This window comes from Panthera tigris, chromosome A1, assembly GCF_018350195.1.
Source record: "Panthera tigris isolate Pti1 chromosome A1, P.tigris_Pti1_mat1.1, whole genome shotgun sequence".
Taxonomy (NCBI): Eukaryota; Metazoa; Chordata; class Mammalia; order Carnivora; family Felidae; genus Panthera; species Panthera tigris.
Window position 1 is genome coordinate 105,034,708 of NC_056660.1, and position 72,089 is coordinate 105,106,796.

Sequence of the window (72,089 nt, forward strand, 5' to 3'; positions counted from 1 at the left end):
TGCAAGCTGGAAAAGGAGGGTTAGGCATGATCAAAATTATTTACCCGGCCTGCCCAGAAAATTAAGTAATAAAAGCTGAATTGAAAAGGGGACTCCTTTCTGCCCCTTCTGACCATTTGACCAGAGAAGAGTGATCCAGAGATGATAGACCGAAAATAAATCTCTGACCTTGGGCCCAAAATTAGATGGTTTGAGAAGAATTCCATTTCAAATACAGTAGCAGAAACTGGTAGGAGGAATCTTTAGATTTTATTTTGATTTCATAGATAGCTTACTTTCCTGTTTATTCCTGTAGCCTAGCATCAACTGTTGGCTCCTTGAGGGGCCAGATTAGGCCACTCTTTGCCCTGTGGGGCCACACACATTCTTGGAACAATGTCTGTAACTAACACTGTAGCCAGGCTCTAAAATGCCCCCTGAGGATCCCTGCCTCCTGATATTCACAATCTAGCTTTCTAGTTCTCTGACACTTTGTTCCAAAGTGGGAACAATTGAATACAGCACAAGTAATAGAATGTCGCTTCTGAGATTAGTTTATAATAGACTGTGGCTTTCCTTGGAGTATTCCCCACCTGCCAGCTCCTGCTTTATCACTCACTCAGGGAAAGCACTGTGCCCTGTCTAAGCAGCCTTATCAAGAGGTTCCCGTGACCAGAACTTACTGGTGTACCAACAGCCAGTGAGGAACGGAGATCCACCAAACATTTTGTGAGTGAACTTGGAAGCGGACTCACTAACCCCAGTCGAGCCTTGACATGAATGCAGCCCCAGCCAACAGCTTGGCAGAATTATCAAAGACTGGGAGCCAAAACCACACAGGTAAACTGCACCTGGATTCCAAACTAAGTTGCTACATTTCAGGGTAACTTTGTTACTCAGCGACAGATAACTAAGGTAACTACAGAGCCTGTATGCCTTCTCATAGTAGATATTTCACAAAACTCATCTTGACTACAGGCATGAGGGAGGCAACTGGGGACATAAATAGCTAATGAAAAAGTCCCATTGGATTACAACATTTTTTGGTTTTTTCCAGTGGCCCTTGATCTGAGTACTTCCATCTAGCTACCCTGGGACCAAAACCATCTTCTTTTTTGTTCGACCACTTCTAATTGCAATAGAAACTGAGCTGTGATCATCCAGTTTGCTTTAAGCTAGTCAGTCTGCTGTCTGAGATGATCCCATTCCATGTCTTTCTATTCATTCAGTAACTAATGAGCACTGCTACTCTAGATGCTGGAGCCATAGTAGTGAACACAACTACTAAGGCTTCTAGCCTCAGGACTTTACCTGTAGCATACTCCCCTGATAAGCTTTATCTCCTTGACTACAGACCTGTCCTTCTGACCTTTTCTACCAGCTACCTGGGCTCAGAATCTCCATCTAAACTCCTGCCTATGGGGACCCAAGACTAAACAGCTTCTTCAACGGAAGCCTGAAAGACACATATCTTCTGCAAAAGGTAGCATTGGTAACAACTTTTAACAATTACTGGTAGCCATTTAGCCCATAATCGAGACATAGTTATGGGTACATTCATTGCAGGTAAGCATTTGACACATATACCTTTTGCTTCCATCCTGCTAATGTAGGTGTTCCTTGGCATTTAACAGTGTTCCTTTCTCCCAATGTTTTTAATAAATCATCTTTTATTAGGTGATAGACATTATGATGTGATATTTCCTGCCCAATATGCAACTGCACTTGGACCATACAGATCGGCTACATAAAACAAATTCACTCACATAAAAATTGAACGGCAGAGTCTCAAATGCATATCTAATTCTATTTACATGCCTAAGGTGATTTTTCCACTCTCTTTGGCTCATCTTTATTCTAGCACAAATTCTAAATTAGAGAAAAACTCATGTTTCCTAGGTCACTGTGGCCAGAAAAATAAATATGTTATTCAAACAATGACCACAAATAGTATTTCCTGACTCTGCCCCAATCAGCCTCAGTTCCTCCCAAGAAGTATGAAAATTCTCAAAAGCAGTTTTTTCTGGGTTGCGCAAACCACTCTTTGGGTGGACCCTGGCTGGCACTCCTTTTCTCAACTAGATTTACTGTGGACATGAAAATCAATGGCCGCAACCAATGCCATCTAAAGGCACAAGACCCCATGATGAGACTGCAGAGCCCTGAGCTACTTCTGGAAGCTGCTGGGCCCATTTCTGGCAAAGCTGCTGAAACTAAAACATAGGAACCAGGGATGAGCCTGGGTGTTAGGGATTCCTTTGAGGGGGTAGCCACAACGTCACCCTTTTTCTCTAGTATCCGTTACCCTTTCTTTCTGTAAATGAAGTTTTGCTCAGGACACTTATTAACAGCATATTCCCTACCTCCTTTCTGCTGATTTTTCAGACTTGTTCACATGAGCCTGAATGGTGGGTGAGCTTAGTTTAGGCTTAATCTAAGACCCGTGATTTAAAGGAATTTTAGGAAAACCAGTTTGGGGGCCAGATTAACCTGTATACTTCCAGAATAATCATTATTTGTCAAAGTCACCAGAAAGCCTGGAAAACCTAAACTGGCAAACCTACACAGACTAAAAACTGAATTCATTGACTAATTCTGCTTAAATTATTGACAAAAACCTGTTTACTGCCTTCAACATTTTCATTGTTGTCGTTAAGTTTTGAAGCAGGACTAAAGGATTTTATCACCTTAGTAGACTAATTTTTAGAAAGCCTTTGAAATACATGATAAGTTCAGCCCATTAAAAAGAGCAAAGCCTTTGTTTTAGAGGAAACGATTTTTTAGTTGATTTTTTTTTTTTTTTTAGAAACAGTTAAGTTGGTGTTCTATTTAGCCAGCATTTTAAAACAACAAAATATAGTTTCTTTTCTATGGTTCAGAGAATAAAAAAGTTTTTAAGTAAGCAGTTAAGAGTGGGAACTCAAGTGGAAAAAAAAAAAAAGACAGAAAGAGACTGGGAAGTCGAATTACATTCACAGCTTTTGCTTTTACCCTGCTTCTTTAGTTGTGTGTGTTCTATTTATTTCCTTGTTAACATTTTATAAGACAAATTTGTTTTTCCTAAAAGATACATGTTGAATTAAATATACTTCAAGATAAGATAAATTCATTAAGATAATGAAAGTTTATAACCCAAAGCTATGAAAAAGAAAATTATGGGAGTAGGTAGATCCAAAAATCAAAGTGAACATGGAATTTCAGCTGGCCAAAAAACACAAACAAAAACACATAAAAACCAGAGATATATTTTAGCACTGTGTTAAGCAACAAATGGAAAAATAGGACAACTTTGCATTTTGTTTTCCAGGAGTTCATAAAAGGACCGTTTGTAATTCGCATGTTATATTCACCTCAAAGTTGGTTTTTTAAATTAGTCCTTATGGGCTTAGAGCATTTCCTGACTGATGAACATATACATTGTTTAGATAATGAATTAATACATGTATCTTGAAGTGTCAGAAAGTAGAAATAATAAATCTTGGGGGAAAATGGGCTTAAAATTGTACAACATTCCTATCAATTATTTCAGGGTAGGGGAAGGGTAATTGTTTTCTTCTTTATACTTCATCATTCTATGATTTTCTATAAAAAAACAGATTTTACATTAGAGCAGAGTTTTTAAAAAAAGGAGGAGAAGGAAAAGGAGGAGGAAAACACCGGCCCAACCCCATCTGTACGCTGGTAGCTTTCCTTTGGTAGAACACTATTGTTTGGTAGAACACTGCAGTGACTAGTTAACTAGAGACTGGTTCACCTGAGCTCTACTTAACCAGGTGTCCATGCTGCATGCCCTATGGGAGGATATGGTATGGTATATACCTAGGAGCCGGCTAACCAAACAGACTGTTCTCTCGTTTTTGTGTACTAACAAGTACCACAAGCAACAGGTGATTTAGTGTCCTTTTTACTTGAGAAAATGACAGTCACCTTTAGAATACAGCAAGCAAAGTGTCAGGCTTTACGCCTATCTGTAAGGAGAGAAGGTCACAATGCCAAGATGGATCATGGTAACAGGAGAGCAATATTCAAAGGCAGGAAATACCTCCTCTGGAATTTTGGACTTTGTGGTAGGTTTTCCTGCGAACTGTGGGTTCAGAATACAGCCCCAGGGCTCACTACTCTTATTTTACTGTCTTCCCATAGATAGGGGGAAAAAAATGGAGCCATTAAATGCCTATGCAAAGAAAAAAATCTGTATATAGAACATGCCTGTACATAAATATAAATAGCAGGATATCAGACTAGAGGAGGTATAAGATTATTTCAGTAGTATCCAGACATTAATGAAGGCCAATTTGCAATTAGGTGATTAACATAAGAGCCAGTGGTAACAAGCAATGTGTTCTTATTCCAAACATCTTTGCTACAAATTGCTGTTAAAAGCTTCTCCCTGCATTTTCTTTGTCTTTTGCCTGCATGGTGATGATATAAGGTAATTGCATAGTGACTGCAGAAGGCTGCATGTTATTTCATGCAAGCCATTTAGTAACTATGTCAGGTAACCACACAGCAAACCCTTTTAATTACAAGATGTAACATTACCCAGCTTCAGGGTCTCTAGTTAACCTTGAACTAGAGGTTCGTTCTTCAAGTTTCCATTTGTCCCCAGCTGTGCTCCACTGAGCTTCCAAGGCTGCAATGACTGATGGCAGGCTCCTGGAGCTTGAGGCACATGGGGACACTCCCTAATCTGTCTGTGCTGGGTACCAAAGCTTTGGCTGCAAAGACTACTTGGATCCACCGTGTCCTAGTTCTCAACACTTGAAAATTCTGCTACTCAAGGACTCTATGAAGAAAGCAAACTATAATTGTTGATGATTGAACCCCCACTGAGAAATCAACTAAATAGAGCTTCCCTAACAGCTAACAGCTAACGTAAGCAGATACATGCACACATACATATATTCATGGTAAGTAATTTAGAGTTTGGAGTTACTCCCTTCTAGCCTTCTTTCTGATTTTTCCTCATTAGAGAACAGGGACTCATTTAGCTGTGTGTGGCTAAGAATAACGTATCTGCTGTATTTAGCTATATGTGGCTAAGAAGCATGCACCAGCTATGATCTGACTGGGGATCCTCCTTTTTTTTTTCCATCATCTTGGTTACATGTCACCTGTTGATAGTCCTTGAGTTTTGTGCTGTTCCAGTTCCTACCTCATATGCATCGGCGCTGTTTCCTTTCACAAGGGTGACGCGCTGCTTTGTACCGCGCCTTCAGCATCTTTGGTGGTAGTTCCTCAAAATTCAATTTTCAATACGTATAATGAATTGTATTTATAGCTCTTGTTATTGCTCGTCCTGATTTGCTAAGGAGCGCATACTGAAACTGAGATACTCTCCTGGGCCCTGTATAAAATACTTGCTTCTGTGAGTGACTGCCCTCAGGCACCTTGGCTTTTGACAGTGTGAGGATGACTGACTTTGGGACTGAACCCTACCACGGGGGACAAAGTAGATCCTATTGTGCAGAAATGGAAAGCCCTCATTAAGGGCTTTCTTTAGCTACTGCTACCAGAGGCGTGTTGCTTAACTATTTCATGACCACATACATGTGGGTTGGCACTGTTATGTGTTCAAGAAATCTCCACCTTTTTTTTTCCCTTTCCACAGGGTTTAGGGGTATGTATGGGCAGTGACAGAGTATTAAGTGGCAAGTTTTTGATCAACATTAGAAAATTTAAAATATTTCACATTGCAGAGAAATAAAATGTGATTTTCTTGACTCTGACAAGTCTCAATATTTCTTGTTTTCCTAAGGGCTGATAGGTAACAATATCCTGCTTTAGAGTCCTGAGTTAAGGAGACATCCCAACAAACACGGCCTAATCCACCTCTCCCTCAGCATCAGATTTTTCCCACTGGGGCCCTCCTCCCAACTTCCTGTGTCATGTCAATCATCCCTGACCTGAACCTACAGACTCTTCCTTGACTTGTACTTGCAGGCCCACACACATTATCAGAGCAGCAAAATCCTGTATTTTTCAAGCCATAGAGACAGCAAAGATATATTCCATTTTTTAAAGACCTAGTGTAAATGATGTATTTACCCATAAACCCAGAGATTTCTTTGTTTTACATCAGCGAAGTAATGTACTATCTCAGAATTATTACAACAGTCCACCGGCTTTTGACGGCATCAGAAGAATTCCCGAAACATGAATTGTAGATCAGACTTCAAGTTAAAATGTTCGTCACATGACTGACCTTGGATATGGGCACAGTGACAAAAACCTGCAAGTGCAAGCAGTAAAATTTTATAGGTCTGCTCATTTGCTCAACTTTGGTGCTTCTTATCACAGCCAGGACAATAATATGACTCTGAGCCCTTGATGATTATCAACTGTCCGTTACAATCTGAATGTGTTATAATGGGAAAAATAATAAACTCAGATGGAACATTTTTTTTTTTTTGGTTAAGGTCAATTTGCTTCATTACTCCTATCTTTGGAGCCATGGAATCACAGCTGGTACAAAGATTGGGAATCACCAGTGGACCTACATGTCCTTCTCCTTAACACAAGTCCGACTGGTTTTCTTCCTCTCCTTTGACTTGGTTGATATCAAAGATTTCTAACTAGGCTGCCATCCTTTTGCCTCTCTTGGTCAAATACACTTCTACTCAATCTTGATCAAGTATTTTTAATACATCTCTATTGAACATCAAGTATAAAATTCCTTACCCTGGCATTTAAGTCCTCTGAAATTTAACTGCAACCTACATACTAAGCTTTGACTCCCATTACTGCCTAACAAAAGGCTTGTGTGAGCGAAGGTGTACTGCTTCCTACTATTAATCTTAGCAGTTAGACAGCAACTCCTGACTTGTTGACTCCATGGGTTCAAATCTTGACTATGCTGTTTACTAGCTATGACATTAACCAAGTTTTTCAATCTCTCTGAACCGTATCTCCTCAGTGGCAAAACCTCAGGGTTTTCGTACCCAAAAAGTTAGCTATATTTATTATTATTTCAAGTGCCCTTCAGTTCTTGCTTCTCTAATTTGCTTATATCTCTCTCTGGATTAACAAATCTCCATTATTTTTCAAATTTTGTAGAGCAATGGTAATTCAAACACTGTCACTGAAAAAGCAGTAGGAGACTCACCCGGGGAACTTGTTGGAAATACAAGTTGTCAGGCTCCACCTCAGACCCTACCGAATCAAAAATGTTGAGTGTGGGAGGCACCTGGGTGGCTCAGTCAGTTAAGCATCTGACTTTGGCTCAGGTCGTGATCTCACCGTTCAAGTTCCAGCCGCAGGGCTAACTGTGCTGACAGCTTGGAACCTGGAGCCTGCTTCGGATTCTCAGTTTCCCTCTCTCTCTGCTTGTTCCCCGTTCTCACTGTGTCTCTGTCTCTCTCTCAAAAATAAACATTAAAAAAAAAAAAAAAAAGTCAAGTGTGGTGCCTACCAATCTGTATTATAACACAACCTCCTGATATTCCTGATGCCCGGTAAACTTTGAGAAGCCAGATTTATCTCAAATGCTACCACCCACGTTTGTCCTTATCCCTCCCAGGGACCTGACCTCTTCTGCCATCCACACCCTCAGAACACTTTGGACTCTCCATTAGCATTGACCCTCTTTGCGCTGTATTAACCAAATGTGTATTTCCCCTTATTTGTCCCCTTACCCTTGCCAAGTTGTGAACTTTTTAAAACGAGGAATTTTGCTCACTAACCTTCAAATAGGAAGCAGGGCTTAACAAAGTTTCTTTCAAATATGTGTTTGGCTGAATTGAATCACAGTCGTAGTGCTCAATGGTATTAAAGACTGAATGAACAACTAGATAGAAGGAAAACTTCTTTTTTTCCTATCTATTAGGAACTTCCCTGCTGGAAAATAGAGCAGCAACATGGATGAAATGACTCAAGTTCTTACTGGAAGCAGAGTTTCAAGATAGAGGAGTAAAAACTTTTTACCTTGTAATCACCTCCTCATTCCTTGATTCTGTAGTTTGAAGGGTTTGTTTGTCTGTTTGTTTGTTACACAGAGAACAGAACGGGAGCATATGAGAGGGCCTGAGGGAGAAAAACAGAATCCTAGGCAGGCTCCCATGCTCAGCCCAGAGCCCAACATGGGGCACAATCCACAACTCTGGGATCATGACCTGAGCTGCATTTAAGAGTCAGACACTCAATCGACTGAGCCTCCCAGGCACCCCTGTGAGCCATTTTTTAAGCATAATTTTCTGTTTGTGTAATAACGAGTGGACAAATGTAATATTTAGGGTTGAGGCAAAATGAAAGTTCAAGGCTCATGTTGCTATGTAAGTGCTCTCTATTTTATCTGCCTGTAAAACGTTTATATAATATTTTGTTTCCCATTTTGCTTAAGTAACTTTGAATTTAGGAATGAAGCCAAGCTTGACCTACTGAAGCACAAATCCAGTTAAAAGAACCAGTCTCTATTATCTCCAAATGCATGGAATTTGTCTTATACAAAAAGAAACAAACAATATGATATCTTAAAACATTTTTCACTAATTAGTACCAATAAGCAATTTTTTTTAAAGAAATAAAAGCTAGTAGCTACCTAGACTTTTTCAAATTATGTGTGCCTAATTGTGTATGTATTAATGAGGTCATTATGAACAGAAACACTTTGTGACTGGCTACTAGATATCATTTTATAAGCAGTTAATAAGTTAGTATGACTTTCCAAGAATATAAAAGGAATCCATGGCTATCAGTGAAACTTGGTTTCTTTTGATCTAGTACTTCTAGGTGTACAATTTACTTTCCTGGAAGGCACACTTACTTTCTTTACAAGTTTAACAAGTTGATACACAGCCTGAGCTCATATGTAATCAAGAGCAGTGGTATCATCCAATTCTAACTGTAATTATCAGATTGTTGTCCCCCCCCCCCGCCTTTTTTTAATGTTTATTTTTGACAGAAAACAAAGTGTGAGCAGGTGAGGGGCAGAGAGAGAGAGAGAGAAAGAGATACAGAACCTGAAGCAGGTTCCAGCCTCTGAGCCGTCAGCACAGAGCCCGACATGGGGCTCAAACTCATGTGAGATCATGACATGAGCTGAAGTCAGACGCTTAACCGACTGAGCCACCCAGGCATCCCACGATGTTTTTCCCCTTTGACAGAGATTCATACAGCAGCTACCATGTTAGGTCGAAGACACCAACCTATGAGACAAAATGCCAGTCTCTATCATCTTTTAAATTTCTTCACAACCTTAGTACTTAATTTTCTTGACTCATTACTTGCGGAAAAAAATAGCCATGTTAATGATAAAATACTCAAGAGGTGGTTGTTCCAGATAAAGTCCAAGCAATACAACTTCTACCAGGTGCTTTTATTTTCTTTTCACTTTCTTTTCTTTTCTCTATTTCTGAGGTCCTCAGCTTTAGAGATTATCCTAGAAGGGTCTAGAAGGAGCACTCTTGAAAAGATTCTCATAGACACCTAAAATGTTCTGCAACAATTTTACGTGCTGTGGCAGGTGATACAACAAGATGAGAGCTGAGATTTCACTGATGCCCTGCTCCTGAGCCACAGAACAAATAATCGGCACACAAACCTATTCACCTGCTAGTAAAAGCCAAACAAAATCAATGATTCCAGAATCCTTACCTTCAGTATAGAAAGACTCAGTGTTTTCCAAAAAAGGGAGGGGAGGATGTCATGACATAACAAGAGATTTCTTTTGAGAAAGAAATACAGAAATACAGAAATACAGAAAAAAAGAAATACTACAGAAAACACAAACTCTATTGAAAATATCTAGAAAGAAATACAGATTATAAAATCAAGCAGAGATGAACCTTGAAAACCTTATGTAAGTGAAATGAGCCAGACACAAAAGGGGAAATATCATAGGGTTCCACTGAATATCTAGAGGTACCTAGACTTGGCCAATTCATAGAGACAGGAAGTAGAATAGAGGTTACCAGGGACTGGTGGGAGAGGACAATGGGAAGCTAGCATTTAATAAGCACAGAATTTGGAATGATGAAGAGGTTTGGGAAATGGATATTGGTGACGGTGGCACAACACTGTTAATGTACTTAACACTACGTCGGTTACAAGGCTAAGCTTTGCTGTGCCCACTTTACCACAGTAAATATGTATATAATGAAAGCAAACAAACAAATGCAAAAAGCAAGCTGGGTGACCCTGTGACACACATGGACTGATGTTAACGTGTCATGAACCTGGAGAAAAGAAAAAAGAACTTTCAAAAGAAGAGGAATTAAACCAGAGTCTCCTCTGCAAGAATTATATCATGTTTTCCATTGAGGAAAAAACAACAATCAAATCATAGAACAGAAAACCACCAAGTGCTTGAGTAGCGTGCTCTCTCTGAAATGCAAAGGATGTAAGTAGAAGAGATTGTAAGAATATTTTGTCATTTACAATGATTTTGTTAAAGTTCATGTGTATTTCTTAGACTATCACCCTTATCTGTGAAGATAAAAAAACAAGGAAAAAAGATTCTGTCACTGATGAACAGCTAGCAGGAGAGGAAGACAGTCTTTACCACACGGAGCCCAGATATACTGGTTTGGAGCACAAATGGTGAAATGGTATTTAAAGCCCAATAAAGAAAGGAAATAGAGGACAAAATGATCTAACCTGGCATTGATTAGATGCCTGACATTTGTCATTTGATAATTCGTTTGATAATCAGTCATTTGATGATTCAGACATCTTTAGAGACATTTTAAATACTCGACATCTAACAATAAAAAATGATTGGTAAGCATGCCCTGGGATCACAGAAAAGGATTCGCTTTGTTAATAAATAATTTCCTATAAAAATACCTGTATATATCAACACAGCATTTCTCTGAGGGTGATCGCCAGACCAGCAGCAAAGGCATCTCCAGGGGACATGTTGGAGGGGCCAGTCCCAGAGCTCCACTCAGACTTACTAAATCAGAAACTCTGGGAGTGGGGCTGGCCGTCTGTGCTTTAACAAACAGTACAGGTGATTCCAATGCTACATTTAGCAAACCACAGCTTTAGCAAAGAATTGGAGCCCAGGCAGTCAGCGCAGCCTGCAAGTAAGTGCTTAACCAGACTGAACTCACCTGAGGGAGGACCCCAGGCAGGCCTCTTGCAAGGAGGCAGCCACTCTGAAAAGCAGGAAAAGCACTGCAGCGTGCAGGGGGGTATTTTCTTCTTTTTTTCCCAGGAGGGGCTCTTATTTGACTCTGGGGAACTATGTGTCTGTTGCTACTGTTAGTCAAGCAAAGCTGTAGGAGTTCTAGACAGTGATTCTGCTAATGAGAGAGCACCAAGACTCTCCCTGATTTCAGAATGTCTGCTCCTTCTTTTCCTCTGCATTCCTCCTTATTGGAAATATATCTGCAGTTTATTATGTAGATCTCTTCAAATCTTTCTGAATGTATATTCATAGCTCAGGATTGTCCAGAAGACTTTTTTACGTTAGGCCCACCTGTTATGACTATCCAAGAATTTCTACAACACAATGGCTCGTTTGGAGATTTAAGGAGTCTCATTAGATAGGTGGAAATTGTTTTGTTTTGTTTGTTTTTGTGTCTTTGCTCTTTTGTGTGTCACGTAATATCTGGAACCAAAGACCGCGTATAATGGAAGATGAGGTTATTTGAGTAGGTTTATTTGTACAGCTCCATTTCAGCATCACTTCCCAGTTTCTGGCCATAAGAAGTCATTTTCTTCCTGGTACAGGGAGGGCATCTTTTTCATGGGGAATTTTATGGCCTGTTTTTAGGTAGAAAAGGCTAAGCCACAGAGCTCTTCCTGCATCTGCTGTTTTCAAGTGTCCTCAGCTCAAAGTAATCAAGATTCCAAAATGGCATATTTGGGGATAGCATGTCCTGAACTTCTTCAGGTACTAACCTCTTGCCATAATTTTCACTGGTCCCTTGCATTATATCTACTTCTGGAAGCTCCTGGAACAACTGCAAAGGAGCCTAAGAAACAGCCCATTGAGCTAGCATTTCTACCAGTCTTCCCAAAGAGAGCTGGAGAGAGCTGGGCATCTGGAATCATTTTTAGAGGCACACCATTAAAAAAAAAAAAAGTGGTCAAATGGAGATTTTCAGTGTTGTTTAAGTGATGGTTCCTCCAAGAGTAAGAACAGATATTCACTCCATGCTGGTGACTGCTGCTGGCTAAACTCTGAATGCCCAGCTGCCCATCTTGATTACAGAATTTATCCTTAATGGCAAGGTAGTGCACAACACTCAAATTAGACCTTTTATTAATGGGTGGAGCATTGCTGAGTCGATGAAATTTAGAAGGGAGGAAACATAATTTATAAAACTTTGGTAGAAAAGGACATCATTTTTTAATAAGTCATGAAAATATGCATTGACTCGTGGAGTCAAGGTTTCAAGAAAATAAGGTAGCCTGAATAAAGAGGACTAGCTGGTGAGCCAAATGGAAAATTTAATGCACTTTTTTCTCCTTCTTATTTTATTTTATTTGACCTCCTTGGAATCTATGTTTCTGGAAAACCACGCATTTTATGTGCAACACAAACATTTTTATGTTCCCAGTACTGAGGACAGGAGCCAATACTCTGGCTCCATGAACCACTAAAAGTTCCAATGTTTGTGAGTAATTCTATTCAATTCAAAAGTAATAATAAAAACAAGAACAATGGTAATAATGACATATAATGCTAGGCTAAGCTACAGTAATAATAAAAAAAAACAAATCAAATTGCATTATGCAATCAAGTTTTATTTCACGTTCATGCAAAGTCCAATATGGTCCAGAAGCCCTCCTGTGAAGTTCCTCTTTGATAGTGACTCAGGGATCCAAGCTGCTTGCATATTATAACTACACCATAACTGAGATTGCTGCTATGCAGATAGAAGGAGATGCAGAAAATATACTGGCTTTTAACTGTCTTGGCCCATAAATGCCACTCTCCTCACATTTCATTGGTCAGACTTAGTCACATGACTCCAACCCTCCTGCAAGGTAGGCTGGGAGGCACAGAAGAGCTTAAGAATATTTGCCGAGCCTTTCCCACAAGTGGTGATGATTTACTGACCAATGCAATCTATATTCCAAGCACTATGCAAGTTAATTTATATGTATTATGCCAGATCCTCAAAACAACCTTTCAAGATATGTTATTAATTTCATTTTATAAATGAATAAACCAAGATTCACAAAAATTTGCTACTTATATTATGTCACATTCTCCCAGAAACCTTTAAAGGTATGGATTATTAATTCTAATTTATAACGGAGACTCATAAACATAAATGAATTTTCCAAAAGCCAAATGGTAAAAGTAGATTTGAACCCTGAACACGGGCCCATCTCCTTACTTCTGCACATGATGTATACAACATATAACACTAGGCTCTTGGAATACCAGAAACAACAGGAAATACAGGGAAGAGGGGAAAGAGAGAGGTCCACTACTATTCCCATAACAGCCACAGCCACATCCACACTATGCTCTGATGCCACCAGGGGGTACTTAAACCTGGACCAGAGATGTAAGGACCAGTATTTCTGAAAGAAAACACCCCAGGCACTGGGCCTGAATCAGGTTTTCCGTGAAGTCAACAGCACATAAAGTTCATAATCTTCACTTCCAAGGTATCTTCCAAGCCTCTGGAAGGGACCCTAGCAATGTGCTCAGGGGATTTTGTATTTCTATAAAATATAAAAACGTGAGATCTTCTAACAGAAATTAGTTAAGGCCACTGTCTCTTTCCACTCCTATGTCCTAACGTCACTTTTCATATTGGTAACTTGCCGGGAGGCATGTTTAACATCCTCTTTAAGGAAAAATTGAATAGAGTATAAATACATTTACTTTGGCTTTGTTGAAATATATTCATGGATTCACAATCACTTCCATGTATAAATATTATTGCAAGCCATCCTCGTGTAAGAAATGGCTTTCGGGAACATTTCTAATGCTTACTGTGACTACTCACTGGCCTCACAACACAAATGTGCAGAGCCAGGGCTTGTATTGTGATGTAAGGTGCCCTATGACACCTGGCAACGGAAGTATGTGGGTGAAGAAGGAAACATAGGGAGTCAGAGCTAATCTTTGGAAAACTCTCCCAGGCATCAGACTTGTAAAATTGTGAGTGGAGAATGCAGTTCTCATAAATGACTGGTCAAAGTAGAAGTTTTCTTTCTGTCAAAGATACATTCCAGATTGCAGCAAATATAATTATAGCCACACCATTATTTTTTTCCCTTTGGATGGCAATCGCATGAAATAAAGTTTCTTGCAATTTCTGTGTTTGGAGGAATGCAAACAGAGTACACATGTGAATGAAACTTTTAGATGTTTCCCAAACTTGACAAAAATCTATAATTTTCTTGACTAAAATTGGGTTGTAGAAATAAAGAAACTTTTGCAAACTATGAATAATAAAAAACAAATTGCAATCAACCATTCTGGTGAAAAGATTATTTTTAAATTGTTCATATATGAAGAGGTAATCAAACGGCATACACCCAAAAATATTGGGAAAAGGGTGGTTTAATTTCAGGTACTTAATTTAATTTGTGGCATTGGTCAGTTCTTTTAAATTTCATGTGTATAAATTTCTTTTTCTAAATATATATTCACCTTCATACATCTTACTCTTTTTCTTAAAGAGTCCTCCAGTTATGTAGGCTCTAGGCCCTGCTCTAGACTGAATGTTTGTGTCTCCCACTAAATTTGTATGTTGAAATCCTAATTCCCATTAGGAGATAGGGCCTTTGGGAGGTGATTAAATCTTGAGGGTAAAGCCCTCATGAATGGGATTAGTGTCCTTATAAAAGATACCCCCATGGGGCACCTGGGTAGCTCAGTCGGGTATGCCACTGACTCTTGATTTCGGCTCAGGTCAAGATATCACAGTCTGTGAGATGGAGCCCCGCCCATGTTGGGCTCTGTGCTGATAGCGTGGAGCCTTCTTGGGATTCTCTCTCACCCTCTCTCTCTGCCCCTCTCCCACTCAAAATAAATAAACATTTAAAAAAATAAAAATAAATACGTAAAAGAGACTCCCAGAGAGCTCTCTTGCCCTTTCCATTATGCAAGGATACACTGACAACACAGCCATCCATTTGCCAGAGGTGGGCCCTCTGTAAGTGCCTCGATCTTGAACTTCCCAGTCTCCTGAACTGCGAGAAATAAATATTTATTGTTTATAAGCCCCTCAGTCTATGGTATTCTGTTTTAGCAGCCTCAATAGGCCAAGACAGTCGCTTCCCAAACCTGGATATACATCAGTAGATAAAATGCCCATCTAACTGACCCAGCAGAACTTCAATTGTTATAACATTTAAAAGCCATGAAAAAATAAAATAATAAAGGATCTGGATGACAGTAATGTAGTTAGTTCACATGCCAGCCACTTCAAAGCAAAATAAGTTTTTGATGTTTTAAGTTATTCAACCCAGGAGATAAGTATTTAATCTGCAGAGACATGTGGATTTGAAAATCCCTGCCAAAGATAAAGAACAGAGTCTTTAGATTATTACTAGTTATATTTTCCATGCAGATTTTGTTTATTAATCATCAGTATTATTCATCTTTAAAGAACACTTATGGCAAAATTAGGCCAGGGAATAAAGGTCGTTGGGTAAAAGTGGCCTTCAAACAACTAAGAAAGATGTCCTTTTGATCCATTCTACACAAAATGAAATAATTTAAACTCTCTAAGGAGACTTATAGTTTCTATATGGCAAAAGTGAAGTCGGATATAAAATATCTTTTGTTAGTGGATATAAAAATATCTTTAATCACCAATATATGCAAAGAAATTGGATAGTTCCCAGGAAAAGAAGGAGGGAACTTAATATTAATGATTTGAAGCTTAATAAATAACGTGAGTGATTATATTTAATAAATATTTAATGGATTTTTCTTTTAAAAACTGTTGCTTAGGTGCCTGGGTGGCTCCATTGGTTAGGCATCCAACTCTTGGTTTTGATTCAGGTCATGATTTCATGATTTGTGGGTTCAAGCCTTGTGCCAGGCTCTGCATGGACAGTTTGGGACCTGCTGAAGATTCTCTTTATCTCTCCCTTTCTCTGTCTCTCATTTTCATGTGCTCTCTCTCTCTCAAAATAAATAAATAAACTTTAAAAAAAAAAGTGTTGCTACTACCATCAACATCTCCAAAACTTCTGTTTGGAAAGCAGAAATGACATTTCTCATGTTGAATTTTTTTTAATGCGTGAAGAGGAAAATGATACTAAAATAAGACGTTGTCCTTATCACTTTTTATCAGAATATCTCAAAACATGTTACAGAAATTTATTTCGTAACCTTAAGTTCTACATAATTCTGAATTAAGGCCACTATTTATTAACTGGGCAATCTGTTACTTAGATGAAGTGATTGTCGAAGGCTGAAGTAGGAAATCAAATACAAAATTGAGGAGGGGAAGAGGGGAATAGAAGCTAGAATCCTGAGCACAAATTCCTGGACTAATCCATTCCAGTAAGTTTCTTCTTAAGATAAATGATTCTGTTTCTTCCTAAGACACTAAGGCCCTGTTTTCAATAACAAACATAGTTCCAGAAACTGTTTAATGGTCAATCTGAAAGTCATTCAAGGAGATCTAACTATAATTCCAGTGGTTCTTAACATATTTTGAACTACAGATAATTTTAAAGAATTTGATTCACAAAAAATGTACAGAACAACAAATCAATAGAGAATATGTTTATAGTAGAAATATACATATTTTATATTTTATACAATATGGTACCCATATTGTATAAAAACAGTCATGGTCACACTCTATCTCCTCCAAATTCTATTTCACTGAAATTCTAGGAAACAAACAAAAATCTAAAGCTAAATAGGGGTTCCTGGGTGACTCAGTCAGTTAACCATCCGACTTCAGCTTAGGTCATGATCTCACAGTCCGTTGAGTTTGAGCCCCATGTTGGATTCCGTGTCTGCCTCTTTCTACCCCTCCCCAGCTCATGCCTCTGTCTCTCTCGTTCTCTCAAAAATAAATAAACATTTAAAAATATTTAAAATTAAATAAATAAGATTCCAGAATCTTTTCTCTCACTTTTTTTTTTATCTGTAAAAGATTTTAGTGATCATCCAGTTAGCTTTCAACTTTCTTATTCTACATACCCAAAAGTTTAAACTTGTCTGAAATAGTCATTTTGTTAGAGGCAGAGTTAGGACCTGAAAATAAATCTCCATTTCTACTGACACAGGACCATCACATATCAAACTGCCTCTTCCCAAACTTCTACCCATTTCCCCCAAAAAAGATAAAGAAAAAAATTTCACAGTGGATGATCACTTGAAAAATGCACCCAGGTTATATCAGAATTCCTAAGAGCCTAACTTTTTTAAATTGTTTTTAATCAAAATAAAACTCATATTACCAAGAGACAAATGATGGGAATGTGATTTGACTTTTAAGATTAGGGATGGCGTTAGCACAGGTGTGAAAGAGAAAACTACGTGAAGGGTAAATGGAACTATATCCGCAGCAACCCTATTTGAGCCATATGCTGAATGCAGAGGAAAAGGAAATGAAAAACTGAAATGCAGCTGTCGCACTCCCTGCTATTTCCACTCAAACCCAACTATTTTTCCACCAGGATCCAACACATGTGTAGTGACACATGGAAACAGGGTGAACTCAGGGGAATAGAGTCAAGCATTCCTGATGCAGCACCCCCGAAGCACACGGCCACTCCCCACCCCCACCCCTATGGATGCTACATGTGAGAGAAGACCTAGTGACGGAAAAACCCACGTCACGGCAGAAAAGCCAAAAACTAACGCAGACACCTGGCTGCCATTTATTAATTACTCTGGCAGACAGTAGATCGTTAGATCTAAAACCAACCTAAATGGAAAATATCTTTATTCATTAAAATCAGAGCCAGAGCAGGGAACTCCTTTGGGACACTGGAAGATAATAGTACCAAAAACTAGTCCTCAGTGAAGACTGTGCAAACATAGGGAAGTAAGTTTTTCCATCAAAGTTTCTTAGGACAGTTCCTTATTTAGTTTTTATTTAGCAAAAGAAAACCTCTCCTTTGAATACAATGCATGACAAAGCTTAATTCATACAATGAAATGAAGCCTTCCTTTATTCCATATTCTCTTCATGTTTGTATATTTCTGACACTGCCATATCAACATTTTAAATTGAATCTTTAAATAATCATTAGGATGAGAGACACATCACTGGGAAGGCCAGGCTCAGTAGATGATCTTAAGTCAGGGATTTCGCTGCATAGGTTCCAATAATTTTGTTTTGTGATATATCCTTTCCTTTTTAGGTACTAAGGTCTGGTTTGAATTCAAGTCTGCTCTTGAATTCAAGAGCTATGAGAGTAACTGAAAGGACGTGTTTACGGCTAGAAGCCAAAAAGCTCCATTATAGTTTGTACCATATATTTTATTCACTTAATTATTTACTTATTTGATGAGCATTTATTGACTCCCCCCCTCCACATGCCTGATGCCATGCACTGTTCTAGGTAGACGCATAAAACACGACCTAGTTTCAATACTGTTTCTGCCAAGTATTTACTTTACAATGAAGCATGATATTTAATTCCTGTGAGCCTGCTTCCTCCTAGGTTTATTGTACGAGACAAATGAGTTAACATATGTAAAATGCTCATTCAATAGTCATTTTACAAAAGCATCCTCTACCTTTCAGTAGCTCAACTTGAAAATATGACATATATATAAACAATTAACATGTAATTTGATATTTGCTACAACAGAGGGTGTGTGCACCCAGTAATATGAGAAGACAGAGAAAGCAGTGGCTAAATCTGCCTGGAATGGGGATAGGAAGAGCTCATCAATGAATCATCAGAGAGTAGGTGACCTTCAAGTGTGAGTACCAAGGGGCAGAAAGAGACATTCAAAAGAGCTAAGATTGACTGCATCAGGTCCCTGGGAAGTGAGTAAACCCCCTGCCAGCAGAAGCAGAAGAGTTCATCCCCTCAGGCTGGCAATGCTTCTGTTCTTGGGAACTGGGAGTTGTTCATCAGAGGTCATTCCTAGCATTACCCACACCACCTGATGCTATTTCTTCCCTCTCCCACAAGCACAGGGTGAGAGGCCTGGCCCTTCTAAGGCAGCAGTTGGAGAAAAAGATAGGGCAAAATCAGCAGAGGAGTTGTAGAGGAAGCAGGGTGGATACTACTGGATAAACCTAGAATTTCAAAAAAAGATAGTTAACATAATACACTCAGGGTACTTATGACTTAGTATGCATTCTACTAGTAGAAAACGTTTCCAGCCACTAAAATGTTGGACTGGCTGTTTCATCTAACACGTAAGAACAGCCACTGTAGTCACAAAGCAGTGACTAATGAAACAATGACCTAGTATGGAGATGTCAGATAGAAGGTACCCTTGCCCTCTTCCATCCCAGGGCAGACATTATTAATCAATCTTTGCATACTTTTCCATCGGTCCTGGATACAACCTCAGAATTTTGGCCCTTAATGTCATGACTGGACTAGTAGCTCTGTGGAGAATATGCTAATAACAAAGATACATGATGTACCTACAGAAGGATCAGGGCTGAAGTCTCATTGGTTTGATTAAGAGTCGTACAAACCTGAGGTCCAACTTGACAGCAGGTATTCACTACAAAATGAGTCTGAGACATTACATGGAATTTTGTGGATTGCCTTACTCAACATTTATGTCAACCACCTTCTAGAATGCAGAAGCTAGGAAGTTTAGAAACAAAATCCTCTGGTCCCTTTAAATTTCTGGTTTTGGATTATGATTCAGAAACGCCATCACAGAGAGAGGCAGGTTTCCATACGCATTTTCCTCATAAGGCTCTGTTGCAGATGCAGTTTGCCATCTGGTCAGCAGGAGTGACAGGGGTCTCCTGATCCAGGGACTTCCTGGCCGTAGTGGAGGGAGGCTGCAGCAGCTTACGTGGATGGCCAGTTATGTAATGGGGTTTGGAGAGTCGTTCCTGAAGTTTAAGCTACAGTCCGTTTCTTCAGCTCCTTTGTCCACAATGATTTCACAAACCTCGTAACAGCCATTGACCTTTCGGCTTATACTCTGTTGTCTACAACTGAACCTTGACTGATAAAGGCATGAAAGCCTATCTTAGACCATATTTGCTGGAGGAAAAGTATTTGGCAAAAATAGTTTGAACAGTAGGAATGTGAGTTAAAACTTACATTTTTGTAGTTTTAGTTATTAGCTCTGTGAAAATAAATTCAAAATCTGTATTTCTGCCTCCAGCTTCTGATCCTTTCTGCCTTCTCTTGTCTCAGATTGTTTCCTGGAATTCTACACTTGGATTTCCTCATCACCAGGAAGTCATATATCAATAATTTCATTCTTCATTTTGTATCTTTCATTACCCTGGTCACTTGAACTCAACATTTCAGCATAATCTGGCTTCCCTCTTTCTCACTTACCAAACCCTGATAAGTCTTCTGCATAATCTTTCTTCCACCTCTTTTCCATTGCTTAGAAACAAAACGTGCATCTAGTTTTGGCCTTTTCTAGCCCATGCTGGCACTGTGACACTGTTCTCCTATCCGGTTTTCCTGCTTTCAGTATCTTTCCAAACCTTTCAGCCCTCAAATTTACTCGAGCTATGGTAACCTAATTAATATTCCTAAAGATCATTCTCATCTTGACATTTCCTACTCAAACATTTCCAGATTTCCAATACTTTGTGTTTTTTTCTTTACTTTTTTTAATGTTCATTTATTTTAGAGAGAGACAGAGAGAGAGAGAGAGAGAGAGAGAGAGAGAGAGAGAGAGAGAGAATGAGCGGGAGATGGGAAGAGAGAGGAAGACACAGAATCCAAAGCAGGCTCCAGGCTCTGAGCTGTCAGCACAGAGTGCAATGCAGGGTTTGAACTCGCGAGCAGTGGGATCATGACCTGAACCGAAGTCTGACCCTTAATCCAACTGAGCCACCCAGGCATGCCTGGAATTCTAATACTTTGAATACAAAATTCAAATAACTTAGTTTGGCACCCAAGACTTCCACAAACTGACTGCCAACTATCTCTCCCAGATTATTTCCTACCACTTCTCTCCTTTAATCAATGCTACAGCCGACTACAACCATATTGGACGATTTAATCCATCTAATTAACACACTATTTTAAAGAACAATGTCTTGTACACCATTTTCTCTTCTCACAGTGCTTTTACTCTCTTCTCTACATTTCAGGTAATGTTGAATGGAAAATCATAATCCCTCCTCCATTAGAAGGAAAAACGAAGGGAGCAGACTCCACAGATTATCTGAACAACAAATAGAGAATTACTGAATTGGGAAGATAAAAATTTAGATGATTTTGATTGTTTTAGTCCAATGCCTATTAAACCTGAGTTTAATTTAGATTCTTTGAGAGCAACCTGGTGTTAGTCTTGTGGTTCTCCAGGTAGAGAATAGTGTTCACATGGGTTGAAGCCATCAAAATACCCACATTACAATGAGAAATAGTACCATTAACTTACAGAAATGTCTATTCTGATGAATGTGCTTATCCTTGTTGACAGACCAGAACATGGTTAACTTTCACCAAGTGAGACACCCAGGCAGATGACTAGCTATTTGAAACCCTCCATCACTACCATATATTTCCTCTGTGAATATTTTAGGATCGGGATCAGGAATGAATTATTCACTTTATCTCACTGGATAGCTTTGACTCTCCTTGTAGAATAATGAAAAACTTTTCTTTTGCTTCATCGTCTCTCCTGTTCTCTGGGCTGCTTGCACCAGCAGATACAAAGATTCTCTCTCATTTAAGTACCTTCTTGACACACATCACTTCTCCTCTCTCCCTGCCTTGCCAATTGCACTTCTCCAGTTGAGGGCTTTGACATGGCAGACTGAGTGATGCATCTGAATTCACACTGCTGATTATAATCTAAGGCTCATATAATCTAAGGCTTTTTTTCACCTTGCTTGCGATCTGTACTCATATTACACAAGGGATGGATGTCTAAGGTTTCAAGTGTTATTTGGGGGCCCCTGCCAACTGTCAAAACCTGACAGGCTCCCACAATCTTCTTTCCATGTCAACCAGCACTTTCCCAGAGGGTTGGGTGTTTCTCTTCTTCTTCTCTTCATCTCCTCCATATTCAGTTCCAAAAACTTTAGACCAGGCAAATACATTCTTTTGCATTCTAGTAAGACATGCCTGCCCCAGCTGAACGTCTATCTTCCTATTACCTGCAACCATGATTTAAAGACCCAAATCCCTATTCTCAGCTCGCATCTTGGTAAAGTGCCAATCCTTACCTTTTATAGTCCTGGAACCTCACTGGAAAAAGTGAATGACAATTTTCCTATGCCTAAGTCCATAAATTTTTTTCCCTATAAACTTATTGCCCTAATATGCTTCCAAACTGATTTCTTTTCCAAAAATGGGCCCCACAAGTCCTTTTAGACCCAATGGTTGCCTTGGGGAAAGGCAAGCAATGCGCCACAACAAATCTGCATATAGCCACATAGAGGGAATCACAACTTTCATTTTTCACTCAAAAGGTTAATTGCACCCAATACTTAAGGCCCTCCTTGGGAATCATGATTCTTCTCAGGACAGCATTCCCCTCTTCGTTTCATATTCTTTTCCTTTTCCCTCTCTTCCAACTCACATTCTTCTGTTCTCCTTCCTCAAGAGCCAGGTATTGATTCCTCATTACTGTTGGAAGTGTGCATGTTATTTCTCCTGCAGATATTCCAGATTATCACACACTTCTCAGCATGAAGAGGCTCACATTACTGTGTTTAATCCTCCTTGGGATAGATTTTTATCTTCCCTTCCTCTTGTCACATTCTTCTACTTTTTATTCTCCTCATTCAGGTTTCAGTTCTCTGCCATCTTATTGGAATCCTATGTTTCCTCGTTTTCTTATTTCCTTTATTCTCTACAAGAACTTTGCATCCTTTTTTAAAATTATTATTCTCTAAGTCCCTTCACATTCTTCTCAAGCCAAACTGCATTTGGTTGCTGCATATCTAGTTCTTCCTTCTGACAAGAACAACGGAGCACATTGTCTAATTTACCCTTAGATACTTTCCTAGGGACAAGGAGTTCTAAGAAGTTCTAGGATTGGAACCTGAAATTGAATCCTCATTCTTTGTGACTCCTATCCATTATTGCTTTGGTTGACAAAGTGCTTAATCATACATTTCTCTGCCAAAGCGGATACCTATTCTGGATATTACCCATTGTACTTTATTCACCTACTCAGCTACATTCAAAGCTCAGGAGTGGGTGTCTTGGTGTGCCTTCAGAAATGTAAAACCCTCCCTTTTCCCATCTTGTAAACTAGAATGATTAAAAGTTGTATTTCATCATCCATCAGGCCTAGCCAGGTAGCCCCTCTTATGTGATCTCAGGGGGCTCTGTGCCTTTCCTTCATAGCCCTCTTCAGAGTTATTATCAATTATTGGGGTGCTCAGCATCTGAATTCTTAACATTGGAACCCACCGAACATTGGAAACACCCTCCAATTTGCTACTTGTTACCCAAAATTTGGATTACAGGCAATAGGTGTCATAATCACCGTCTTGAATATTCAGCAGTTGAGGGAGAGCTAACACTTCAACTTGCAGCAAAAGAAAACAAGAAGGACGATGCACTTATAGGCATGTGCTCTGACTGTAGAGGGGGTGTCAGTCCACAGGCACTGCAGAAAGCAGGCTGCAGTCACTGAAGAAGATTATAAACATCCTTGCTCCTGCCAGAACCTCCCGGGCAACAGAGCCACAGGAGACATCTCAGTGGAAAAGGCTGCTTGGCTTCACATCTAATTACCTGAGCACTACGCCGGGCAATTAGGCAACTGGCCTCCAGGGTACGCTTGGTCACCTTGCAATAGGTATGTCTTCCTTGCATGGTCTGGAGCAACCCCTCACCTCTCTGCCATCCAAGGCCATTTCTTTTCTCCTCAAGTCCATCAGGAAGAGCCAAGGAAGAGCCAAGTTGCTTTTCTCCTGCCCCAAGCTATAATACTTTTTTTCTTCTGAGAGTTTAATAATTTTTAATGACTTTTTACAAACCCCTTTTGTGTTTTTAACTCATGGAAATCTGAAGGAGAACAAGTAAAGAAGGATAAAAGTGAAATGAATTCTAATCCTGACTTTGCCTTGGGCAAGTCCCATTTCTGGACTTCTTTCTTTGGCTATTAAATAAGGATGCCATCTGCTTCAGGATTTAGTTTGGTTTTATTTTTACCTCAGGTAGACCCTCTAGGACAGAGTTTTTCAAGCTGGAAGTTGCAACTCAGTGGATTATAAAATCAGTTTTTGTAATGGACTATATGGAATATATCAGAGTACATTGCACAGAAGGAAATCATTGTTACATGAATCTTTTGTTGGGTCTGGATGTGCATCTATGAGTTGGATGTTAAACGTATTCCTTATTGTGGATAGAAGTAAAAAAAAAAAATTTAATTCTGCCCTAAGATTATAGCAATGACAGAAAGAAGGTACATTAGTGGTTTCCTGGGACTGAAGTAGAAATGGGGAGTGACTGTAAATGGACTTAAGATTTCTTTTCAGTGTGATGGAAAGGTTCTAAAATTAGATTGTATTGGTGGTTGTATAACTCTGCACATATACTAAAGTTCATTAAATTGTACACTGAAAATGGGTGAATTCTATGGCATTTAAATTACATAAAGTTATTTAAAAATTAAAAAAAAAACACTGCTCTAGAAGGCCATGGATTTGATTCAAGACATCTGTGGACCCTCCAAAATTATATCATAAATTTTATTTTTCTAAGGAGAGGAAATATGGCTTTTATCATATTCTCAAAAGGGTCCAAGACTCAGAACTTTTAGAATGAGTTGATCACAGTGTCAATTTCTGTCTAGCACTAAAATTCTATGATTCTAAAACCTTAAAGCTTAATTTAACTTTATTTCCTCAAAATACAATGATAAAGTTTTGCCTCCCATGCATTTGTGAGAGACCATTTATTCATCCAATAATCTGGTGGATTGGGCCATATGTATTAAAATACTTTTTAAAAAATTATTGTGAGGATTTTAGGTATTATCTATAGTGTTATCATTATTTGATTATGTTTTCTATATTTTATTATATGTAGCTGCATTTGGTTTATATACACAGAGTTATGTGTGTTTTCATTCCTCCTGATCTGTGCAATAAATTTTGGAGAGATTTATTCTTTTTTATTTTTTTTTATTTTTTTTTAACGTTTATTTATTTTTGAGACAGAGAGAGACAGAGCATGAACGGGGGAGGGTCAGAGAGAGAGGGAGACACAGAATCTGAAATAGGCTCCAGGCTCTGAGCTGTCAGCACAGAGCCCGACGCGGGGCTCGAACTCATGGACCGCGAGATCATGACCTGAGCCGAAGTCGGACGCTTAACCGACTGAGCCACCCAGGCGCCCCAGGAGAGATTTATTCTTCAGACCCAAGGAAAACAGCATATTTATGATCATGCTTACCTGATGAAGCTGACTAGACCTGTACTTTCTCTTTTCTCAACTAACTCATATTTAGTTTTTATTCCTACCTATAATTTAGTAATAGCTCAATTGATCAAATGATTGCTAGAGTGTAGGTAATGCTTTCCATTTACTATCCCATTTCTTCCTCACCACAGACCTGTGAGATATGCATTTTTACCTATTGTTAGAAATAGGCAAGCTGTTGGGGCACCTGGGTGCCTCAGTCAGTTAAGCATCCGACTTCGGCTCAGGTCATGGTATCACAATTTGTGAGTTTGAGCCCCACATCGGGCTCTGTGCTGAAAATTTAGAACCTGGAGCCTGCTTCGGATTCTATGTCTTCCTCTCTCTCTCTGCTCCTTCCCCACTCGTGCTCTGTCTCTCTCAAAAATAAATAAACATTAAAAAATTTAAAAAATAATAATAATCAAGCTGAGACACAATAGGACCCAGAGGTGTAATTGTAGAAAGTTCTGTCCAACAACAAAGTCCAAGCCCTTAACTGCTGCAGCTATATCTACAGGGTTTTCAATCATAGCTGCATCTGTAATCTATATGCCATTTGCATATTACAATGGTATTTGTACCTTCATTGTTTCTCTTATACTGGTGATCCGTAGTTCCAAGGGTGATAAGAGTTCACAGATCCTCTACAACCCCCCTCACTGGTGTGCAAACCATTTGGTACTAAAGAAAACCAGAATATGTGACCCACTTTTACATATTGATTATTTTGAATTAAAGACACTTAAGAAATAGCAGGTACAAGAAAGACACTCAGATCCTCCTTTTTCTTCCTGGAAGCAGAACATAAAATCCTCATGCGAAAGTTAACTTTCTTGTATCAGGAGGAAAGAAGACATTCTTATCAGGCCAGAGATAGCACCAGAGGAAACTGTGAACAAAACTTACTCCATTAGTCTCCCCCCATATATTTACCTTCCCATGGTTTGTCACACTTGGAAATCTAAAACCAGTTTCCTTTGTCCTGTCATTACTCTACAAATTTCTTGTTCTTTTTTGAAGATGCTGTATAAGCCGCTGTTTTAAGCTATTACCTGGAATTCTAAGCTGCCATTTTGAGTTAGTTTTGGTTTCCATTTCTCCCTTACGATGTGCATTGAACACATTAATGAGTTCTTTGTTTTTCTCTTGTTCATCTGTCTTTTTGCTAGAAAGTCCCAGCTGAAAACCTGAAATGGGTAGAGGTAAAGTTTTGCTTCTCCTATCAAAGAAAAGAGATAAGGAGAGTTGAGAAATATAAAAGGACCAAAAAAGACGTGTGTGTGGCAGGGGAGGGGGGGAGCAGGATTCTGTCTCTTATATAAAGAGAAAGACAGATTGGGATTTCTCTAAGAAAAGTGGCAATATGGAGACAGGGAAAGTATTTCTGGTACTGGTGATGTTGATTAGGTTAAGAGTTGTATTCTGCACCTGCCATGCACTGTCAGCCAACTACATATATTAGGTTAAGAGTTACTTGATGGCAAGAAACATGTCTAGTTTAAGATTGCTAAAACTAGGGCTTGAATACAGGAAGTATTCAATGTCTGTTAAATTGCAGTGTGACTTTACATTGCACAATGATTGATAACAGACAAAAGACGGGATATAACTTAATCTTGTCCGTCAAGGGAGATCTGGTTAAATAAATCCTTACTTGCAAACCACTATGATAATAATGTATGATTCCATGTGCTATTATAAAATGTTCTCCAGAATATACTATTAAGTGAAGAAAGCAATGCATAAAATATTCCCCCACTGAGGTAAAAAAAAATAAATACGGAGATCCTATTTATAAATAGGATACAATAGGCTATATATAGTGAATGCCTCTAGGGAGTAGGACTGAGTATTATAGGTGGATAGAGAATCATTCTTCACTGTATATCTTTTTAACCTTTGGGAATCTTTTAATTTATAATCTCATTAATTTTTTTCATGTAAAAATCTCTTAAAAATAATATCACCGAAAACAATTCAGTATCACCATGTATTCAATTCTTTCACATACCTTATTGTATTTAATATAATCAACAACATGTCTTTTAGATGAAGAAATTAAAGCTCGGAGACCATAAGTGACTTGCACTATGTCACACAACTTGACAGTAAACAGCCTAACCAGTATTTGACCCACAAATCCTTGGGCTCCACACCCACTGATGCTTTTCTCATAGCTCCTTCAGACCAAGTGCATATGACTATAAAACCATAGTACACCTTAATATTGTTCAGTCAGTTTAATTATGTGCTCAAGCTTGTTGCTTTTGCTACAGATGGCCGGTGAAGCTTTAAAACACCACATAATATTTTCCATAAACCTCCTCCTTCCAGCCTTTACAATTCTTTCTTAGGGGGTCCAAGTTCTTCATCTACCTGTCCCTTATCTCTGGCTTTAATGATGGGGAATTGTATCTTTGCACCAACTCTTATTTCCAGCTTATATGTTACTTCTGTTTGCCTGGCTATCACAAGCCCCTGAATGCCATCTTGGTCTTCCCATGTTACACATATCACTCCTCTCCAGTATCTTTCATACTCTCTTTCTTCACTGAACTCTAAACGCTACTGATTTCCATTGCTTTTTTTCTAAGTACTACATTATCTCCCCATTATTCTATACAACTTCCTATTCTCCAACCCACTTCCAAATCCCCAAAAGAATCCACCTCTGGTAAGAGTTCCTTATCCTCCGCTGAGCTTGGCTATGTTGATACCTTTTATCCCAATCCACATATTTGGGTGTTTTTGTACATTATTTTATTATATTACCACTCTCCTTAATAGCAGCTAAATGCCACCTCTCTGACATTAAAATGCAAGATAACAAACATTAAAAATACTTCTTAAAAAATACAATTATAACCCCATGGTTGGCAGTATAGTCCAGTGGTTAGAAGCATGGCTTTGAAATTAGTTAAATCTTGGGTTTGAATTGTACTTTTGTCAATTAATAACTGGGTGGGCTTGGGAAATTTTCTTAATCATATCAATTTCCCCTTTTGTAAAATGAGGACGATAATACTTTCTTTATAGGTTTTCTGTGGTGATTATGTGAGATAATACAAGTAAAGTGCTTGAGATATTAGTGAGTTCAATGTAAATGCCAAATAAATGCCCATCCTTTTGTCCTCACATTTCCATCAGCTCTACATAACCTTGCAAAACACATCCTTCTCTTCCCCGACCCCCATTCTACCCACCTTTTGGCCTCAATTCCCATCATCTCCATGGAGAACAAGAGAAATAATAAGCAAAAACATTTCCCCTAAATCATAAAACTCTAGGTTCTAATCTGTAAGATTTAACTCAATTTTTTTTTTGCTAAACAATAAGAATCTAATGCTACATTAAAATTCATTAAAAAAAGCTATCTGGTATTCTTTTACATTAATTATAGTGGTGATTGCCTATGGCTAATGCCAGAAAATGTATTCCAGCTTCGAGTTCTATTTTTAGACAACTGCTCTAAGGATCATCAGACACCTGTCCTATTTAGCAGCTGGAATATTTAAGCACCATAGTGCTTTCAAAATAGCAGACAAGCCAGCCACAAAGACATATTTTAAACAAAGGGGTTTCAGTATTGAAGATCATGATTTGAATTCTCTCAATGCTACCATAATAGAAGCATGTTAAAATCCAAAAGAATATAAGGCTGTGACACCAAACAAAATTAGATAAAGAAAAACTGGATTGGGTGCCTGGCTGGCTCGGTCAGTGGAGCATGCAACTCTTGATCTCGGGGTTGTGAGTTCAAGCCCCATGTTGGGTATGGAGATTACTTAAAAATAAAATAAATCCTTAAAAAACATAAAAGAAATAAAACTTGGAATTACTTGCAGACAAAAGAAAAAAAATGTCTTCCCCACTTTCCCATTTCTATACCTTGATTGAAGTTGCTAGAATCAAATAAGAATGGACATGGGCCCCACAAAATCCCCATAAATTAAGGGAAATTTTGAACATCTCTAATATGCCAAGGGATCTTCTGAGTTGGAAGGAAACTTCAGAGATTTCCCTGAGCCAATCTAACACAAATTCCTCTGTTTTACCCAGCAGGAAACCAAGGCTCAGAGAGTTAAAGTGAAAGTCTCAACATGGATTCCAAGATTGTCAAATGAATCATGGTAATAGTGGGATTCAACATAAAATGACTGGTATTTATCACCCAGTCTCAGGGTATAAAGCATAACTGCTCTAAGTGAGCACAGTAACCCATCCTCCTTGGGGAGAGACTGGGTTGTGAGTAGGCATGTAACCCAGTAACAGTCAAGCATGGAGATGATTTCTGGAAGAGGTTTTGATCCCTAATAAGAGAAACAGTGAGGAAGACTACATTTTACGTAAAATCACCCAGTCAAGGATTTGGTGACTGTCTAATACTGTACTAGAGGCATAAAGATGCCAAGATGTTGCCTTCCAGTCAGTTAAGAGACGCCATTTTAGCTGAAAAACTCGAACAGTTCAGTACAAAGTGAATGAAGCAGATAAAAGAGTACTGAAAGCTCAAACCAAGAAGCAATCATTGAAAACAGGATTTTAAGGAAGATATTGTGAAGAGGCAGAACTTCACCTGAGCTTGGAAGAAAAAGGAGTATTTGGGGCAGAACAGAACACTGTTTAGTATATTCTGGTAATGGAATAACCAGTTAGGGAAGGGAAAATCAACAAAATTAAGTGTTATGTTGTCTGTTCAGTTCGTGTTCTGAAAGGGCAATTTAGAGTTATTTACATTTTAAATTAATATTCAAGAATTTTTTAATTTAATGTTTCCTTAACCCTTTGAGATCAACAGTCACATCTTCTACTTAAAAATCTAATACTTGTTATATAAAACAAGAAAAATCACTCTCAGGTATTTTTATTCATATTCAATTAACTCATGTTGAACAGACTAAATTCACTCACATAGTTTGGTTTAAATCCTTAATTACATTTTATACCACATTTTAAGTCCCACATTTGATATATTTTTTTTGGTAAGCTTTTCAAATGTTTGAATAGACATACTTAAACCCTCACACATAAGATCTTTCTCACCTTCTACATAGCCCTTACAGATCAAATAAACTAAATGAATGTAAATCGCAATTGTTCTTAATTAGTACAAAACTGATTTTTAAAAATATCCAAATTCCATTACACTTTTCCACTTGTCATATATATAAACCAAATACATATTTCAAATGGAAGTCACAAGTGAAAATCTCTCAGATTAACAAATATATACATTTTCCTAATGATTGTGTAAAATGTTCTTATACAAAAGCATAGGTACCATGGGCTTGCTTTACCTTATTGTATTCATATTTAATTATAAATCTGCCTAAATATGAAGGCTTCATTAATGAGATTTATCATCTCAGGTAGAATGAAGTTATTAAATCAAAATACAGTTGTTTATTGTTCAGAAACTGAAAACTTGGAAGTAGGACTTGAGTTCTACATCTCCATGATTTTGCTGGAGTCACAAATGGACTGTACCTTTTTTTTTATGTTTATTTGTTTTTGAGAGAGAGACAGAGACAGAGAGAGAGAGAGACAGCACAAGCGGGGAAGGGGCAGAGAGACAGGGAGACACAGAATCCGAAGCAGGCTCCAGGCTCTGAGCTGTCAGCACAGAGCCTGATGCGGAGCTTGAACCCACAAACCACAACATCATGACCTGAACTAAAGACAGAGGCTTAACTGTCCAGGCAACCCAGGAATCCCTGGACTATACCTTTTTTGTATAAACTGTGAAAACAAACCCATACCATTCATCAAATCAATTTTAAGCATCTAACTGGGTAGCTAGAATTCGGCAGCCTCACCGTAGTTGCAATTAACTTCCTTCATTCTTTGATTTGATTCTATTAATATATTTACTGCCTCCTGGGATCCTGCAAACTTTCCTTTTTTGTTTGTTTGTTTGTTTTGTTTTGTTTTGTTTTGTTTTGGTCCTGATTGGAGCTTCCATGCTCCTCCTACTTTGGTCTAGCTCTAGACATAACCTGTAATCTTTTTAACAACACATTGGCTTTGCGGAGGATCTGGTCCACAGTATTCTATGTTCTTTAACAGCGATCGCTTGCCAAGGAACAGGTGCCAAAGAAGAAGGTCTCTAAGGTCATGAAACTGACTCTGATCGTGGAAAGTTCAAGATGGAAGGTAATAGAGAGTGTTGGAATGGTCTGAATGGAAGTCAGGCAGAATATGCGTTCAAGGGAGTCAAGGAAGGCTTCACTGGGTGAAGTGATAATAGTTGCCTGATGGTGGAGAAATAGAAAAGACAGTAGCTGTGAGAATGTGGTCCTGAAGGAGAAATGGCTCTGTTCAAAGTCTCTGGAAAATTTATGATGGTAAAATCCAGGATTTTACCTCATGTGCAAATGATACAGAGAAGGTAAAGATGTGTAACATTACAGAGATTGAAGGATTTAGGAGACTAATATTTACTAATGAAGATGTAAAAAGCATTGGGGTTCATGGCACAGGTGGCACAGGTAAAGAAAGAAATTTGATCCCTGAGTTATAGCCATCTACTAGAGAGGACCCATGGCAAAAAATAAATAAATTAAGATTAAAATTAAAAAAAATCCATATTCAACTAACATTCTGGACAATCCAAGGACGTCTAAGCAATGAGCCAGCTGCCCCTTCATTTCAAGCAAAATTTAAAACATCAAAAATTCCAACTGATAACAAAAACTGAAAAAATACAGTCACTTTACAGGTGGTAGTAATAATGGAATTTGATCTGTGGCAATTTTAAAAATAGGTTGATAGAAAATAAAGTTGTGGAAAAAATGATAAAACATGTTCTTTTACCACATCTACTAATATCAGCCATATTTGAAATTATATTCCAAGATTAGTTTGCGTTGTCTTTTATAATATATTTGTAAATGTCTCTGTTAGGTGACCTGTATTTCAAACAGAAAAACTGAAACTCAGGAGGCTGGGAAACTTCTCATTTCCCATAGGAGTCCTAGAAGGAAAGAAGAGGAAAAACTACTGAGGCTCAACTTGTTTCCCTAAATGCTAAGGGGCTTTATCATTCCATCCTTAATTCAAGTGTACTTGCCAGAAATTTAACGGGAACAAGGGAAGGCAAATTTAGCCTGTTCATCAGAGATATCAACTATATTTTTGGTGAAAATTTTAGTTCCAAATAGAGTTGCCAGAAGCAGCAAATAAAACTACAGAATACTCCATTAAATTTGAATTAGAGATAAACAACTGGCAGGGTTTTTTTGTTGTTGTTTTTTGGGTTTGTTTGTTTGTTTGTTTGTTTTGGTATAAGTATGCCACAAATATTGCATGGAACATACTTACACTTAAAAAGTTCATTATTTATTTGAGATGCAAATTTAAGTGGATGTGTTGAATTTTAGCTGATAGCACTAGTTCTACTAGTTCTAGTAGAGTTTAGTGACTTGAAATCAAAGGGTCGTGGAATAGGAGAATTTGACAAATAACACTAATACAGGTAATAACCTAATCCAAGCCACCAAGGTCCTTCCACTTCCTATCCTTGACTCCTATCCCTGTAATATATTTTACATTTTAGTGCATATTCTTACACAGCCAAGAGAGCTAATAACAAAAGCATTAGGATCAATGGCAAAGGTAAGAAAAGAAAGGAAAAAGGAAAAGAAAGGAAAGAAATTTGACCTCAGAGCTCCAGCCAGCTACTCTAGAGGACCCCATGGCAAAATATCCCCATTCAACAACATTCTGGACAATCCAAAGATGTCTAAGCAAGAAGCCAGCTGCCCCTTCATTTCAAGCAACACCAGAAACATCAAAAACCAAAACTATTAACAAGAACTGAGAAAATACAGTGATTTATAGAGCAGGTAAGCTAGTAAGAAAGTTAGCATAGTTTGTATGCAACTGATATAACCAACTGCACACAATTTAAAACAGCTAAAACTTTGCCTGTTTAATAACTGATTGACATGTCATATAAATGGAAGTAAGCATCAGTTGATTATTGATTTCACATTTTTTAAATTTTTTTTTAAATTTATTTATTTCTGAGAGCTAGAGACAGAGCACAAGTGGGGGAGGGGTAGACAGAGAGGGAGACACAGAATCTGAAGCAGGCTCCAGTCTCAGGGCTGTCAGCACAGAGCCTGAAGCCAGGCTTGAACTCACCGACAGTGAGATCATATCCTGGACCAAAGTCGGATGCTTAACCAACTGAGCCACCCAGGTATCCCTGACTCCACATTTTTAACTAAAATTAAAACTCTCTCTCTTAAATACATACATAAAATAAAATAAAATGGGTGCCTCGGTGGTTCAGTCAGTTAAGCATCTGACTCTTGGTTTTGGCTCAGGTCGTGATTTCATGATTGAGAGTTCAAGCCCCACACTGGGCACTGTGCTGAGCATGGAACCTGCTTGAGATGCTCACTCTTTTGTCTCCTTCTGCCCATTCCTTGCTTGCATGGGTGCTCTCTCTCTCTCTCTCTCTCTCTCAAAAATTAATGAATTAATTAATTTAATTAAAGCCCCAAATTCTCAATTCATTGTGTGTCAATAAAAAGTTATCCCCAGAGCACCTGGTTGGCTCAGTCAGTTGAGCCTCTGACTTTGGCTCAGGTTGTGATCCTGTAGTCTGTGAGTATGAGCCCCACATCAGGTTCTGTGCTGACAGCTAAGAGTCTGGAACCTGCTTTGGATTCTGTGTCTCCCTCTCTCTCTATCCCTCCCCCACTCATGCTCTGTCTCTCTCTCTCTGTCAAAAATAAATAAAAACATTAAAAAAAAAGAAGTCATCCCCATTGAATGAGTGTCAAATGCATGAGAAGAAATGAAATTCCTGGAGGAGGGAGTGAAGAGAAGACAGAACGTCCATGATATCAGTACAGAGAGGAGAGGGAAAAAAAAAGCGTTAGCAAACAAATGTCTATCAATGTATGATAAGCAGAGTAATACCCCTCTCCCCAAAGATGTTCATGCCCTAATCCCTAAAGCCTATGAACATGTTATCCTACATGGCAAAAGGGACATTGCAGATGTGATTAAATTTAAGGATCCTGAAATGGGGAGAATATCCTGGATTATCTAGGTGGAGCCAAACTAACTACGTGAGCCTTTAAAAGTAGAGGCTCTTCCTTTGCTGCAGAGAACTAGATAGATGGCAGCATGAGAAGGACGACTCACCATTACTGGCTTTGAAGATGGTGGCAGGGAACATGAGCCGAGGAATGCAGATGGTCTCTAGAAGGTAGAAAAAACAAGGAAATAGCTTCTCCCTTCGAGCTTCCAGGGAGAAGCTCAGCACTGCCAACACTTTTATTTTAATTCAAGTAGACCTGTGTCTGGCTTCTGACCTGCAGGACTATAAGATAATATAATTTGTGTGGATCTCAATGTCTATATTTGTGGTAATCTTTGGCAGCAATAGAAAACTAATACCTAAGGCTTGGCTATTTCCAATTAAAACACTTAAAAAATTTGAGAGTGGCAGTCTCACAGGGAAGGTCTCAGTTCAAGGATCTTTATGAGAAAATAAAAGGATTTTTCTCTTGATATCTGGATTTGAATTTGGATGCTTTCTCCCACGGATGGTCACATCTCCTTGCCCAATTTAGAAGGTGCTCCTAGAAATTGTCAAAACACTGACTACCCCACCATCTTGCATTAGAATCTACTCATGCGGCTATAGTGACACAGACACGATTTTTAAGCGCAAAGTAAAATGAAAAAAAAAAATAGGCAGATTTCAACAAATACTTAAGCTCTAAAGCAGAAAATAGTTCAAAATTCTGTTATTCCCTAGGAAGCATTGTACTCCGTTAAGCATATACTAGGAACTCACAGCTTTAAAGAGCATTTTAAAGAAAAGATTTGGGTATGGGTGTGAATAGCTACTATCATTTAATATGTGAGTAATCAAGCAAAAGCCTTACTTGCTGATTTTTTAGAAAATATTAATTGTAGAACTTCTGTGTTACAAAGAACCTTAAAGATAAAATAAGCCAACATCATTCATTCAATACATAAATGCCTTTTTACTCATTCTTCATGTGACATAAAAATGAATTACTCTAACAAAATGAAGACAGAATTCTTAATTGAATGACAGCAGTATGAATAATTCAATAGAGGCGAGGAATTTTAGTACCAATGCATTGACGCATTTATAAAGCTAGCAAAACCTTGTCTGTTGCCTGTAAAATTTCTCAAGAATTGCAGAAATTCACTCTGCAGCAGGATGAAAATTTAGCACTCTAATCTCAGATAATGAGTTGGTTAAAGAATTTGGTGGCAGATTATTAAATAATTTGCATTCACTAGCAGAATACAGCAGTAATGTGGCAAAGGTCTATCTGAATTAAAATTAAATGCGATGCATTTGCTAACCAAGTGATCATGCAATCTAAAAGCGAGTCTAGGAGTGCCTGGGTGGCTCAAGCGGGTAAGTGTCCAACTCTTGATTTCAGCTCAAGTCACAATCTCATGGTTCATGAGATAGAGCCCCACATCAGACTCTGTGGTGACAGCATGGAGCCTGCTTGGGATTCTTTCTCTCTCTCTCTCTCTCTCTCTCTATTTCTGCCCCTACCCCACACTTGATAGATAGATAGATAGATAGATAGATAGATAGGAGTGAGTCTAGAAATTACCAGGTTAACACTGTGCCTTTTCAACATTTTGAATTCTCTTCTTTATAGATGTTATGGAATCTCTTCTTCATAGATGGACGTAGCCCAGTTTTTAAGAAAAGACCCCCAAATTTAACTTCTCTACAGCTTCTTCTCCAAGAACAGGTGATTAAATCATGACAATGTTTCTAACTATGAATGGGTGTCACATAGAATGTGATATTTATCAATTGAAAATTGATAAATAATTTTCAAGCACATCCGAGAATTATATAAACACCACTAAACAGTGTCAGTTCAGAAAGGCAACATTTTGAACAATGTTTTGTCTACACATTTGGGTTTTCTGCCTACCAAACTTTCCTTTCTTGTCTTCATTTCTGAACATTACAAAGACGTTTAGTTTATTTCAGGGTATTCATCATTGCTGAACTTATAATTCCCAGCTAAGAATGACTCAGAATGCCCTCAATTTTTTTGCCCTGCAGTCTTTGCTTACCTAAAGGTTACCTATATCTGATGTTCATACCGCTCAACTAAAGTCAGGAAACAATGATCATTCTTATGATTTGCTTCAGAAAAGTGAAGACAGCTGTTGGGTAGTCAGTCTGTGAAGCACTTGCCTTTTGAATATAAATGAAGTGCTTCTTAAATTTCAGTTCTTTCTTTCCTTATCTGTATTCATCCAGCAGCTGATGAAACTGTACTATGTCTTCCAAATTATTTGGCATTTTATTTTGTTTGAAGAATTGTAACATCAATATAAATCAGCTGAGAATTTTTAAAAGTGGCAATAAAAGTCCTGAGGCACATTCAATGAATTAAAGGCTTCTGATGCATGATTCTGATTTAGTTTAGCTTTTAGGTAATTGCTCTTATTTGAAGGTCAAAGTGGCATCCATGGGAACTAGATACTTTCACTTGGGTGAAACCTGTAGTAATATGAAATTGCAGATGTGAACTACATTTATTATACAGCATAAACATCAACACCTTCCGAAGACAAAGGATAAGTTTAGCTCTGCAGCTAAAACTAACCAAGAGAGCAATTTTGTAGAGCATAGGCAGACCGCACTGATTCCATGGGCCCCCAGGATGTTGCATTCCCTTCAGATGTCTCAGTGGCTGGTGGGCAGCTGGTGGAGGAGAGGTCAGAGTGAGCAGTACCATTAATCAATGGTGTAGAGGCATGCTGGGCGGCTGGGGGGTCAGGGAGGAGGAGAGACTTAATAAAGTGGGGATAAGAAGAGCAGTGGATCCTGAGAAGATAAATTACTGGGTTCTGAACAAGAAAAATCACACTGGGGACTATGGGAATGGCTAATGTCTAAACTTTGAGTTGTCATGAAATCTGGCTTGCCCTTGGAATGGTTTTATTTATATAATTTCTGATAATCTGAATAAGTTACAGACTTCTATCATTCCAAATTTCTTCTCCAAAAGTTTAAAGTATCAGTATGTTCAGGGGTTATACTAGTGGAGTTTGCAAATATATCAATATCTATAGACATAAATATACATGTATATGTATATTCTTTTAGTAATGAATTCATAGATTTGTCCATTATTCAATTTACTCCAAGTATAACTTGGGCTTGTAATTGGTGGTTCTATATTTAAATTCTCAAGTACAAAATAATCACACACAATCCACTCCTTTCAGAGAGATGAAGTGGATAGTTAGCATTTCTTTAAACATTGATAAAGATTTACTTCATTTTCCCTATGATAATTGTCCCACAAGCGCTACTATGTCTAAATTTTATAGTGTTTTAAAGCAAAACTCAGGGAAATTTACACAAGTTGAGTATATCAAGTAAATAGAAATTTTTAGATGTTTGTTTAAAATATAAATACAGCAGGGCACCTGGGTGGCTCAGTAGATTAAGCGTCTGATTCTAGATTTCAGTTCAGGTCATGATCTTACAGTTTGTGGGTTCAAGTCTCACATCGGCTTCTGTTCTGATGGCACAGAACCTGCTTGGAATTCTCTCTCTCTTTCTCTCTCTCTCTCTCAAAAATAAATAAGTAATTTACTTAAAAATAGTATAAAACATAAATACAGCATATTGTTGTAATTTATTTTTTTATTTATTAATTTTTTTTAATGTTTATTTATTTTTGAGAGAGAGAGAGAGAGACAGAGTGCGAGCAGGGGAAGGGCAGAGAGGGAGGGAGACACAGAATCCGAAGCAGGCTCCAGGCTCTGAGCTGTCAGCACAAACCCCAATTCACTGCTGGAACTCACAAACTGTGAGATCATGACGAGAGCTGAAGTTGGATGCTTAACTGACTGAGCCACACGGGTGCCCCTGTTGTAATTTATTTTTTAATTGATGTATTTAATTGACATATAGTTGACATGCAATGTTACATTGGTTTTAAGTGCACCCCATTGGTTTTAATCATCTCAGTGATTCAACTTTTCTATATGTTATGCTATGCTCCCCACAAATTTAACTACCATCTGTCGCCATGCAACGATATTCCAATGCCATTGACTCTACTCCCTATGCTGTACTTTTCATCCTAGTGACTCATTCATTCTATAAGTGGAAGCTAGCACATTGTAATTTAGATTAATCTAATTCCCTTCATGGTATAATGCTAAGATATTGCCAGAAATGCTCCCTTGATAATCTTATGTCTTATCCTGGTCACTGTTTGGTATAAGTAAAGCACTATCAAAATTAGAAGATAGAAAAGAGGAGACATTTGCTAGTACAGTCACCATATCTTGATAAAGTGCTTGTAAAACCAAAAACTCTGAGCATCAGCTGCTCAGATATAAACTACATTTAAAGGAATATGGTTATTTGGGGGACTTTTTCTTTTTTTAATTTTTTTTTAACGTTTATTTATTTTTGAGACAGAGACAGAGCATGAACAGGGGAGGGGCAGAGAGAGAGGGAGACACAGAATCTGAAACAGGCTCCAGGCTCTGAGCTGTCAGCACAGAGCCCGACGCAGGGCTCGAACTCACGGACCGTGAGATCATGACCTGAGCCGAAGTCTGACGCTTAACCGACTGAGCCACCCATGCGCCCCTTGGGGGACTTTTTCAAACAACATGAATTAGGATCAGTTTTGCTGCTATTGTAGGATTAGCAGAAATCCATCAATTAACATCATTTTTTTAAGTGAAAGATGACCAACATTCAAGAATTTGCATAGACCACAATAAGGAAGTATAGATTTTTTTACATTTGTTTCTTTTCTCATGTCCAAGAGAATTATGAACTGCTTAGACATGCTTGGCCCAAGGGCATAGATGACAACTAAATGCAGTAATGCTTGCCCTATGGTTTTCAGACTTGATTAAAGTGACTGGTGGAATAAATGTGTGTTGTGGTTGATACCCTTCTAAATTTAATGGAAAACACTATAATTACAGCCAATCTTATGTGATGCTCTGAACAAATATTTACACTATGAAATGCAGACAGCTTTGTCCCATTTATGACCTGTAACATGGCTTAGAAATTATACCTTAACTGGATGCTTTGATATAATTAAATATATATTTAGCTGACTACCTAAGGTTTGCATGATAAAAATAAAAACACCAGCCAATGGGTTTGGGTTTTTTGTTTGTTTGTTTGTTTTAGTTTCTCTAAGAATTACTTATGTCTGAAGTCAAATGCAATTATTTTTCAAGTAATGCCTACTAGAGAGAATAAGAACAAAAAATACTGCACTTTTTTTCTCTCCAAAAAGGGCTTCTACAGATGCAACATTTAGGGGCTCAGAGAAATCTATATCAGAAAGACACTTGGAGGGTGGCTCTTGGGTGGCTCTGTTGGTTAAGTGTCCAACTCTTGATTCGACTCAGGTCATGATCTCATGGTTCGTGAGTTCGAGCCCTGCAACAGGCTCTTCACTGACAGTGAGGATCCTGCTTGGGATTCTCTCTCCCTCTCTCGCTGCCCCTCCCCTGCTTGCTCGCTCTGTCTTTCTCAAAAATAAATAAATAAAATAAAAAAGAAAGAAAGACACTTGGAGAAACCACACTACAAAATGGAACTGTTTATCCTATTTCAAATACAAGTAGAATTAAAACCTTTTACTTATATGTATTCACTCTTCATCACCTTTACTGTCTTTCATTTCTTCTTTAAATTATTCCTTATAGCACAAATCTCTCCTCCCATGATTCAAGTCCAATTCCTATTTTCCACCTTCAGTGGTGATAAAGTCACCAGGTGGGACCTGTAGCATGCAGTAACCTCCAATAGAAACATTTACACCAGTTCACAAAAAAATGCTTTGTACTGTTAAAGATGGCTTATAAAACATGGTTTCTATTAAAATTGGGTTTACTGGTGAAGGCTCAGCACTTGTCACGCAGACTGAGGTAGAGTTCCCTCTCAGCGTTCTTTATTTAATTATACCCAATGACCAAGAACTCACTTTAGGGTCATATCCCACTATCCCTTTCCCTAATGAGAGGCAGGTGGGTGGTGAGGTGAGGGAGTAGTGGTTTATTTCTCTTTCACATCAAACTCCTGAGATACGTCATACATGACTGCCACTCACATCCCATTTTCCTGCACTGAATGATTTGGCTGTTCCCAGCTGGGAGAGAGAAAAGGAGATGCAGCCTGAATCAGGGCAGCCATGTGCCCCGATGAACACCGAGGATTTTGTTTTTTTAAAGGAAGTAGGTTTAGAAACAATCTCTAATGTTTATTTATTTATGAGAGAGAGCACAAGAGGGGGAGGGGAAGAGAGAGGGAGACAGAGGATCTGAAGCAGGCTTTTTGTGCTGACAGGCTGACAGCAGTGAGCCTGATGTGGGGATCAAACTCATGAACTCTGAGACCATGACCTGAGCTGAAATCGACACTCAACTGACTGAGCCACCCAGGGCCCGCAACCAAAGCTTTATAAATCGAGAATAACTGAAAAGTGGACTTGGAGCAACAACCAGCAGTCTCTTTCACATTCCACAACATGTATTTTAATACTGAATTCATCAGTGCTTAGGATCTGTTATAGGAATTTCTTTAATCCTAGTTGGACCCTCACCCAGACTAACATCATTCATAGTTTTCAAACTTTTGGATTTAAGTATTGTGCTTCATGAGGAGGGAAAAAAAATCAATTAGATGGTACAGAGGAAAAAAATAATGTCTCTAAGCATCAGGTGACCAAGAATTTGCAATAAGACATGCTCATGGTATATGTTAGAAGTCAAGAAAATTACTACAAAAACAGATTTCACTGTAGGGAAATCTCTTATTTAAATTAAGTTATTTATTTGTTAAATACTTGGGCCTCATCTTTTTTTCTAGTGACTCGTTGCATGTTCTCAAAATAATACGACATGTTACATTAAAGCGACAGGACTCAGTTAAAAAAACTTAGCTTTGTTTGGTAATTCTAAAACGTGGCCAATTTCTTACCACAGCAGAACATTTCAAGGTGCTTCACAAAAGATGTACAATTACTTAGCAATTGTAATGCAATCTGTGGTCCCAAGATAAGGATTGAAAGTAGAAGGAAACAAATGAGTCATTACAACTATTAGCTTCTATTTTGGATAAGATTATAAAGGAATGGCCTGCCTTCAATCTTAGCTACTTCCTATGCGAATATGCACGAAGAATGTAGGTGTGGTAAATAAAACACAAGAAGCTATTTTAACACATTTTCATAACTTCTTGCACATACTTTTAAAATGAGTTCATTGGACACAATCTGATCATCAAAAAAATTATACTACATAAAAATTAAAAGAAAAACAAGACACCTTTCCCTCTTTTTGTTAAAGGTCCTGATTTGGTATCTTACAAAGTCCTACATACTTGCATTCTACATAGTATGATTTAAATGATCCATACTGAAACTTTCAATATTTAAAAGTTTTTCTTTTCCTCTTTGCCCAGGACTACTAGGTATACAACTACTAACACTTTGAGGTTTCTGCACTTTGTGGAAGAGTTGGGGGACAATTAGACACAGATAAATTTTTTCTTCAAAATTATATGCTTTTCTGACCTACTTCAGCTTCAAGAAAAGAGTCATTCTTTGATCCCCACTCCCCGACGGGCTCACAGCTTCATCAATGACATCTTGGCTTTCCTGACCTTGTCTACTTTTGACTTAACTCTGTCCTTGGTAAACATACACAAAAACCTGAAGGAATGCCTTGAAAAGATGATTAATAGAACAGTAAACACAAAGCTGGGGTTTCCAGTGAGGATATTCTAGGATGACTTTAATTTGATTTCAAACTAAAGATCTCTAGCAGGTAATTCAGACAGTGAAAGTTCATAGAAATCACAAGTTCTGTCCTGCTGAATTTGTATACCCAGTGTTCAGTGCTTTTTCTTTAGAATTTGTATCAACAGCTAACATTTATGGAGCATACACTGTTGTATGGGCAGTATGCATGTTCTAGTTAAATCCTCACAACAATCTATATGATAGGAATCATTTTGTATCACATTTTACTATCAAGGTAATTGGACCTCAAGGAGATCAAGAATTTTCCCAATGTGACAAGGCTAAGATGTGGCAAAGGGGAGATATCCACATAGGCAGTCTTGCTCCATAGCCCATGTTCTTGCTCCCCACACTAAATCATTTTCCTTTTTTGCCCGCAATCTAAGTCATAGCTGCAAAACATATTTCTCTTAAAAACAAAATTAAAGACACCTGGGAAACATTTATAAGTTTTGTGGCTCTATTTGCATAATATTTGGGTTGATGCTTCCTTCTCACATAGCTACTCTCAACTCTCCTTCCATCCATAGGGCTACAGTCAAAGCACTAATGTGCCAGTCTTCTAGACCACAGTTTATTGATCCAAGCGTGTGCACCTGACTGAAGATGACCCACCAAGACCTTTTCCAAGGTATATAGAGTTGGTTGAGGGTCTAGTTTTAGTCTGGCTCTCTACTTCAATGGTGAACACATAAACTTAGAAGGTGGTAGCAGTGGCCATTTTCTACCACACAGACCAAGTAAGAAAGAAAACTGGTTAAAATAAAGAAATAAATGAAAGCAAGCAAGAAAGCTAGCAAGCAAGCAAGAAAGAAAGAAAGAAAGAAAGAAAGGTAGGTAGGTGTGTGGTGGAAAAAAAATAAAGCAAGGCTTACAGAAAAGCAAAGGTGATTGGGGCGCCTGGATGGCTCAGTCGGTTAAGCATCCAACTTCAGCTCAGGTCATGATCTCCCAGTTTGTGGGTTTGAGCCCCGCGTTGGGGACTGTGCTGACCAGTTCAGAGAGCCTGGAGTCTGCTTCTGATTCTGTGTCTCCTTCGCCCTCTCTGCTCCTCCCCCGTTCGCTCTCTCTCTCTCTCTTTCAAAAATAAATAAAAGGAAAGAAAGAAAGAAAGAACAAAAGAAAGAAAGAAAGAAAGAAAGAAAGAAAGAAAGAAAGAAAGAAAGAAAGAAAGAAAAGTAGAGTTCCTGGATTTACTATAGTGGATAGATTGCAAACAGGCCCCCTTCACTCCCCCCTCCTCCTGTATGCCACTTTCCAGCTCTTCCTGGATCCTGGTATCTCACCTCTTCAATTTGGGCTTAACATGTGACCTTGGTGAAAATGACACACTACCAGTTTCTAACTTAAATCACAAGAAGCCTTGCTTTCTCTTTGACCCATCCACTCCCCGAGAACATGCTTGGCTAGTTTGCTGAAAGGGGAAGGACCATAGCTATAGTGCCCCATCCAAGGTCACCCTAATAAACCAGGCTGCAAATGACTTACCAGCTAACCAACGAGATATGAAGAAACCCAGCTGAGATCATCCACATCCCCCCCGCCAGATGAAAAGAACTACCCAACCAACCCACACACTTATGAAAAATGATAAATGGTTGTTATTAGAAGCCACAGAGTCTTGGGTTATTATCATATACTACGAAGTCTGGGTTTGTTGTGCAGTACTGGCTAACTGATGTAGTTACCTGCGGGGCTTCCATCCATGGTTCAGGTGGCTTGGATATATCCCAGGACTAAGGATCCAAGGCTCGCACTTAAAATCTTAAATTTTCCAATTTGTCTTAGGTTCCCTCAGCTGAGATTCCATTATTTGCAACCGAAAGAATCCTAACTAAGTAGGGTTTTATTGGATTTGAGAAGAGCAGGGACAACATCTTACCCTCACACACAGTCCGGTAAAAGGTAACTAGGTGTGTGATAGTACAGCTCAAGGATACTGGGTAAGGGACAGGGGGTCTGTTAATCAACTTCCAGTCAAGAAAAACAAAGGCCAAATGGAATATTTCAACTAGAGAACATTTAATGCAAGGAATTGATTATAAAATAATGCAAGAAAGAAAACAGGGAAGGAGGGGAGGTGGAGGATGAACACCAAGAGGAGGGGCGCCTAGTGGCTCAGTTGGTTGAGCATCCAACTTTGGCTCAGGTCATGATCTCATGGTTCGGTTCATGAGTTTGAGCCCTGTGTCGGGCTCAGCAGTGACACCATGGAGCCTGCTTCAGATTCTCTGTCTCCCTCACTCTATCCCTCCCCTGCTCTCTCTTGCTCTCTCTCACTCTCTCAAAAATAAATAAACATTAAAACAAAACAAAACAAAACAAAACAAAACAAAATATGAGGAGTGACAACCAAAGAATAGAATCTACCAATACTTCTAGGCTGGGGTTCATATGCTTATACTGACCACGGTTCTGATTGAGACACTACTGTAGTTAGCTGTTGATCTGCTGACAAGATGTCACCCCAACCAGGAATGGAACTTTGGCAACACTGTCACTGTAGTAAATAACATTGCTGCCTGAGACATTGTCAGAAATGGAAAGCCATAGGTAAATCCCTTTCCCTTATTTCCTGCCTTCCAGCATCCTGCCATTGCCTCCTATTAGCGGTCCTAAACCAGGAGCCCGCTGGTAAGAGGCACCAAGAAATGTAACCTGCAGACTTTCAGCTCTCTAGAATATTGAAAAAGCAGAGAAGAAAAGCAGCAACAGAACTGAAAAGCCAACCGACAAGTGACTGGTACGAGGGAGGTAGCAATTAACTTTATGAAAAGTATCTTGGAGGGTTGTTAAAGAATCTTCATGGTCAAAATAAGGTAAAAAGAAGCTGAGCTACCTCCATTCAAGAACTTGCAGAAATGGACAAGGAGGGTGTCACCAGTGTTGAAGACTGGTGGGTCTACCCCTGCACGTGCACTGAACAATGTCTACTCCTGACAGAACCCTATAGCAGGGGCAGGGAAATCTGAAAAAAAAAAAAAAAAAAAAAAAAAAGACTGGCATTGAATTTTCCTCCACCCAGTAAAAAATAAATCAAGAAGATTAAATTTTGTTTGGAGAAATAAAAGAATGTGACTTTTCTTACAATGAGATCATTCAAGGGAGAGTCATATGAACTACAGAGTGGTGGGGTTCCAAGAGGCCTCAGCATTCAATATAGCGTGGGATGGATAAGGAAACTGGGGTTTAATGACATGCCTAAGGAATCCACATTTCTTTTATTCTTTACTTTTTTCTTTAGAGAGAGACAGAGAAAGTGTGGGCATGTGCACACGTATGAAAGCAGGGGAAGGGCAAAAGGAGAGATAGAATCTCATGCAGGCTCCACACTCCACACACACGGGGCTCAATTCCACTACTGCAAGATCACAACATGAGCCAAAATCAAAAGTCGGATGCCTAACAGACTGAGACACCCAGGCACCCCAGGACTACACATTTCTTACAGAGCCAGGTGCACGGACTTCTGAACATCCTCCCGGACCATGCAACCACCACAAACTATCTAATAGTACATCAGAAATAGACCACCATGAGCTCCACTCTGAATGCTTCAATGTGTCTGTGGCCAGATTTCTACTTTTGTTTCATTGGTGGTGATGTTGGCAGGCTTTTTTTTAAATTATGTAACCAGTGTATGAATATTTTCTCATTGCAGTAACTCAAAAGTATACGTAAGCCTAAAGCATGAAAATGGAGTCTCCCTTTGCCACCTCCTGGCACAATTAAGACCCTTCTCAGAGAATGAGGGCAGGAGCTGAGACTACTAATCAAGGAACAAGAAGCTTGAATTTGTACCTTTATTGAAAGTTGGCCAACTGAAACCTGGATGGAAAAGATAAAAGCCTACAAAACTGTCAAAGGAGTGAACTGGTTAATATTGTTTGTTTTGTAGTATTGAATCAACTTGTAGGGCAGATTGTTTCTTTGATCTGAAAATCCTGAATAGGCCATTTACCTAATGAGAATCAAGCTGATCCCTCATCTGCATAAAAGGTGTTTGAAATGTTGAGGCCCCCAAAACGTGAATGCTTTAGTACAAAAAGATTCACACAGGAGGCTGCCTATACAGTACTTAATGTGCCAGGGTATTATTCTGTTCGAGAGAAACGATTTGTTTTATACATTTGGCATGAGATCTCACTGTCTTAAAATTACCACTTGTTCTTATACGTGAGTGTATACATTTGTTTGCAGGCTTGCTGACAGGAAATTGGTAGTTGAGCTCTGAGAAGCTGAAGAAGGAATTTTCTTTAGAGTCATGGCACATGGCAGTGCTGCGTGGAGGCCCGCGAGAGGGTTGGCGGGTTTCTAAGCACTGTGAGCTGGAAGATTCCTTGCAAAGGTAAGGGGCACCATTAACAGTGGTGACGGTAAGGCTCCTTTTAGGGGCCATATCAGTGAACATGGACCCACGGAGAAAAGAAGTGGTATATCCAGCCTCCTGGAGATCAAGGCAAACCAGACACACAATAAGAAGTAATCAAATAATTAAATATTAAATTGAGCCCGGTTTTTAATCACAGATGATTAAAGCTTGCAATTACCAGTTATAATGTATATAAATATATGCCCTCTAAAATTTTGTTTTTTGAAAGGATATACACCAAAACTTAACACAGGCTATTTCTAGATAACAGGATTAAAATGCTTACAAATTCTTTCTGTATATTTTCTATTTTTTCCAGAAATATATGTGTGCTAGCTGTGTAATTTTTTAATAGATAAAAATTTTACCTAAGGAGGGAAACAAACAAACAAAAAAATGTGTACTACATTTCAGTTAAGATGAATACCTGCTCTGTTTTAGGCTTATGTGATAGTTCTTGAAAAGCATATGAAAACACACATCTTTTACTTTCTGGAATATCATTAAATAAAATATAATTTCCATCCATTAGTGACTAGATCATCTGGAACAACAGTATTTGGGTGTGTACTGATAATTTGGTAAACATAGTCCTTTATAATAGTCACTTGGGGTTTGGACTGTTTATTTATTCCTAGGGGAAGATGATAGGACTCTGATGGGACAACTCATCTGGCACATAGATCTGCAGGCCACTGAAGTTACTTCTTTGGTCCTGTTTGCTACACAGTTAACACCTTCAGGTTCTGCAGAACGCTGACAGAAAGAATAAACAAGATATCTGTGTCTACCTGTTTGCTCTGGCAGAAAGAACATGTATACATGAAATCTTAAAGATAGACCTTTATTATTTAAATACATATAGGGTGATCGAATATCTTTGACCAATTCTAGATATTGTCAGGCTTTTTGCCTCCAAAAATGTAGCTTAAAATCAGGGAACTTTACACTTTACATGAGTGAAATGAGTGAATTGTATGACATGTGAAATATATCACAATAAAGTTGTTTTTAATTTTTTTAATATTTATTTTTGAGAGAGAGAGAGAGCAGGGGAGGGGCAGAGAGACAGGGAGACAAAGAATCTGAAGCAGGCTCCATGCTCTGAGCTGTCAGCACAGAGCCCCTATGCGGGGTTCAAACCCACAAACTGTGAGATCATGACCTGAGCCAAAGTCAGATGCTTAACCGACTGAGCCATCCAGGCACCCCAATAAAGCTGTTTTTAAAAAAGAGGAGACTAGAACACAGAAGTGACATACTGGAACAATAAAGAAAACACATTTCCCTGAACTAAAAAATATATAATATAAAAATAAAAATAAATTATTATTTATTAAATAAATTAATGAATGAAGATAGTCTAAAAAGAGAGATCCGCTTAATCAATTTGTTTTTAAAATAAGCATAATATGTATAATTTAGGATATGGAGCATTGGTAAAAATATAAGAAACTGCTAAACCCCAACCACTAAATGTTAGAAACATTTTTTTTATGTTTATTTATTTTTGAGAAGGAGAGAGACAGAGCGTGACTGGGGGAGGGGAGAGAGAGAGAGAGAGAGAGAGAGAGAGAGAGACAGAATCTGGAGCAGGCTCCAGGCTCTGAGCTGTCAGCACATAGTCCAATGCAAGGGCTCGAACCTATGAACCGTGAGATCATGACCTGAGTGGAAATCAGATACTCAACTGACTGAGCCACCCAGGCAATCCATGTTAGAAGCATCTACATGCAAACTGTAAAATTACAATTGATTTGTAACATTATTTTGAGTACACAGAAAAAATATAGAAGGGAATCAAAATTCTAGAAATGTAAATATAAATCAAATTATAAAGGGAATTTTACTACCTGAGAACAGTATATGCAGTGATCAACCTCCAAGATGAGGCCCAGTGATTCCTACCTCCTGGTATCCCTACACTACATATCCCACCCCACACCCCTCTCTGCCCTCATGGTAGAAGGTTCTGTGTGCCACAGCATATGGCAGAAGTGATGGATTGTCACTTTTGTTTGTTTTGTTTTTTTAAGTCTTATTTTTAAGTAATCTCTACACCCAAAGTGGGGCTTGAACTTACAACCCTGAGATCAGGAACTGCGTGCTCTACCGACTGAACCACCCAGACACCCCTGGATTGTCAGTTTTGAGGCTGTCATACAAGACAGCGTTGCTTCTATGTCCCCCTGCCCACCAACTCTTTATTTCTTAGATGGTTTGCTCCGGGGTAAATGAGCTGGCAGGTCATGAGCAGACCTAGGGAGACGCCCATGTAGTGAGGCCTCCCGCTAATAGCCACACAAGCGAGCTTAGAAGCGGATCCCTTAATTAGGTCAAGCCTTCGGAGGACTATAGCCCCAGCTGACAGTTTAACTGCAATTCCATAAGAGACCCTGAGCCAGAACCAGCCAGCGAAGCTCCTCCTGGTTCCTGACTCTCAGAAATTGTGTGAATAAATGTTGGTTGTTTTAAACTACTAAATTTGGGGGTAATTTGTTATGCAGCAATAGATAACTAATACAGTAGACACTAAGGCAACTGAAGAAAATGTAGAGGTCCCAGACTTACATAACATTATGGGCTTTTCTAGAAAACATAGAACTGATACAATTCTATAATACCTAGTTTGCCTTAGGCTTTTCATCCTATTAATTCCTTTCTCTCCAAAAGTTTTCAACATGTTTGACTGGAAGATTCTACTCTCTTGTGGAAATATACTTCTAGCTGCATAATCAAAGTCCAGAGAAAAATTTAGACTTACTTTAAGTTGGTCATGATTTTTCTCTATAAATATTAATGTTCTGTCCTTAAATACTAGATGTGCTTTTCTTATAATAACCACAAAATGCATTATGCAAGAAATGTGATTTTACGTATGTTAATTCTAAAAGAGAACAGCTAACAAGTTTTAAAATCTTTTTCCACGATGGAATTTTCTTATTCTTATTAAGAGTTGACAATAGGTAACATTCCAGTTGAATCAAACTGGAGTGCTCATAGAGGATGGTATCTTCTTTGTATACGCATACCTCAAAAACATGTGAAGGTGTTGTTGCCCACTGTCAGATGAAATGAACTCAGTGTTAGAAAAAAACTATTCGTATGAAAGAAAGAGAAAAAAAAAGAATTTCCTTTCTTTCACTGGTTTAACTGTGCCAATTTGTTGCAATAAATATCTTTACATAAAAACATGTATGATGAGTGGTAAGAGTATGATGGTATTCATAGACTGCCTCCCCATCATTTACATGGCTATCGAGTGGCTCCGGGCAACCGTGTTCATCAAGCACCATCCCTTGGCCTCAGTTGATGGGGCCAAGGTGAACATCTGTTAATCCTGGAAATCTGAAATGGAGAATGGGTGCAGCCATGAGAAAGGAATGGGAATGATTTCATTTTTCTCAGGATGGCTGGGCCTGTGCCATACAAATGGTTGCTGTGGGTGGCTCTGTTTTTATGCGTGTGATATGAAGCAGGGGGAGACTTGTGGGTGAGAAGGAGGTAATGAATCACAAATTTAGAGACCAGTATACATAGGAGCCCAAAGAATGTTTCCAGCAACTTCCCTGTGCTTAAGGTCCTCAGGATACTCCTAGGTACTTCTCATATATCTCTTTTTGTTGTTGTTGTTAAACTCAAATGCGTTTCTTAAAAATGAGAGTTCTAACACAGAAATAATTTAGTGATATATTCTAATGATTAATTAAGGAAATCAGGAAAGATTTAACTAAACAGTTATTGACCACACCATTGAGAATACTAAATATTTAACAGAAAGAGATTAGTACAAGTATTATGTACCCAATACAAATCAAGCTGTATGGCAATATTAGGGTAGGATTACATGTTTATAATACATGTTAATGAAAAAAGCAAGTTTGGGAAGGTTATGTTCTATATGATCACGTTTTTTTTAAATTTTTAATGTTTATTTATTTTTGAGGGAGACAGAGAGAGACAGAGTGAGAACAGAGGAGGGGCAGAGAGAGAGGGAGACACAGAATCTGCAGGAGGCTCCAGGCTCTGACTTGTTAGCACAGAGCCGACGCAGGGCTCGAACTCACAAACCATGAGATCATGACCTGAGCCAAAGTTGGACGCTCAACTGACTGATCTACCCAGGCACCCCTCACATTTTGTTTTTAATTTTTCATATATAGGTATACAAAAAATTATGGCATCATGTAAACAATAATGTCAGTAGTGGTTCTCTCTGGTGAGATTGTAAACATTTTTATTATCCTCTTTATTTTAAAAAAATCTCATTATCAGGAAGGAACTTACACTTCTTGTGCATTAAAAACAAATAAAGTTTCATACCAAGAGTAAAATTAAAATAACATATAGAACAGGGGCTCCTGGGTGGCTCAGTTGGTTAAGTGTCCAACTTCGGCTCAGGTCATGGTCTCACTGTTGGTGAGTTTGAGCCCCGCATCGACAGCTGTGCTGACAGCTCAGAGCCTAGAGCTTACTTTGGCTTCTGTATCTCACTCTCTCTCTCTCTCTCTGCACACCCCCCAAAAATAAATAAACATTAAAAAGGTTTCTAAAAAATAATACGGAGAATGTTTGTCAGTTTACAAGTTGAATAAGTAAAACCAAAAGCTGTAAAAGTTAAAAAAGAGAGAACCCAGCAGTAGCTTAATATCAATTAAAAGATAATACAATGATCATGAAAATATGAAACAAAAAACAGACACTCCTGCAAATGAATTATAGTTTGACTATCACGGTTATACTGTATAGATAAACAACAGGCTTATAACAACTCATTGGATAAACGATATGTGGTTTGTAAGGCTCACTTACTCTTTGTGGGCAATTAGCCACTGTCTGAAATTTCACTCATTCAGTAAATGTTTGATCCAAAGAGTAAGTTCAACAGATAACAAACATAACCTGGAAGGATAATGTATGCTGAACTAAGCACACTGTGATTAACTGTTATTCATATTTAAAGCAGATCGTTAGGAAGGATAAAAAAGAAGATATTCAATGAAAAAGCAGAAAATGATCAGATTGCATATTGAAAACATGTTTTGCAAAAACAGATTATCTAAACCATGACTCATTCAAATATAAAACATTAAAATCAAACTCTCTAAATACCTGCTTGGCATCTCACCCCTTCTAACCTGTGTTATACCAAAGAACTTCAATCACAAGATGGGGTTGGCAGTATTTCAGAAATGCTTTTCAACAGCACAAAAACCTTTTTTTGGAAACTAGGATTAGCTTAACACAAATATGGGTATGCAAAAGTAGGCACTGAGCTATGCCATATTTATTCAAGTGGAATTCTTCCAATATTTTCTGGAAGAGAAATACTTTTCAATAATGCCATTCTGTAGACCAACATCTTAGAGAAAATGCTTATGAGCATTCATCTTTTTTTTAATGATTTTTCTTGAGAAGAAAAGGGCATAAAAGGCTGATACCAAGGTAAATCTCAGAATTTCTATGTAATTAATAACTGATTTCAATAAAGCTCATTTATTTTTTTTTAATATATGAAATTTATTGTCAAATTGGTTTCCATACAACACCCAGTGCTCATCCCAAAAGGCGCCCTCCTCAATACCCATCACCCACCCTCCCCTCCCTCCCACCCCCCATCAACCCTCAGTTTGTTCTCAGTTTTTAAGAGTCTCTTATGCAATAAAGTTCATTTAAAAATAAAATAAGCTTAGGATTTTTTTTCATGCGGAAGTTAGCTCCACTACCCTTTTTCCATCTTTAAAATCCTAGAAAAAATTCCTTTATTTGGATCTACAAACATCAAACTTCTCTCCTTCAGTTCATGCGCAGCAACATGTCATCAGTGAACTGTATCCACATACATTATCTGTACCGTAAGCCATTGACACGACTGTCTCCATCTTTTTACTGCATATTACTGCATACAAGCTATTTCCACCTTAAGCTTCTTCAGTCTGGTCTCTGACTTGATGATGGAATTGAACTGCATGTTCTCTCCGCTCACCCACCATCACACATAACACTAAACTCTTGTTGTTTCCTGGGTGCCCAGTGTCTGCCAGTTCTTTTTCTTGTTTGCCCCTGAAATCTGATAATTACCTGAAATTCAGTCTATCACCCAATTGGTCACCTCTTCATAAAGTCTTCTTTTAAAGAACTCATTCACTGGCAAAATTTCAACTCTCACTTGATTCCTAAAGCTTAGCTCCCATGGCCCGCTGGTCAATACCATTAAGTTATGGCCTTATCTAGATTAGAACCCACCATCTTGCCCACCAAGATGACTATTCTCATTCTTCATTGCTTTATTACTAAGTTCTGTCAATTCTTTCATAGAGTTTCTGAAATCCATCTCTTGATTTTTCTTTGCAATTACCTTTCATAGGTAATGAATGGTCTTATTATCATGTTGATGTCTCCCTGCCTCATGCCTGACATTGGGTGTCTCAAAAGGAGAGGTAAGACATAGGTTTCCATATGGGTGGGCAGTGATCTCACAAAACGTGGTTGAGAGTCTGGACGAGTGGGACATAGAAGGAAGGGGAATCAGTTCAAAGATACCTTATTGAGTTGGCCACCACTATGGGTAACTGATATTGGTTTTCACCAAGACGTTCTAATGACCTTATGAAATGCATCTTTGAAAATCCCTGAGGAAATATTGACGTATAAGTTCCTGTCCCTCTTTGATTAAAAAATGGCTCTACCGGCAATAATTGACCTGCACTTTCAGACTATACGTGCATAAGTGTGTGCAGTTCTGTTGGCCTTCACCATGACATTAGAGAAACTCCGGGCCAGAAGCGGTATGTAACTATTTTGAGCTTGTGTGAGTTTTGTCTAGCTGTATCTGTAAGACATGGGCAAAGAGTACTGGGTACCTTATAAAAGGCATGTTACTTGACTTGCTATGTATGTCTCTTATCTTTTTAATGCGATTCTAAATGTCTTAGTGGCATAAATCAATTCAATAGAGATTTTGACCCACAACTACTATCACCCCTCTGGCTCTGTCCCCAGTAATGTGAAAACGCTCCCCACCAACTACTATTAAACCTTGTGTTTTGAATTGTTTTCTCGTGATACTGCTGTGTTCTTATTACCTGATTTCCTTAAGACTATGGCACATCAAGGTACGAAGTCTGACCAGTTTACTACATAGTTCCTTGCTAAAGAAATAAAGAAAATGAGTAGACTGTCTAAAGTTGAAACACTGGAGTCATTACCTCTCATAGTCCAGTCAACTAACCTGAACTTCCAGACTATGTTTTGAAATCTTTCACCTCTGGATCAAAGTCAAATTGTTCAAGTGACTTAAGGTTGGTTTTCATAACATTTACTTATCTTTACATCCCACAACCTAGGAAGACATTTTTTACATACTCTTCTCTATTCTATCAAGATGGGCTGCAAGAAGTTGGCAGTTGTGTATTCAGTTCAAGTGGTGATGATACTCAAACTATGCCTATGTCCTACACAATGGTGTTTGTTTATAGAATGTTCTAAAAAAGGGTAGACATAAAACAAACTCCCTTTCTTTATCCTTTGGGTACAATATAACATCCACAAAAATTTATTGAGCTCTTTATTTACTGGTTAGTGGTTTTCAAAAGTTGAAGATAAAGTTAATAGAATTATCTACTCTAGTGGAAATCTGGGGAGTTCTTTTGACCAAAAATAAATGGCCTTAATGTTTTTAAATGAGGGAAGTTTGAGAATTTGAAAAATGTACTCATTCACTTAAATGTTCCTTGAGCACGCTATTGTGAAAAAGCACTATAAGATCTTGTTCATCACTTTAAAAACTGGTGCCTATATTTCTGCTTACAAAATACCAAATACACTCTTGCAAAACAAACAAAATCTCAGAAACATAAAAGTACCTGCTAACACTCAATCACTCAAAGATACTGCTAACCTCTGATGGATGTCTTTATTGCTTCTTTGGTGGAATCCACTGAAAACTTTCATGGGAACAAATCAGAGGTTAGAAAAATTAAAAAAAAAATCTCTATTCAAGTAGACTCTACATTTTCCAGGTACTGAGATTATGTCTTATTCTTTATGGTATCTACCCCAAGAACTAACACATATTATATGCTAAAAAAAGGTTCACAGCAGCAGTTCCTGAGTCTCATTAAGACCCAAACCAAAACAAAATATATGAATAAGCTCTATTCCTCGGTGTCTGCTGTTAAAGAGATTTAGAGTGTTCAGTCGCATTAACTCTTTGGTGATCATAAAGGATGCTCACCAACCTTGAATAGAGTCTCTCTATGTTCACCTGAAGATGATAAGCTTTGGTGTTTAATTAGGAATGGAATTTGGTGGTATAGGCAACAAAATATATACTGATGTGGTTGTTGAAAGTCAGGAATGTGATATCATTTGGAGCACATGTGGTGATGGTGTCAAATTCTTAACACTCTTTCATCCCAACTCAACCAGAGTAAGGTGAAGATTGATTTATCATATCAGTGACTCATTTTTCATACATGATAAAAAGGTGACTAAACTATAAAACTATCATCTTAATATTTCTACCAGGAAGTTCAAGTAATTGGAAAAACAAACCAGGAGACAAAACAAACAAACAAACAAACAAAAAGAAACAGAACAAAGCGCGTTATTTTTCCTTTGTTTGGGAATTACATGGAACTTTCCTTCAGAAAATGTTTTCTAGCAGTTATTTGTATGCTGGATCTGAACAATTAGACTGTTTTAATACAGAATATTTTCTCTTTTAAACTTAGTATTAAAAGGGACATGGTAGGGGTACCTTGCTAGCTCACTCAATAGAGCATATGACTCTTGATCTCAACGTTGTAAGTTGGAGCCCCATATTGGGTGTAGAGATTACTTAAAGATAAAATCTTTTTTTTTTTTCTTAAAGGACGTGCTAATCAATTCATAGGGAAGAGTACCTTTGCACCTTCCCATCTTTGCACCTTCAGTACATAAAGCAGATATTTCCGCTATCTTGAAAAGGGTGAAAGTAGGTCCCACATTTGTATAACTAACTTCTTTTTGCCCTTAAAGAAATTAAACTAGTTTTTATGTTGATTTTGGCTACAGTTTTAATATGTAATCAAGTTTTATTATGAAAGAAGAAAGCAGACCTTTTGACTTGACAAACAAAGAAATAATAGGTCTGACATGGGAGACTTAGGGGGCAATGGATAGTGGTACCAGTTATTGAAATGGGGGTGTGTATAGAGACACAGGTTTGGGGGAGCTGGAGAATCAGGAATTCTGTGTGGTTATTTGATGTCTCTGATGACAGAATTCAACCTTGGTCTTGTGTCCCTGGCACTAATTTGTCCCTGAACTTCTGCCTTAGTCCTGCTTCTTATTCTGCTCCAGTATATCATAAAAAGTAAAAAATCTCACTTAGCTGTGCCCAATTCCCTTACTGGGGCTTGGCATCACCTCTTCCCTGGAGTGGCAGGTCAGGAGGGAGGACCATCATATAGAGACAGCCCATCCAGATGTTACTTCTGGTCTGTCTTCCAAAGCCCGGTCATTACTTTTTCTAGAACCCATGTTGAGCAGCTTTTTTATGGAACCCTCCACACTAAAATGATGGATCATCAGTCTTTTAGAAGTCATGCTCCTTTCTGATTTGTCTGTCTTGTGAAGATTCAGCTTTGTCCCAGCAAGTCCTGAGAGGGCCAGTTGTTCAGGTATAAGGACTAGTTTTCAGACTATTCATCTGTTAGCTGAAGAAAATAAGATGCTATGGGATACACAGACAATAGTATAATTAAAAATAATCATCAGGATCTTTAAGATCTCATCAGGCAGAGAAAACATATGCTATTTTGCCACAATCACTAATTAGTGGTAGTTTTCAATAAGAGGCTTTTCTGTTTTAAATAATGTATCTGAAAATGGAACAAATGCCACTTTTTAAAGTTAGCCTCAAAATAATGAAGGGTGAAGTTAGAATTATCAAGTTATTTGAATTGTACAGTTAACCACTAGAATAATTCAGCTAATTGACTCCATATCCCCTCCATTATCTTGGCAATTTAGAAAAATTAGTGGTTCCTTTCCTGAATTACCTAAGTAATTATGGTTGTAGACCTGAGCTATTGTCTTTTTATTGTAAATGATGTTCTGATTGGGTTGGTAATATTTTAAGTAACATTTTAGGGTTCAGTTTCTTTCATGGGGGATAGAGAAAATCCAAGAAAGAGGTCTTCTAGAACTCCATGTATTATGACAGATGCCAGGGACACTTTCCATATCTACAAAGCCCAAGTCAAAGCTAATGTTCATTCTGACATTTCATGACCAGCATTATAATTCTCAAGTATGTAAAAATTTTTATTAACTGGTTTTTTCAGTTTTATTTTAACTGGTTTTATTTTATTTTATTTTATTTTATTTTATTTTATTTTAGACAGAGGGAGAGCGGGCAGGGGAGAGGTGAAGAGGGAAAGAGAGAGAGACAGAGAGAGAGAAAGGGAGAGAGAATCCCAAGTAGGCTCCTCACTCAGGATGGAGCCTAGTATGGAGCTTGATGTCACAACTGTGAGGTCATGACCTGAGCCAAAATCAAGTGTTGGACGTTTAACAGACTAAGCCACCCAGGCACCCCTGTAACTGGTTTTAAAATGACTTAGTGGTTTGTCTAATTGAATATATTGAAATTATTTGTTAATAATCTTATTTCCCAAGGCTGTCTAACTAGTTCTTTCTTATGTATTTTGCCAGTCTATTTTCTCAACTAAATGGATGGATATTGGCCTTATTTTCCTCAGGTCAACTGTAGAATCAGTGAAGCATTCTTAGCTCTAGAATTTACTTCCCCTAGTGGTCCAACAAATGTAAACTTACTACCTTTTCAGAGATGGCACTAGTTTTCTCTTGGCAATGCTGAACACAAAAGGAATAATGTTCCACGTCAAATGACCACCAACTCAAGGGTTCTATAAATGCATTTTCATAAGCAAGATACAGGATATATTTTTAGAAATTAGTAAACAATTCTATTAATATATTTATAACAATTGTTTAACATTATAATAAATAAAACGTTTATTGACCAATAAAATAGCAATGGCCAATTTAAAGTAGTGAATTAATATGCATGTTTATACTCCATTGCATTTGTATATAGAACAACTAAGATATTTTTATTATGAGTAATGCTTTCCCAAGCAGAGTAAACCAAATATTTATCTGGGGAATTTAGGCAACAGAAGATAACTTTGGCAAATTATATGTTTTAAGCCAATTTGAAGAGAAGTTACTTATCTCCTGCAAGCAATATTGCTCATATGCAAATCTTCTGACCTATCTTAAATGCATTAGGATTTTGTTCACTCCAGCTTCAGTGAACTTGTGTAAAAGTCCATGACATTATCAAATGGCAAAAGAGATGATATCTATTGGTAAGATGTATTTTTTTTTTTAACGTTTTATTTATTTTTGAGACAGAGAGAGACAGAGGATGAACGGGGGAGGGTCAGAGAGAGAGGGAGACATAGAATCCGAAACAGGCTCCAGGCTCTGAGCTCTCAGCACAGAGCCCGACGCGGGGCTCGAACTCACGGACCGCGAGATCATGACCTGAGCCGAAGTCGGCTGCCCAACCGACTGAGCCACCCAGGCGCCCCAAGATGTATTTTTCCCACTAACCCATAGTGGCCCTATAAATGCTTAACATTTATAAACAACTGATGACATGAGCGGATTACAAAAGCAAAGATATCACTTTTTTGTTTCTCTTCTGAGGAGCAAGAAGTCAAATGAGATGAAGAGGATATAAATAAAAAAACAGCGACAAAAACAACAACAACAACAACACAGACAAAAGAAACTGAACCCAAACAAAACCACCATGAGTGACATCCCAGAATATCCACGGGATGTCAGGAAGAAATTAGGAAAAATAGAATCATGAAAGATGTTTGTTTTCTTGAGCCACCCAAATTATTTAGGACAATTGCAATGAATTCTAAGGCAAGCTTAATGCTCAGTAAGAAATTGATTCAGAAGAGTTAGGTCGAATATGAGCAAAAAGTGACGAATCAGCAACTGAATATAAGAAATGCTGATGCAGAAATTAAGCAAACTTGCTGAGATCTATGAAAAGGGTTTACATTTGTACTAAAAATCACCATAATTTCCCATGTGCTACTGGTGGCAAGGCAGAAAGACTAATTTTCAAATATCAATAATAATCACAAGGTTTTTTTTCGGAATGCTGTGCTAAGAGCTTCACCAAATTTACCCTGATTATTCTCACAGCAACCTGTGGGGATCTACTCAGACTCACAGAGCTGGTATGAAGATGATTTTAAACCAAAGACATTTGAGATTTAACAGATACAGGAAGAAGGCTTTTTGGAGCTTATCTAACTAAAGGCAGAAACTTCTGGGAGCGAGGATGCCATAAATCCCTTCTCAGAGGAGTTTTACTGGCCAGAAAAAGGACAGAGAAGAGAACGTGCATCTGCACCAACAAACATTAGCACAGACTTTCTTATCTCCCATTTGTTCCTCTAGAAACCCATCTGTTCTTTCCATAGAAGCCTTTTGTCCCTCCTCCTTTCCCCTTCTTAAGTTAGGCATATAAACCCCTGTCTTTAGCTGTTTGGAGAGTAACATTTTTCTCTTTGCTCCTACGACAAAGGTGAGTAAGAGTGGACTTTTCTCTTGCTAATCTGACTTTTTTCAGTTTAATTCACATGTCCCCAGCTAATGAACACAAGACTGTACGTAGAGAAAAATTTTTCCTCTGATGAACTAAAGGATGCAAGTAAATCTCAACTTCATTGTAGATGTGAGAAAACAGAGAAAATAGGAAACTTGCCCAAATTCACTGAACCTGAAGAGCCAAGATTCAAATACAAGGCTATTAATTTTACACTAGTAAAATTCATTAAGTTGTTTATAGTGGATCTAAAGGCCCTCCCAGCCCATGTGAATTGTCATCTCTTTCAAGCAATTCTTCCAAGACCCCACCATTACTGTCTTAATTCTGAATGCTTTGGCATTCACTGGGAAGGATGTTATTTGGATGACTGCAAGGTTTACCCAAATTATTCGGTAAAAGCAAAGATAAATGAAGCGTTTAATTTTACTTCCTTCACAAACTGGTTTCTAAGGTTGCTTATGTTTAACCATTAGAAGAAATTCCTTACATACAATTGGAAAATTGACTCAAGGTGAAAGAATCTAGCATGACTAAGGCTTGCATTTGTCACATGGCGGTAATGAGGAAGTTGAGCAGACAATACACAGGACCTACACCAGCCAGAGACCAATGTCTCTTAACCCCTGGACATGCCCAGCCCTGCTATGCTGAAGAAACGGCCTTAGAACAGCTGTTGCTAGCAGCCATGAGGGACGGCAGCCAGCCAGGGTCATGGAGAATCAACTGCAGCTCCCAGATTAAAGGGGGAGTAAAGCCTGCGGAGGAGGAAGGGAGGTAGGACAGGGGGGTGAAGATGGAAACAAAGTCCCCTGTGATAGACACAGGAAAGGAAACCACCTGCAAAACACTAAAGTAGTTGGCACCGGAGACCTAACTGTGCTACAAGAAGGCAGGATAAATATTACTACCTCCCTTCACTGAAAACAATTAGGATTAACTAATAGGGATAGAGTTCCAGGATTTTTTTTTAAGTCAAGTTACGGAACCAAATGACATTATTTTTGTTTTTCAAAATCCTCTAAGTGGTATATATTTCCTAAGGGTACACAGAAATATCCATCTGTAAATACAAAGCAAAAGGGCTAGAAGGATATTGTGGAAGTCTACAAAGACCACCAAAGGGGAAAATTCAGAGGCTACTTAGTGAGGACTTGCTGGAGCAAGGGAGTCAGCCACCATCACTGATGTTTGCCAGAGACTCAAAGACAGGCAGTGGTGAAGAGTGGTGGAAGGGAGGGTTATAGGGGAAAAAAGAAAGGAAGAAAGCTTCAGGTATGCTGTGATTGGAAATCACTGGCATGGGACGCTAGAGACAGGCTAACTAGAAGTCAAGTGTTCCATGTGATTGGTTGGGAGAGCATAGTTGGCTTTCTCTGGTTGCTCCCGAGTTGGAAGCTGACAGTCATTGATCAAGCTCTGAGACTTCCGGACCAGTTGCTACACAGTTTGTGGCTTGGCTCATGAGCCTGCTTGCTGCAGAGGATTTGTGTCAGAGTTCTATTGACAGATATAGCCTGGCCCTTCTTTGTTGGCGTTTTCAGTCTCTCATTATGTACCTGACTGATGTTACTGGCACTGTTGGCAAGATGGGAAGGAGTAGGTTCATCAAGGTCTAAATTCTTTCTGCAATGTTTTCTTTTCTCGTGTAAGAATACATTACTCATTTTTTACTTGTAATTTTTTTTTTAATTCTGAAGCCAAATGGGAGAAGGATGTTAATTGTCATTTCTAAACTTTATGATGGGTTCTATTCTTATTTTACAGTAGAGAATACTGAGACACTAAGAACTTAATCCGCCCAAGGCCATACAGTTGAGAAAAAGCAGACAGAATTTAATTCCAGGTATACCTGATACTAAAAGCTACTGTTCACTGTGCCATGCTGCTGCTTACAAAAGTATAATTATTTTAACATTAACAGAGAGAATCGTCATTACCACTCACAAAACGTAGGCATAGACATGTTGGACTAGCACAATATTAGCATCGGTTAGCATCTGTTAGTACATTATTAGAATCTCCCTACCAGTATGATATCAGAACTCAGAAATAGTTGCTGCCCTTTTTCAAATTGGGTTTATGAAACTATCAAGTAATAGTCTTGGATGAATTATTACAGTCCAATCCCTTGTATTTCCAGAAGACTAGCTTTGACTTTTGAAAAAGAGAGAGCATTTAAAATGCAGTTATAACCAATGATAAAACAGGATAGTAAGGAAACCATCTATTTCTCAAATAATTCCTTTCAGGGAACAATCTATCACCTATATTGCTGAGGAAATGGTGTGTACCAATTTCTCTCCTCTTTCTCAGGAGATGCTCATGAATTCATTTCCTGTAGGTTTAAAGCAGGGTGTGAACCACTTGACTTTTTCATGTGCTAATATAGCTAACCTAACTTTGAACATCTTGTTGATCAAGAGCTTATAAAGGTGTTATATTTACCTCTGGCTTAAGGAGTGCAAACCAATACTTGAAGGGCTGAACTCTTCTCTTTTTTAAAAATCTTTAATTGGAATCACAGGTTAGGATGACCTATGAATTAAAAAAATAAATAAAAGTAATTTTTATATCAGGTAACTGTAGCACTCACCTGAGACAACAGATTAATATCTATAAAAATTTTTGCTGTTTTTCTTGCCTTAAATATTACCTCAGTGATTCATACAATAATCCCATGTTTCACAGCATGAAGTACCACATTAAAATCATCTGGAAAGCTTAGAAAATTATATCAATGTCTTACCCCTTACTGCACACACATCCAAAAAATTCTGGTTTAATTGGTCTACAGTAGAATCTCTATGTCAGTGTTTTGAAAAAGCTTACCAGGTGATTCTAGCCAGCAGCCTGAGTTCAACAGCACTGTTACAGACCAAGATGGTCAAAATGAAAAGGATTTCATGACGCAGTTGTTCATCCATCTCTTAGGGTCCTGGAAGGCTGACTCTACCCCTACCCACCCAGAGCCAGATCTAGCGGTGTACACATGACTCAGTTCAGAGTAATCCAGAGCATAGGGGAGCCCTTCTTGAGAAGTTTCCACCAGTCAATGGGAATGGATAAAAAAGTGTTTTTCCGGTACCTGTCATAGGTTCAATAGCCGGGGTCTTACAAATTAGACTGACAAGAGACAGGGTAACAAGAAAAAAAATCCAGAAGTTCATTAATGTATGTGCTGCACACAGCTCAGTGGTGAATAACTCAAACGAGTGGGTAGAAACTGGGCTTATACTGCGTCTTAACAAAAGAAAACTAAATTTCTAGAGAAGTGACAAGACAAAGGAAAAGGGTTTTAGGCTGGCAAGGGTCGCAAACTGTGGGAAGGTAAACACATTGGGGAAACTAAGAAGATAAAGGCTAGTTAGTAAGGTTTGTTATATAGATTCTTCTGTTGCCATCTCTGGGCAGGTAACAGTCTAGAATTATCTCCGGTGACTAAGAATTGTTCTGCCCTTCCCAAGTAGAGAGGGGGAAACCAGAGAGTTCTTCTTTGTCTGACTTATCTCCATTGCTTTCAGCTTAAAATAATCCATATGCCAGATTGGCGTATTTTAGGGTGGCATACTCCATCCTTTCAGAAGGAAGTCCTCTTTTCTGACTGTAAGCTGTAAGGACAATGTCAGGAATGACTTACGGTATCTTTACTACCACATGGAGAAATTTTTCACTAATCGGAGAGAATTGATTCTAACTTAACATACAAAGAGAAAGAGAATCTAAAGATTGAGAAACAGTTCAGATTTTCATTCAATAAATATTTATTTATGATATGTGTTGGCTGGTGACAGATGACTGACATTGAGCCCCTGGCTCTATCACTAGTGTCTACTAGAAGTTCTATAGTACTAGCTTAAGCTATTTAATTCCATTTTTAGTTGGTTTTCTTTTTTTTAAATATGGAATTTATTGTCAGATTGGTTTCCATACAACACCCAGTGCTCATCCCAAAAGGTGCCCTTCTCAATACCCATCACCCACCCTCCCCTCCCTCCCACCCCCCATCAACCCTCAGTTTGTTCTCATTTTTTGTTTCTTATGCTTTGGTTTTCTATTGCTTGTAACCAAAAGCATCCTGAAAAGTATAATAATCATTTAACATATTTATAACACCAGAACCAATTTTTGAAGTTATAGAATAGCTCACCCCTTCCCAACTCCTGTTCTTCTAACCATGGGTTTAAAATCTTTTTGTGTGTGTGTGAAATATAACATATACAGAAAAGTATACAAAACACTGTGTGTAACCACCACCCAATTCAAGAAATAGAATTTTACTAGCAACCAAGATGCTCTTTTGTACTATCGTCTCATCATTAATTCTTATACACCCATTGAAAGTAACCAGTGTTCTCTGACTTTTGTGGTAATCAGTTCCTTACATTTCCTTTTAGGCTTACCACCTCAGTGTAGATGTCTAAAACACAAAATTTTGCTTGTTTTTGATTTTTTATATGATGGGAACTACAAAGTGTTTGTGTTTGACTTCTTTCAACATTACATTTGTGAGATCCATCAATGTTCTTGCATATAGCTGTAGCTAATTCATTTTCATTGTTGTATAATATCTTATTCTATGAATATGTAACAAGTTATTTATTCAGTCTATTGATAAACATGTGAATTGTTTCCACTTTTTGGCTACTGTGAATAATGCTGCTGTGGACATGCTTGTACATATCTCTTCATACACTTGGGCAAGCATGTCTGTTGGGCACATACCTAGGAGGAGAATCACAGAGTATCAAATATAATCATGGTCAACTTGGAAAAATACTGTCAACCTGGTTTCCAAAGTGGGTATAATAATCTAGATTCCTTCTAGCAATGGAAAGGAGTTCCTTTTGCTCTATATCCTCATTAAGACTTGACAGCTGCCTTCTTAATGTTTATTTTTGAGAAAGAGAGAGAGAGAAAGAAAAGAGTGCATGAGCGGAGGAAGGGCAGAGAGATAGAGGGAGACCCAGAATCGGAAGCAGGTTCCAGGCTCCAAGCTATCAGTACAAAGCCCAACATGGGACTCAAACTCACGAACTGTGAGGTCACGGCCTGAGTCAAAGTCAGATGCTTAAGCGACTGAGCCACCCAGGTGCTGACATTAGCTGCCTTCTTAAGTGTGCCTATCTAGGTAGGTGAGTAGGAATTTCACTTTGATTTTAATGAACATTAACACAATGACTAATGAAATTAACTATTTCTTGGTAGTTGACTGGCCATTGGATACCTCTTTGTTCAAGCCTTTTGCCTAATTTTCTATTTTGTTGTTTTGGCATTTTCATAGTGTTTTGAAGGGAGATTCTCTGTGTACCTGAATAAAAGCGTTGCAAATATGTTCTCCCAATTTGTCTTGACTTTTCACTCTTTTAATGGTGTATTTTGATGACCAGAAGCTCTTAATTTTGACTTAATTTGACTTTACAATTAGCGTTCTTTGTGTCATGTGAAAAAAGTCATTCCCTACCGTAAGTTCAAAAAAATATTCTCCTTTGTGATCTTCTGGACGAATTGTTACGGCTCTAAAATCCATCTGAGTTGATTTCTGTGTAAAATGTTAGGAAAGGATCATTTATCTTTTCCATGTGGAAATTGACTTGTGAAGTACCATATAATGAGATGATCCTTCCTCCACTATAGTGCAGGGACATGTTTTTTGTTTTTTGGTTTTTTTTGTTTTTTGGTTTTTTTTTTTTGTTTTGTTTTTCTATTTTATAAGTCTATTTTGTGTCAATACATCATAGGATTAATTATAATAACTGCCTAATAAGTCAAAATATCTATTCAGATAGGTTCTTCCACCTTGTTCTTTATGGGTATTTTGGCTATTCTTAACCTTTTGCACTTCCATATGTTATTTTAGAATCACCGCGTCACTTGTGCTGATCCCCACTTAAGTATCCCATGTAACAAAGCTGGTTAGGATTCAGACTGGAATTATACTGAACCAATAGACCAATTAAGGAATAATTATCTTCTTCATAACATGGTAGTCTTCCAATTTATGGGCAAAACATAGCCTTGTTTCTTTAGGACTTCTTTAAGTTCTCTAATAAAATGTGGTAAGTTTCCTGCATGGTATGCTTGCACATCTTTAGTTAGATCTAATCCATGGTTCTTTTTAACGCTGTTTTAAGTAGTAACATTTAAAAAAATATTTTTTTCTGATTTTTTACCAGTATATAGAAATGTGGTTGACTTTTGCATATTGAGTGTATATCTAGCAAACTTGCCAAGCTCACCTTTTACTTCCAATACTGTAACTGTAGATCCTCTTGGATTTTCTCTACAATCACATGCATTCGGACTATGAACAATGACAGTTTTAGTTCTTCCTTTCAAGTATTCCTTCATTCATTCATTTTCCTTATTGTTTTGCTGGCTAGAATTCCTATACAATGTTGAATAAAAGTGTTCAGCATAATAACATTCAATTCAATATAATAAAAGTATGTGATATTCTTGTTTCCTATCTCAAAAGGGAAGCATTCCATATTTTAAGTATAAATATAATGCTTAATGTAGGTTTTTTACAAATGTTTTATCAGATGAAAGAAGTTCCTTCTACTTTTAGTTTACAAAATGTTTTATTCACAAATAGCCGTTGAACTTTTCTGCATCTATTGAGATTATGATACAATTAACTATTCTTTATTCTGTTAATCTGGTTATTTATATTACATTTCTAATATTAATTCAGGATTTAACTCATGAAATGAACACAATGTGGTCATCATGCATAAAATGTTGCATTAATATTGATATATTATCTATGTGTGAGATAGGATTTTTAATTTCCTATCTTATTATCTGCTTGTAAGGTGCGAGTACCAAGATTGGTCTGGCTTCAGAAAACAAGTTGATGTTTACTCTTTTTGTCTTCTCTGAATGATCTTGTGTAATATTGGCATATTACATTGGCATATTCTACTTTGGTAGAAGCCTGGCCCTAGAATTTTCCTGTCAATGTAGTGATCTAGGGTCAAGTTGGCTAATCTTGTTCACATCTTCTACACTTCTGCCGAGCACACATTACACACTTTTTAAATTTGCTTGTTCTGTTACCAAGAGAGGTGTGTTTTTGAATCTTAGTTCTTTAGTTAACATCAATTTATGCTTTATGTATTTTGATGCTATATAATTACACATAAATATTTTTATATCTTCATGATGGATTAAAATGTTTATTATAATGAAGCATACATGTTGTTTCTAATAATACCTTTTACCTTGAAGTGTACTTTCTCTGATATTTATATCATTACCTCAGCACCCTTTGGTCAGTGTTTGCATTTTTTCTATCCTTTTAGTTTTTTTGCATCCTCACATTTTTAAATACCATGCTTGTAAACAGTACAACATTGAGTTTGTCTTTTAATGAAGCACTTATCTCTTCTACATTTAATGCAGTTAACGGTATATTTATGTTTAAAATTATTTTAGGTAGTGTTTCTATTTATCTTGTATCTCCTTTCAGCCTTCATTTGGGTTTTTTATTTCATTTTTCCCTCTGTATTACCCTGAAGGTTATATAGTCTTTGACTATTTTTGTAAGAATATTCCTAATGACTGGAACTCATAAGATTGAATTATCAAAGTCTACTGTTATTTAATAGATTCACCCTCTTCACAGACAAGGCAAAGTCCTTAGAAAACTCACTTAACACCTGACTTATATCCCATTCTTGTAGGTATTTTAATTGTCTCTATATTTCCCCCTAAGACTTTATTATTATCATCATTATTATTATTGCTTTATACTACCAGTATTTTTATATTCCCTTCCCCCATATTTGCCACTTTCATTGTCTTTCTTTCCTTCCTGCATCTTCAACCTTCTGAAATCATTTTACATGTATCTAAGGAACTCTCTTTAGTATTTCCTTTAAATCAAGTCTGATAGTGAATTCTCTTAATTTTTGTTTGTATGAAAATGTCATTTTGAAAGGATGTTTTCATTGGATATATAATTCTAATTTGGTAGTAATTTTCCATGAACACTTTGAAAATGGTATTCTGTTATTTCCTAGCTTATTTATTTTTATTAAAATGCCAACTCTTGGAAAGCAGTTGAATGCTTGTTCAAAAAAAAAAAAAAATAGACATAGAATTACCATTTGACCCAACAATTACACTCCTAGGTATACACCCAACAGAACTGAAAACAAGTACTCAGATACTTGCACATCACTGTTTAGAGTAGCATCATGCATAATAGCAAAAGATCCAAACAACCTATGTGCGTATCAAACAATAGATGAATAAACAAATGTGGTATATACATACAATGAAATATTATTCACTCATGAAAATTAACGATGTTCCGATATATGCTGCATCCTGGATAAACCCTGAAAATGTGCTAAGTACAATAAGCCTGTCAGAGAAGAACAAATATGCTATGATTCCATTTAAATGGAATGTTTATAACAAGCCAATTTATAAAGACATAAAGTACAATAGACATTAGCAGGGTCAGAGTGGGGGGAGAAGAGAATGGAGAGTAATTTTTTAACCGGTACATAGCTTTGGTTTGAGATGATAAAAAGGTCTGCAAATGGAAAGCAGTAATGGTTGCACACCATTCTGAATGTCATTAACACCACTGCATTGTAGACTGAAAAAGTAAAAATGGTAAATTGTATGTTATATGTATTTTACCACAATGAAAAACAAAAAGTCAGCTCTCAAACCGCTTGTTGCTCTTTAATGCAATACTTCCCCGCCCCTCCTCGCCTCCCCCCCCGCCCAGCTGCTCAAAAATGTTCTTGTTTTTGTTTTTTTTCTTTTGCTTTGATGTTCTATTTTTTGTTCTTCTTGCCTACAGTTCCTAAGCACCTTGAAACTAGAGCATCATGTCTTTATTAGCTTTGAAAAGTTCTTGGTCGTTATCTCTTCAAATATGGCTTTTGTTCCTCTCTTCCTTTCCTTGCCTTCTGGGACTAAGAATCTGAGACATTCTCACTAGAATGAGATACTATTTCCCATCCTTCTCTCTCTCTAAACTTTATTTTGGATACTTTAATTTTACTAATTTTCATTTCAACTGTTTCTAAGTTTTCCATGCTTCATTCTGCAGTTTGTGACCTATATTCCACCTCACAAAATCTCTACATGATGTGTCTGTCTATTCAGTTCTTAATTTCAGTTCTGTTTTCAATTCTAGAATTTCTAGTTGTTTCTTCTTAATTTTTAAAGTTTTAATCTTTTACTCACATGAAAAGTAGTAAGTATAATCAGATAAATACAGCATGTGTCTGATAACTTCAATGTGTACAAGTTCCTGTGTAACTCTTCTACTGTTTCTATTGCTTTTTTACAATACATCTATTTTTTATCCCTGTTGTCTTGCTTCCTCACACAAAATTGTTTGTAGAAATAATCCTGGGAATACTGGCAATCCAGGATCACCTCAAAACAATCACAGACAGAGGATTTCAAGCTGGTGGTAGTCCCTGAAAACACTTGTCTCCTTTCTGGCTCTCTTTTTCTTCTAAGCGATAATACTTGGTTCCCAACTTGATAATGAACAAATAGTTTACCACCATCTCTGTTTGGTGGGAGCCTTGGATACTCATCTCTATGCATTTAAGGGCTTACTCTAGGCTGCAAAACCATGAGCCAGCCACTTCATTTCTGTTCCTAGCAGAAAAGCAGCCCCAGTGCCTGGCCATTTCCTTAGTTCTCATCCCTCCCCCAGATCCTAGCTTGATAATTCATCATTATGTTGTTAACTTTGAGATACCCACATGCTTTTTTTTTTTTTTCTTAAATAGCTTTTTAAGTTGTTCTAGAAGGAAGGTTGATTAAAATTCTCCAACGTATCAATATTTAGATGACCAATTTAGACCCAATGTTTCATACTCTTTGAGAAATTCCATTCACACAAAACTTAACAAAGAACCTCATGGGTAAAAGTTTGACTGCATTCAGAGGAATAAATTATCCATTTTTAGAGTAAACCCTCCCAAAAATTCAATGTAAATTTTTTACTGTGAGCAGTGTGTTATAGAAGGGACAAGTTGCCTGTCACCTACTGTTAGCATCAAATAAATCAGAGCTATTTGGCTCACAGACCAAGATTTCTTACTCTGATTTCCAAGAGTGAGATTAAGGATGAAAATGTTCCAGAAAAACTACTTAGGAAGACCTTCCTTTTTCTTTTTATTATCTAATTAATTTTGCATATTTTATTTACCAGCAGATATGCAGCTCAAGCTTCATTTTCTTATCAACTATTATAAAAGCATGTGTGAAGAGCAACCCATAATAATTTTGAGAAAGTTTCTGGGAGACTTGGTAGGAAAGCAGAATAGCCATTTAATCCTGTGTTCTATACCAGAGGCCTATCAGGGCTCTACATCAGCAACATATAGACCCTCAGTGAGATCAAGGCCAAAGAGTGTTTTGGTATGGCCTGCAAGTTATGAATGGTTTTTATATTTTTAAAGGGCCATGCACACACCCACAAAAAATCAAAGCAGCACATGTAACAGGTAACATACATTATCCATCTATTTACAGAAAAAGTTTGCTGATCTCTGTTCTATATCATCTTGCCAAGACGTTGTGAAGGTTCTGAGAATTTTACCCTATTTGCAAGCTAACAATTTAGCTTGTATCATTTCATGGATGGTGGCAGAAGACATGAGACTCTAGGGTCAGAAACAAAAGACTTTATTTTTCACAGTAATAGCAGTCACGAGATAATCAGCATTTACATCAGTTCCCTAAACCCCAATTCCCACAGGGCAACATGAAGAGAGCCAGGTAAAACCTGCACACACAGTGGCTATGTTACAAGAGAGGAATTCAGGGAACTTGAGCTTAAGGAACCTGAACCTTCTATAATGGGCAGTTGAGCATACCTGCTCTACTCCCAAGGAGACATTATTTCAATATTCAAAAGCTGGTTGCTATACAAGCATTCAAGAAAAAGAGTCTGGAACAAAGGCAGTCAATGTCTCTGCTTGCAAGACATGTAGGAACACAAGAGATCCAGGGAGAATGGTCTTCCAATAAATCTAAACTTGTTACCTACAGCTACCACCTTCAGCATGTTATGGTATAGCTTTATCATTCCAAAAGTTGACCTGAGCCAAAAAAACTGTTAAAGTATTTTCAGTATTCTCTTAAAAACCAGAGGAAACATATACATAGAAATTTCTTAAAGCAGTTTAAAACCTTAACATTTAAAAAACTATTTTCGGCTACCTTAAAATTTCTGATATTCAGAAAGGTTTATTTCTGACAGGGTCCAGGGAACTGATGAATTACTCTATATTTACCTTCTAACTACCTTCTTAACTGACTCCTACATTTTATTTAGTAGAGGCATAATTTAGTGTTCAACTTTTAGTACTACAGCCCAAAATGTTTTTAAGTTATCTGAGAATTAATGAGAAATATACATTTTAGATAAGAAATTCAAACATGTTAAGGACACTTTTAATGTATGATTTAATCTGTATTATAGTTTTATTTACTTTCTTGAAGTAGAGCCAAATAAGTAGTTTTCTCACAGCACTATAAATGCAACCATATTTAAGATTAAGATGCAGTTTAAAAAAAAATCGTAAGATAAAGTTTTACAAGGCTATAAACTAAATAACATTCAGTTAAATACATAGCAAGCTGCTTTATTGAAAACAATAAGCTTTGTGAAATTGGGAATCTTTTAGAGAATCTGGGTCATCTTTAAACGACAGATATGGGACAGTTACAATTCCCTCAGTCCGACGTGAAACTTTCTTAACCCCCAAAACCAGAAGTATGAGGTCTAATCTAAACTGGCCTGAGGCTTCCATTATACAGGCCTGAGCTGAAGAACTCTGGAGAAAGTAAGATTAGTTTGAGGCAATACAGAATCATGTGTTTCCAAATAAGAGGAACTATCTGGTGGCTTTGAGTTCCTAGCCTACTGAACAAAAGCCAAATATAAGACTTGATGTTACACTAGCTAATTTTACACAGTAAGTTATAGGAAGCTTAAAAATATATATGAAACAGGAATGTAAACTAAAAATGTTTTGCATGGTTGGTTGCTACCCACTACTTATAAGTGTCACTATTTAGTCTTGTTCAGTCACATATTTTTTTTAACAGCTTATTTATTTTGAGAAAGAGTTGGGGGGGAGGGGCAGAGAGAAAGAGGGAGGCACAGAATCTGAGGCAGGGTCCAGGCTCCAAGATGTCAGCAGAGAGCCTGATGTGGGGCTCGAACTCATGAAGCGTTAGATCATGAGCTGAGTCGAAGTTGGATGCATAACCGACTGAGTCACTCAGACGCCCCAGTCTCTTATCTTAATTTGGATTGAACTACAAGTCATTTTAGCTTAGAACTAAGTCTGAGCTAGGTTCACATGGATTGTTTTTATATACGCAAATAATAACTCATTTGGTTGTCCTTAAGTGTATTGAGAGTCTTCATCTACTGTCTTTTAAATATTCTATTAAAATATCTATTATAGGCTTTCTAAGGCAAACATAAACTCCATATAAGTCAATTTCATTTCATTTACTATAAGACAAAGCTTAACCATGAATAAATTGTTATTAGAGATGCTTAAACTTCTGACAGCATTTGATAGTGTTTCAGATGAAGTGAGGACATGTAAATTGAAGGAAGGTTGGAGAGAAGGTATTTTCTAACTTCTTAGGGTACATACTTCATGTCTGGTAAGACATTGTCCTTTACTCATAGCCCTTGCCTACCTATAGACTTTTAGGACCAGTGAAGGAAGAAAGAGTAGTCATTTAAATGTTAAACAGATTTTTGTTTAAAGTGATTACATTCATCATATTCATGATCTACAGTGGTTCCTAGATGAAGTTC

General features: G+C 37.8%; 1 long non-coding RNA gene across 2 annotated transcripts; it reads left to right on the forward strand.

Annotated features, from left to right (window-relative positions):
- Positions 1-29,254: 29,254 nt before the first annotated feature.
- On the forward strand, positions 29,255-46,847 carry LOC122237891. Of its 2 annotated transcripts, XR_006216622.1 has the most exons (5): positions 29,255-29,537; positions 31,474-31,560; positions 36,081-36,176; positions 42,770-42,870; positions 45,901-46,847. It is a non-coding gene; the product is annotated as an uncharacterized LOC122237891 (long non-coding RNA). The 2 variants fall into 2 exon arrangements; XR_006216621.1 differs by lacking the exon at positions 29,255-29,537 and having other exon boundaries at positions 31,033-31,560.
- The last annotated feature ends 25,242 nt before the right edge of the window (positions 46,848-72,089 follow it).